The sequence below is a fragment of the Ahaetulla prasina genome, chromosome 5 (assembly GCF_028640845.1).
Source record: "Ahaetulla prasina isolate Xishuangbanna chromosome 5, ASM2864084v1, whole genome shotgun sequence".
NCBI classification, from domain to species: domain Eukaryota; kingdom Metazoa; phylum Chordata; class Lepidosauria; order Squamata; family Colubridae; genus Ahaetulla; species Ahaetulla prasina.
In genome coordinates this window covers 130,175,292-130,247,380 of record NC_080543.1, presented here as the reverse complement: position 1 = coordinate 130,247,380, position 72,089 = coordinate 130,175,292, and the positions used below count along the sequence as shown (strand labels likewise).

Here is a 72,089-nt window from a genome sequence, read left to right as displayed (position 1 = left end):
AGAAGGAAACAAACCACAGATCCCACCACACTAGTAGCTGATCCCAACCCAATGTCAAAATGCCAATAGAATTGGCAGCAAATGCCATTCTTGGAGAGGGATATTGGGGGTTCAGCAGACCCTGTATAGTATTTTCTTGTTGCATTTATACTGACCGGAAAGATAAACATACTTGATTGATGCTACCTATATGGATACAGTGTTGGGATTCAAATAATTTAACTCGCCCAGGGCCGATGGTGGGTTTCAACATTTTTTACTACCAGCACCATAATGGCCAACCTGACCCTGGGTGAACTAGTTGTTAAATTACCCATACACAAACCCGTGATCAAAGTGGATCCTGGCTCTGTGCTGCAATAGAGAAATGGTCAATTGAGCAGCTGGCATGAGTGAAGGAGAAGGAGCAGGGAGAAGAAAGAGAGGAAGCAGCCTTCTCCTTCCATCGCACCGGCTGCTCTGTTGCCTGTTTCTCCATTGGAGCACAGCATAGTGTGCAGGATCCACTTTGATAGTGGTGTGTGTGTAATTTAACAACCGGTTCGTCTGAACCGGTGCAAACCGGCTGAATCCCACCACTGTGTGGACAAAAACAAGTGATTTGTCATTGCATTCTTCCAAGATCTTTTTCAGCTTCCCAACTTAGCCCACAGCTCTGGAATTCTTCAGTAGCTTCTTTTCTCCAAGCCTTTCACACCGCTTGACTTCAGAGCCAGACGAGGTTGGGCGCTCAAAAAGTTAGTTTGGCGGGTGTCGAATGTCTACACAGCAGCATACTTCCCTGACTGTAAAAAGAAAGAGAGAGAGAGAGAGAGAGAGAGAGAGAGAGAGAGAGAGAGAGAGAGAGAGAACAATAAAAATATCAGCCAATCAGCAAATTAACTGTACATCTTCTTAGATGTTGTAAGAAACACAGTACTCAGCACCAGTAATGGGTCGCAAGAGAAGCTCAACCAAACCATGCTAATTTTAATAGCTAGTATGTTGTACTCCTTCATGGGAAAAATTGGTACAGAAAAATAATTATAAGGTGTTTAGATTCAAGTTCATGGGAAGCAGATCTCTGATGATAGTGGATCTGTTTCAGAACAGAAATATAAATCAGTTTTGTTAGCCCCCCCCTCCCTCCCTCCCTCCCTGCAGTGGTGGGATTCAGCCGGTTCGCACCACTTTGGGAGAACCGGTTGTTAACTTTCTGAGCAATTTGGCAAACTGGTTGTTGGAAGAAATCATTAGGGCAGAGAACCAGTTGTTAAATGACTTGAATCCCACCACTGCCTCCCTCCCTCCCTCCCTCCCTCCCTCTCTGGTTGAAAGGATACTGTTGGGCAAATGGATTCAATATTAGGCGGATAAATGCAACCTTACAATTACTTCACTAAATAGGTCTGTGTAAGAGCTCTTCCTACCTTTTCATATTGTCATCTTCTGCCAGATTAAAGTCAGAGCCACATATTATCCTTGTGCTGCATTAAGGTATCTGCCACTGGTGGAGCAATTGAAATAAATCATTGTAATGACAATTGTCTGAAATGATAGGTTATTAAGGGTGGAAGCATTATGAAGTAAACTCAGGTGTAAATTATTTCATATGTGTAGTGCTGTCATGATTAGAAAGAGATGTCTTATCTTGCTGGCGGCTTTTATGAAACTGTATATAATGTTTGTATAGCTCCGTTTCACTTTTTTCTTTAGCCAACTTCTTTTAATCTAAAAAAAATAAAAAGCTGTGTTGTCTTGTATTATTTATCTAGCTCAGAACAGGCATTCACTATCTTTAAAAAATGAACACAATTGAGTAGAAAGACAACTCTCACTTTTATGAAAGGATGAGACGAATGCTGTTTATAACAGTCAACCATATAATCCCATAAAAAAAATTTTGTTCACTGAAATTTGCATACCCCCTAGTTTAAATGACTCTAAGCAGTTTATAAAATTTAAAATGATCACTTCGGCATGAAAGTTACATTATAATAATTAAATATGCATGCTAATGCTGCAGCCGTTCAGAAGCTGGATTTCATTTTTTTTCATGGAGCTCCTGCTAAGTGTTTATCTAACATTTTCCTCCTCCAGCTAATCCTTATATGATTTATGGCTATTTCTGAAAACCTGGTTGATTAGAACAAATGAACAAATAGTCACAAGAAACTTATCATAATGGAAGAATGATTAGTCTGCCAAGATTGAATGACGTATTTTTTAAAGACCCCTTAAGTCATCGCTCTGTGAATAAGATGAGCGGTGTTGCCCTCTGCTTAATACAACTTGTGATAAAGCACAGATAAACATAATATTTGCACCTAAAACCAGATACTGTATTTTTCGGAGTATAAGAAGGTCCAGACTATAAGATACATCTACCTTTTTTGGGGAGGAAAACAAGAAAAAAGAAAACCAGAAGGAAAAAACTGCCTCTGCCTCCCAGCAAACAGCAAACAGCAAACAGCCTGCTTTAGTTTCATTTTCATTTTCAGCACCGCCTGATTAGCCCAAGAAAAAAAAATCTGCCTCCAAGCAGTTTACCTCCTTACAGCAAATTGCTGTGAGGCCCGTGTGGCAATAGGCAATGGCAGTCCCTGCACCCTGAAACAGTTGAGGGTTGGGAGGTCGATCCAACCGACAATCAACTGCTTCTGCTAATCAGGCTGTGCTGAAGCTGAAACGGGCTGCTTGCTGTTTGCTGCAAGGAGGTAAATTGCTGGGAGGCAGAGGCCAAAGGACAGGTGGGGCTACATTTGGTGTATAAGATGCACCCAAATTTTCACCCTTTTTTAGGGGGGAGGAAGTGCATCTTATACTCCAAAAAATATGGTAGATGCCATCATAATAGAAAATATCAAAGAAAAATTTGGAAGTGTTGTGTTCAGACTGGCTCAAACAAGGGCCAGTATGCCTTTGCTCAATCATTTCCTCTTTCTTGGTGATCACTAGGAAATCCATTGGACTAAGTAGTTATGAATCTCCAAGTCTAACCATTCTTGAGATGTATCCATAGTACTAAAGACATCCTTTCCTGTAGTTTAGACAACCTTACTTGCAGTTTCCTTGTTGTTTCAAACACCAGGTTAATCTGAGATGTGAAACAGCACTCAACACGTGAAGATCCAATTAAACCAATTTATTGCTACAAAGTCTACATGCAGGAATCTTCTCAACTAATGGCTAACACCTGCTTGGAATTAGATAAGGGTCAACAGAATTCAAGAAGAGTTGGACTTGGTCCACTTATAGCTTTGCAGAGATTCTAGGCTATGCCCTCTTTTAACTCTGGCCCCAGGTTCTGCCGCTCCTTCTCCTATAATCAAAGTATTGAGATTCTATATTACCTACCTTACCTCTCTAATCATATTTATCTTGCTTACTTATAATATAATCACTCTCCCCCTCAACATGCATTGTGTGTTGTGTACTTTTATTTTAGTTTTCCTCTGGTTTTTTTAAAAAAACTTTGCTGATTAGGTGAAAACAGAGATACTCATCTGCGCATCTAATAAGGACACACAAATTGGTCTGGTATGTTTCATTTAATCAACCTGCTTTGGGAAATTCTGAATTCAATTTCAATGTGGCACCAAAAATCAGTATTAGATTGTTCCCATTTATTGGTTTGTTTCTGAAAATTAGTGTGCTTTAGATGTGCATGAGAGCTCCAGGGGTGGTGTTCACTTACTTTCCCTACCGGTTTGCAAATGGGAGCATGCGTGCATGCACATTAGGTTTGCTCGCACACGCCCTGTCCACGCATGCACCCGGCTTTCCGCACATGCACTTTGCTGGTGTGCGCACCATCTGTGCATGTGCCTGGCCTCAAAAACATGCCTAAATAGGATGGCATAGAGCCAAGGTGGGTGGGCAGAGCCACCCGCAATTTCCTCTACCGGTTCGAGTGAACTAGTCTGAACCGATTGAATACCACCTCTGGAGACCTCGAATCAAGCCAATTTGATGACTTGAGGATGATGCAGTACAAAAAGACCTTTGCACAGCTCTAAATTGAGTTGCAATTTGGATTTAAGTATCGACCACTCCGTATTACCCAGTGGTGGGTTTCAAATTTTTTTACTACCTGTTCTGTGGACATGGCTTAGTGGGGGGTGGCATGGCTTGGTGGGCGTGGCGGGGACGGATACTGTAAAATCTCCATTCCCTCCCGACTCCAGGGGAAGGTTGTTGCAAAATCCCCATTTCCTCCCAATCAGCTGGGACTCAGGAGGCAGAGAAGAGATGGGGATGGGGCCAGTCAGAATTTTTACTACTGGTACTCCAAACTACTCAAAATTTCCGCTACTGGTTCTCCAGAACTGGCCGGAACCTGCTGAAACCCACCTCTGGCATTACCCATTTTTGACGGTTTAGCTTTTGCTGAGTATATGCTCTTTATTTTCCTTTAAAGCACTTTGATTGGAAAGATAGGGGAAATATGTATCATCAATTCAAGGACCCAGACATAATTGGAATTAGGGCTGAAAGCTTCCAGATAACAATTTATGACTCTTAGATCTCAGCTCCCAATTTACACTTTAGAAATAAAATACTTCTAGAGTTTTGTTTAAACTTTGTCTCCTCCTTGGACAGCCTTACCTTAAATGTTTGCAAGTCGTCTCTCTGCTCCTTGAATGGCAACACCCAGAAAGGGTTGATTTCCTCCATAAATCATAGGTGTCATTCACCTGAAGCTGGCAGCATCTTCTTGGTCATAAGGGTTTTATTCAGTCTTTTTTATTGCCTACTCTCTTTTCTCCCGCATTTCCTACATCTTAAATATTCTCAGCCAGCCTTTCCATTTTTTTTTTTGAAAATTTAGCCTATCCTGTGCTGTTTCTGACATTGATAAATGTGCTACCTACTCTAAATTTTTTATTGCAGAGATTTTTTTTTAAAAAAAAAGAGTGCAAAACTGTTTTTCTGTGTATCCTAGCTTTCAGTGTCTCTGTTCTTCCCTTGGTGTGCTAATTTTTAGTTCGAATAAATTCATTTGAAGAAGAGCCCATGCTCTGGTAGATCCTTATAGCTGTAAAAGCCAATGAAGGTTTATTGTAGCCCCTTTTTTTTGTGACACGTGAAATATTTATTTTTATTTTATTTATTTGTCACAACATTATATAGAATAGAATGGAATAGAATAGAATAGAATAGAATAGAATAGAATAGAATTTTATTGGCCAAGTGTGATTGGACACACAGGGAATTTTTCTTGGTGCATATGCTATTATATACAGGAACATATATTGAAAGGAAACAATAGGACAGGAACGGTAGGCACTTTTGTGCACTTATGCATGCCCTTTATAGTCCACTTAGGAATGGGGTGAGGTCAATGGTAGACAGTTTTTGGTTAAAGCTTTTAGGAGTTGGAGAGGAGACCACAGAGTCAGGTAGTGTATTCCAAGCGTTAACAACTCTGTTACTGAAGTCATATTTTCTGCAATCAAGATTGAAGCGATTGACATTAAGTTTGAATCTGTTGTTTGCTCTTGTATTATTGCTATTGAAGCTGAAGAAGTCTTTAACAGGAAGGACATTGCAATAGATGATTCTGTGTGTTAAACACAGGTCTTGTCGCAGTCGGCGGAGTTCTAAGTTCTCTAATCCCGGGATTTCAAGTCTGGTGGAATAAGGTATTTTGTTGTTTACAGAGGAGCAGAGAACTCTTCTTGTAAAATATTTTTGGACTCGTTCAATTGTATTAATGTCAGAGATGTGGTATGGGTTCCAGACAGATGAGCTGTATTCAAGAATGGGTCTGGCAAATGTTTTGAATGCTCTGGTTAGTAGTGTAGTGTTTTTGGAAAAGAAGCTACGCAGAATTAGGTTTACAACTCTTAGAGCCTTTTTTGCTATATAGTTGCAGTGGGCTTTGGCACTTAGATCATTTGATATGAAAACTCCAAAGTCCTTGACAGGGTGGGGGTCATGTGTAAGATAATGTCCATTCAGCTTGTACTTAGTGTTATGGTTCTTTTTTCCAAGATGTAAGATAATACCCTTTGACCAGGAGTGGGCTGCTGGGGGTTTGCAGGAGTTCGGGAGAACTTCTAGCTAAGATTCTGTGCAGTTTGGAGAACCCCCAAATCCCACTCCTGGCTGGCCTCACCCACCCTTCCCCTCCCAGGAGTCCGCACGTGGCCTGTTTTAGATCCAGGTAAGTGCAGGGCATGTGCAGAGGCTCGGGGAGGGCAAAAAACAGGCCCACTGGAGGTTCAGGAAGGCTGGAAATGGGCCCATTTCCGGCCTCCAGAGGGCCTCCAGAGCCTAGGGAGGCTATTTTCACACTCTCGGAGGCTCGAGGAAAGCCTCTGGAGCCTGGGGAGGGCAAAAACACCCCCTGCCGCTGTGGTACAGAAGGCGGACTAGGCCGTGCCCAATATGGCCATGCCCACCCAGCAACCAGACAGAGAACCCCTTGCTAAATTTTTTGAAGCCCACTCCTGCCTTTGACCCTTATTCCCCTTGAGGTGAAAAACCTCTTTAGGCCCCAAGATAATAAATGAACAATCCAGAAAGAAGCATTGATTGAAACTGATGTTCAACGTTGCAAATTAACTGATCTGATATTACGAGCCGGTGTTAGGATGGCTTTTAAAAGCGTAGTCTCTCTTTCATTTCTCTTCAGAGGGGTGATTTAGCTGGGATGGCTGATGAAAGGTTAAAGTCACAGACATTTTAGAGATCACTTTAGTCGTTGTTTCAGTGGGGTCTCCAGGGAGATATAACACGGTGGTGCCAGCAGAAGCCTGCAGAAGAGCAGAGGAAAATAGGTCTGCTAGAAGCATAGGTTTTTAAAGACTTTCTAGTGAGTTGGTTAATTTATCATCCTTGAATTCCCTGCACTAAACTCATTCATGTCAACTGCACCTACATTTACGTAATTCTTCAGGTTTTTTTCCCCCATCACCTTATCAATGAACTCTAAGTCAACACAAAAGTGATGGTTCTGTGGATTGGGGATCAGTGTGGGGTCAGAGCTGACTTGCTGTCAGGGTTCTGATGGATGCCCTAATTAAATCATGAGCCTCCGAACCAAGCTTCAAAAGAAAACCAAAAGTTATTTATTAGGAGCTTCATATTGGCACATTCCAAGTGAAGCCAACTCTGATCCCATGTAAATTATGGCCCAGACTTGACCCTGTTTTCCCCCTCCCCCTAGGGTGTGTCATCACATTCGCCAACGGAGCAATTTTGCGGCTTGTACAGATCACTCCCCTCCGGCCACTGTGGATAACCCTGGGAGATAGCCTTAAGAAAGATATGTCTGGAATGTGGTCCTGTCTTTGGTTGTGTTGGGACATGACAGGTTGCTGTACTGCTTCATCCGTTTCCCATCCCTCTTGCCTATGGCAACTTGAGAGCAGGCCAGGGATGCTGTGCGAGTTGACATGGAGTTGATGAAAATCACCTTCCAATGAAATACATGGTCCTAGAGATTATATTTAATGCTCACCAGTTTTGCTTCCTAGATACAGCTAAATATTTTTGTTTCCTTTCTTTAATCTTTGGTAGGTGCTCCCCCCCCCGCCCCCCCGCACAAGCTGGCAATTAGAATTATCTTTATGGAATTATTCTCTTATTCTGTGAATTTGTGCACGAGATGATTTGTTTGTGATTCATTCAAGTGGTTGTTGAATTGGTTTGGGTCGACCACTTCGAAGTTCAACAACTGCTGTTCTTTTAAAAAAAAAAATTCAAAAGATTAAACTGCAAAATCCAAAAGAGAAAAAAAATATAACAGAGACAAAACAAAATTAGACAAGAACAGTTTGGCAGATCGAATCTCACCAGGCTCAAGGTTGACTCAACCTTCCATCCTTCCGAGGTCGGTAAAATGAGGACCCAAATTGCTGAGGGTAATATGCTGACTCTGTAAACCGCTTAGAGAGGGCTGTAAAGAACTGTGAAGCGGTATATAAATCTAAGTTGCTACCTAGCATTAGAGGACCATCTTATATAATTAATCTCCATGAAGCAAACTCTTCTGAACTCAGTAAGATTTAGGGCTGCATTTTCTTCTCCATTTCTGTTATATACGTTTAATTTGTTGGAGTGGGGGTTTTTTTATGTTGAATGCAGCAGGATTTAATTCTGATGAAAAGGTGACACTCTTACTTACCGTTGCCTGCTTTTTTGAACACTCACAATTTTGCCTGATTTTTAAAAATAATAATAATAAAGAAAACTATGAAAGGGATATTAAATTCATTTGTAAATCCATTAAAAATAATGCATGTGGTTTTGAAACGTTCTTTGCAATTTTACAATGCCTACTACCAGTGTGTCTGTTGTACTCTGGGCCTAATGCATTTAGGATAGACTTCTCTGTTTCTTTCCTGCGTTCCTTTTTAAAAATAAAATAAAATAAAAGTGTTTACCTAGAAAAGTTTGCTTGGGTACTCAGGAAGAACAATTTATTTCCTCATAAAAACATCCAAGGCATAAAACTTTGTTTCATCTATTAGATGGCTTCAGTGGCCACTTCTCTTAAATGTCTGTTTGGGAATTCATTTGTATGAATCGCTGCTCAGCGACAAATGATTGTGGCCATCCACTGGAACACCTAACACCCATGGAATTACTATTTATGATCTCGAGCCAACTGCAACCACTGAACCATCTTTCATTTTATTTTTAATCAAGTTAATAATCCCATCATTCAATTTCTCCACCATCGTTGGGGGAAATGGATTCCTTAGGAAATCCATTTTTCCTGTCTCCTCCTAGACAGTGTAGCTCTGGACTCTGTTTTAAAGGATTAAAAAGGTTTGCCCTTGTTTAAATTAAAATTCACCTAGGCTAAAAGGGAGTTTTAACCTTAATTGACCTGATTAGAACTCCATTTTTTCAGAACAGTTCATTACATGATTATATGTAATGATTATATCATATACCTTGTCTTATTTTCTACTTTATTTCCATGTTCTACTTAATTTCTTTAACTCAGTAACAACCCATTTCCTTAGTTCTTATTCTTTATATTTATTATTTAACAGACCATTTCCCATATTTTTCTCTACTTTTATATCTGTAAAGTTATTTTAAAAATTACTATTGCATTGCTGAATTTAGGAATAAAGGTAAAGGTTCTCTCCGCACATGTGTGCTAGTTGTTCCTGACTCTAGGGGGCAGTGCTGATCTCCATTTCAAAGCCGAAGAGCCAGCACTGTCCGAAGACATCTCTGTGGTCATGTGGCCAGCATGACTAAACACCAAAGGCGCACGGAACACTGTTACCTTCCCACCAAAGGTGGTCCCTATTTTTTCTACTTGCATTTTTTACGTGCTTTTGAACTGCTAGGCTGGCAGAAGCTGGGACAAGTAACGGGAGCTCACCCCTTTACACGGCAGCACTAGGGATTTGAACCGCTGAACTGCCGACCGTTCGATCAACAAGCTCAGCATTTTAGCCCCTGAGCCACTGCATCCTTGAATTGAGGAATACCCCCCTCATAATCTCGCTAAAATTTTAGGATCCTTTTTTAAAAAAATGGTGGCTCAGTGGCTAAGACGCTGAGCTTGTCGATCAAAAGGTCGGCAGTTCAGCAGTTTGAATCCTGAGTGCCGCGTAAGGGAGTGAGCTCCCATTACTTGTCCCAGCTTCTGCCAACCTAGCAGTCCGAAAGCACGTAAAAAAACGCAAGTTGAAAAATAGGGACCACCTTTGGTGGGAAGGTAGCAGCGTTCTGTGAACCTTTGGCATTGAGTCATGCCAGCCACATGACCACGGAGATGTCTTCGGACAGCGCTGGCTCTTTGGCTTTGAAATGGAGATGAGCACCGCCCCCTAGAGTCGGGAACAACTAGCACACATGGGCGGAGGGAACCTTCACCTTTTAAAAAACCAGTTTGGGGAGAAGTTAGAAACTTTTAAACAGCCTTTCAAATCCTCAGCCCCTTGCTACCTGAGTTAATGCTCCGTTTCATTCTGAGAAACTGAAAATCCAAACTAATAGTAAAAAAAAAAAATGGATTGAGATTTTTACCATCAAGTCTTTTATGCGGTAATGATATTGAAAGTGCTCCCTGTGGATGTTCTTAGTGTGAAAAAACATTGCTTACCTTATGTCAAAGGAGTGAAGACTATTAATTAATACATTTTTCAGTGCATCGGACTTCTTGCCTGTTCTTTCTCTTTCTGAGTAAACACTGAACATGAATCTTTGTCTGAGTTAATCATTCTTCACTGTCTGAATCAGAGCATTTATCGATCCAGGTTGCTCCCCATTGTTGTACACATTAGGAGTGGCGATTCCTCAAAGAAGTGAAACAGCAGTTCAGAAATCTTTTGTGTACCTGTCATTCAACAGAGAAAAGATGTCCCATTGAGTCAGGGGTGAAATTTTCCCTACCGATTCTGTGGGCATGACTTAATTGGTGGCGCAGCTTGGTGGTCAGGTGACCCAGTGGGCATGGCTTGGTGGTCAAGTGACTGAATGGGCATAACCAATAATAATAAACAATAAAAATAATAAAATACACAAAACTTGAGAGCACACTGGTCTACCTTTTTTAAAAAATAGAGGCACCGGTCTACTAATTGCCTTTTTTTGGGAGCGCACTGGTCTACCTTCTTTAAAAATAGAGGCACCGGTCTACTAGCCGCCTACAGTGCTGATCAGCTGTAGTGTAGCCCTTTGAAGCGCCACAGCAGTCATTTAAAACCTTTTGCAGCTATATCACCACCAAGAGCTTCTGTCGTGTCCCACTCCCACTCTGACGAATGAGTCAAGGAAGTCCGTAACAAACTTGGCAACGAAGCCTTTGCAGCTTGACAACTTCCTTCGAGGTTTATCAGGGCAGGCAGGAGTCCAAGTTGTGACTTCAGCGATAGAGTCCGATATCAGCAAACTAGATAAGACTTTGCTGGACTCAAGGTTGGAATGCCAAAAGCAGGTACTTTATATAGGCTGTGGGGTGTGGCTCCATGACTCAGCATTTATCCAGGCCTTCCCCACCCTTCCTTCTGCTGCCGTCGCCTCTCAGATCTCCAGAAGTGAGGATCCACCCACTCTGAATTGTCTTCAGCTGGATCTGCTGTCAGCGTCTGGGAAAGGGAGGGGTCAGAGGGAGTAGGGCCGAGTAATTCCAGCACCTGGCTGGCTTCCTGCTCTGAAGGCTGAGCCAAAGGAACACACGCTGTATGAGTGAGGTTTCTTGGGCTATTCCTTTCACTCCTGGAATCCTCTCTGGGCATGGGGCCAGGGCCGGGGGCTGGAGGCATGACAGGCCGTTCATCTTCATTTTCAGACTCGGAGTCTGATAAAAGGCCCGGTTGGAGATGGGAGGGGCCCGGCTGAGGAGAGGAGGGAGGATGAGTCACAACAGCTGCAGGGACAGAGAAGAGGAACAGCAAGGCAGGGATTTTTGCTACCGGTTCTCTGAACTATTTGCCCCCATCGCTACCGGATCGCATCATCTGGTCCGAACAGGGAGCACTTCACCCCTGCACTGAGTCATATATAGGAATATTTGTGAGCCTGCATATGTGTGATGACTCCCCCGGATGCTTCCCCAATATCTCTCCAGATGTCAGCTCAGAGGAAGATGAAACCATTCTAGGCATATCTGGAAGGGAGTTGGTTAATGGCTCCAAGCAGCCATCTGAGAAAGATTTGGCTCAAACATGGCCCGGAGGCTCCAGGTGGAAAAAACACACAGCTGCAGCCAGTCAGTGATGAGGAAGAAGAGCTGCCTTCTGTAGTAGATCCAAAACCACATAAGGCAGAGAAAAAGCAAGAGCAGGGAAGGTCAGCCGGATTACTCATGAGGAGAAAGCCTAGCCCTTCTTGACGAGCTGCCCCAGAACCAGGCTATTTACACAGCAGAGAGAAGTAAGCAATGCTAGAAACAACACATTCATTTTCTACCTGTGTGTTTTCTGTGTGTCGTTGCGATTCGTGCCTTGCTTTGGATTGACACTGTGCCTTGACTCGGATTGTGGCTTGGAAACTCTGGACTTCTCTTGCCTAGTGAACCCTCTTGTATTGTGGATTTATTTTTGCCCGGTGGGTTTATTTTTTTGACTGGGAAACTTTCAAGTGCCTTGTGGACTCATTAGCCATTGCTCTGTGAGCTACCATTGCTCTGCTTGTGGCTGGGCTTCATTAGGATCATTCTGGGTTTTTGGTGAAAGGAGTGGTGGGCAGTGGTGGGATTCAAATAATTTAACAACTGGTTCTTTGCCCTAATGACCGGCTGTGTGAACGTGGCCATGATCAGAGGGTGTGACAGGCAGCAGTCAACCTCCTACACCCCCCAGGGAGCAAAAAGGGCCATGGAGGGAGCCTCCCTGCACCCCTGTGCTCAATTTTGGGCCTAGTAGGCCTCCCTGCAGCCTCCTAGGACCAAAAACAGGCCATGGGGGGGGGGACTCCTGGAAGGGGCAGGGAGGGAAGGGGCCAGCCAACAATTTAACAACTGGTTCACCTGAATCGGCCCGAACCAGTTGAATCCAACCACTGGTTGTGGGCAAATATTAATAAACCCACTAAACCACAGTTACGTAAGTGTCTGCGGGACAACACAATATGTGTGAATGGTGGATGCTAAAGAAAATTACCAAGTACACCACCAGTCCATCTCACCTGCTCCATTGGGAAGGTGAAACATGAGCGTGTGTGCTAACACCTAAAAGAGGATGAACTGTGACTGGGCCGGGTGAAGCCAGAGGAAACTCTGGTGGAGGTCCGTAGTGGTACTGACATGCAAATTGGTTATCTAACCTGGGTATAATCTTGAAAGACTAATCGAACCATCGAGTAACTGGTTCCCTCCGAAATTTCCCTCAGAATAGCTGGCATTTGCAGTTACAAGGTTGCTGCAGTTATATCCGGTCAAGTGAATGATTTATTTATTTATTTATTTATTTTTATTTTATTTGTCACAACAGTATATATAAGCATAAGCAAGAAATAACTATACGATACATAATCATATTTATAAGCATAAGTATGAAATAACTACATGAATTGGATACAATCAAAGGGAACATTAGGACAGGAACAGTAGCACGCTGGTGCTCTTATGCACGCCCCTTACAGACCTCTTAGGAATGGGGTGAGGTCAATAGTAGATAGTCTTTGGTTAAAGCTTTGGGGATTTTGGGAAGAGACCACAGAGTCAGGTAGTGCATTCCAGACATTAACAACTCTGTTACTGAAGTCATATTTTCTACAATCAAGATTGGAGCAGTTCACATTAAGCTTAAATCTGTTGTGTGCTCGTGTATTGTTGCGATTGAAGCTAAAGTAGTCTTCAACAGGAAGGACATTGTAACAGATGATTCTATGAGTTAAACTCAGGTCATGTCGAAGGTGGCGGAGTTCTAAATTTTCTAAACCCAGGATTTCAAGTCTGGTGGCATACGGTATTTTGTTGTAAACAGAGGAGTGGAGAACTCTTCTTGTAAAATATTTCTGGACACGCTCAATTGTATTAATGTCTGAAATGAGGTGTGGGTTCCAGACAGGCAAGCTGTATTCAAGAATTGGTCTTGCAAATGTTTTATATGCTCTGGTTAGTAGTGTAATGTTTCTGCAGAAGAAGCTACGCAAGATTAGGTTTAGAACTCTTAAAGCCTTTTTGGCGATGTAGTTGCAGTGGGCTTTGGCACTTAGATCGTTTGATACGAAAACTCCAAGGTCTTTAACGGGGTGGGGGTTATCTATAAGGTAGTGTCCATCAAGCTTGTATGTAGTGTCTTTATTTATTTTGTATTTAGAGGTCTTAGGGCTGAGATGATCTCAATGTATTCTCAAACTTTAAATAGGTAAGAAGCCCAGCTTCCTGGCCATGAAGCCGGGCATGGAATGCGAGTCGCCTAATGGGGATTAGGCCAATTCAGCTATAATGGGGATTTGGGGATTGTTTGATAAAATTAGCCAGGCCTAGAGGTGCAGTTCTGAAGAGGTCTAGAGGAAAGTAAATATGATTTCTTCACATTGCATTGAAGTGGGTACTATGTAGAGATTCATGTCATGAATAGTAAGTTTGGTAAACAAGATTCTTTCCTGGAAAGAATTAAAAAAGGTGGTGTAAAAAAAAAAGAGAGGGGGTTGTACTTTGGTACAACCAGATCCCATAACTCTTCTTTTTCTTGCCATGGTGTAGTGATCCCTAGACAATATCTAGGGACAATATCTGAAGATAATATTAGCTCTTCAGGCTTCGATATAATATTTTTCTTCTCCTGAACCATTTTTTTAAATTATTTGCTTGGTCAGAGGTTGAGATCTACAGAACCATTTTTACAGAAGCACAGAACTGGACCCTGGAGGTCTTCTAGTCCAACCCCCTGCCTAGGCAGGAAACCCTACACCACTTCAGACAAATGGTTCTCCAACATCTTCTTAAAAACTTCCAGTGTTGCAGCATTCACAACTTCTGGATGCAAGTTGTTCCACTTATTGATTGTTCTAACTGTCAGGAAATTTCTCCTTAGTTCTAAGTTGCTTCTCTCCTTGATTAGTTTCCACCCATTGCTTCTTGTGCTGCCCTCAGGTGCTTTGGAGAATACCTTGGCTCTCTCTTCTTTGTGGCAGCCCCTGAGATATTGGAACAGTACTATCATGTCACCCCTGGTCCTTCTTTTCATTAAACTAGACATACCCAGTTCCTGCAACCATTCTTTATATGTTTTAGCCTCCAGTCCTCCTAATCATCTTTGTTGCTCTTCTCTGCACTCTTTCTAGAGTCTCCACAGCTTTTTTACATTGTGGCAACCAAAACTGGATGCAGTATTTGTCAGATTATTCATGAACTGGCAGAGATATGGTAACAAGGTCAGCCAATGAATAGGCATAGCAACTAAATCAACTAATGGGAGCTGAGACAGACTGGAGCCAGGGCGGGTCTTAGTCTGCAGCTTCTGAGTCTCTGCAGAGAAACTGAAACTAGTCTGGACTTGGATCTCTTCTGAAGAATCTATATTGGTATTGTACATTTATCTTCATGTGTTATTATGAATATAAAGAAGTTAATGAATCCTGCTGAATCAGTTACCTGTGTGTGCTTCTGGATTTGATTTTTGCAAGAAACTCTGACACTATTCCAAGTGTGGCCTTACCAAAGCAATCAGCCCACCTCTGATGCACACTACTGTAACTTTAGGCTGTCAAGCATTTTCTTTTCCTTACAGTCATTGGACACTGATATCCACAGCAACATGGTCTCAAAGTGGAGGAGATAACAGGGGTTCTGTAGAGTTATCTGCACCTATCATGCCTGCTTGGAAAACTTCCTCATGTTTATCCAACCTTTTGCAATCAACCTTAAGAAAACAGTCTTTTCCCGGTGCTGTGCAGTAGGTCAATTTGATCTGGGAAAGACAAACAGCTCCTTTGGATTGTGTGTTGCTAGACAGGTCATCACTGTGAGCTTTACCAGTTTTCTCTTTCTTATGATAACAAGGGGTTGTGGACAGCTGTACTTTTGACTGATTTTTATTATTTTTATTGTGTCAACGAATATAAAACAGCACCCTGCAAATGCAATTCCTACAATTCAATGTAGGACATTGAATTCTTACACTTCCTACAATTCCAATGTCAAGAAAAGTCAAGTCTTACACTTAGGCAAGAAAAAGAAAAAGCACACATATAGACTGGGTGAAACCAGGCTTAATAGCTGTAACTGTGAGAGGGATCTTGGAGATTTAGCAGACAACCAATTAAATATATGCCAACAGTGTGCTGCGGCAGCCAAAAAAGCCATTGCAATCCTAAATTTCATTAACAGAGGGATACAATCAAGATCAGGTGAGGTACTAATACAACTCTATAAAAGCTTACTAAGACCATACCAAGAATACTACATCCAGTTTTGGCCACCACATTATGAAAAAGATGTGGAGACTCTAGAAAGAATGCAGAGAAGAGCAAAAAGATGATTAGGGGACTGGAGGCTAAAACATATGAAGAACGGTTGCAGGAACTGGGCATGGCAAGTCTAGTGAAGAGAAGAGAAGGACCAAAAGAAACATGGTAGCAGTCTTCCAATATTTGAGGGGCTGTCACAGAGAGGAGGGGGGTCAAGCTATTTTCCAAAGCACCTGAAGACCAGACAAGGAATAATATATGGAAACCGATCAAGGAGAGATTCAACTTAGAAATAAGGATGAATTTTCTGACTGTGGGAACAATCAATCCATGGAACAGAAATTGCCTTCAGAAGCTGTGGAAGCTTCATCACTGAGAAGCTTTCAAGAAGAGAGTGGACTGACATCTGTCAGAAATGGTGTAGGGTCTCCTGCTTGGGTGGGGGTTGGACGAGATGACCTACAAAGTCCCTTCCAATTCTGTTATTCTGTTCTGAATATATGTTTGTGCACTGCATCACTATCTATGTCCCACAAGGATATGATTTTTGCCCACTATTATTGAACCTATCCAGTTTGGTATTCTGCCTACCTTAGAATGACTCATGAAGTATTGGTACTCTACTGTTGGTCATCTGGAGGTCTTTCAGCATTAGAAACCCTAACCCTAACCCTAACCCAGCCTAACCCCTAACTCTAAGCCTAAACCTATCCCTAACCCTAACCCTAACCCTAACCTAACCCTAACCCTAACCTAACCCTAACCCTAACCCTAACCCTAACCCTAACCCTATCGCTATCCCTAACCCTAACCCTAACCCTAACCCTATCGCTATCCCTAACCCTAACCCTAACCCAGCCTAACCCCTAACTCTAAGCCTAAACCTATCCCTAACCCTAACCCCTAACCCTAATCCTAAACCTAGCAGCAGTGTGGAATTCCTTAGACTTCTACTGTATGTTGACCTTCCACCCCCTCCCAATTTCCTAGTATACAAAGGATCCTAATCACTAAAAAAAAAGCCCAAATATTTGTTTTAGCCAACAGCTGTTTCGAAATAATATTACAAAATATACTGATGACTTCTTCTAAACCAGCAAATCCTCTGTCTAAAGCTTTTAGGTAGACACAAAGCATGAAATAAGCATTGCAATGTTTGGATGCTCAGCATTTTATTCCAGATACTGGGCAGGAGCTGACAGAGAGAAAGTAAATAACCAAAAAAAAAAAAAAGAAGACCTTAACCATATCACAGCACATGAGAAAATATAGGAGGGATTTGCATTAAAGCAAAGCCATGTCGTTTTTCACTGCTGCAATGAAATCCCCATGTCGTCCCGTCTTGCTTTATAATGTTTATAAACGGGGTGTGTGTGTGTGATTATTTCAGGCTTGTTATATTTTGGGGGGACAAGAATGACATTTTTAACAATTTTGCTGTTAACAACAACAACAACAGAGTTAGAAGGGACCTTGGAGGTCAACCCCCTGGCCAGGCAGGAAACTCTACACCATTTCAGACAAATGGTTATCCAACATTTTCTTAAAAATTTCCAGTGTTGGAGCATTTACAACTTCTGCAGGCAAGTTGTTCCAGTGATTAATTGTTCTAACTGTCAAGAAATTTCTCCTTAGTTCTAGCTTGCTTCTCTCCTTGAGTAGTTTCCACCCATTGCTTCTAGTTCTACCCTCAGGTGCTTTGGAGAATAGCTTGACTCCCTCTTCTTTGTGGCAACCCCTGAGATATTGGAATATTGCTCAATGTTTTCTTTACATCATGGGAACCAAAACTGAATGCAATATTCTGTGGAAAGTGTCAAAATATTGACGTTTGGCAGAGATGATGTAAATACTTAGAATGTTTTTTTCTCCCTGTTGTGTTAAAAATCAAATCAAATCTCTGATTTGGAATGGAGAGGGTGCTAGAAACGATCAGGGAACCAAAAAATGACAATACTAGGAAAGTCCAAAACAAAATCCACCACATTTATTACAGGAAATACTGTAAATTTTTCATTTCTTACCAAGGGGTCCCTAGGGGGGTTCCTTGACTAACAGATGGTCAAAGATCAACATTTTCAGTGGTCCTTGGCGTCCTTCTTCTCCACTTCTATCCGGTTCACTGAAGTGTTCATGAGTACAGTTCAATGCTCCTCTGAAAGAATTCTAAATATATATTCCAACACAACCAAGCTTACAATAAAATGAAGGATACAGGCTGAAGGACCAATGCGGTATTGTTCTTCAATGATCAAAATGAAGTGCTAAAGGTTTGATGGACAAAGAGCTTGAAAGGAGATTTAGAACGTTGCTATTATATAACCATATTTTTTCAGAGTATAAGACGCTCCGGAGTATAACCTTAGTTTTTGGGGAGGAAAATAAGAAAAAAAAATTCTTCCTCAGCCTACCAGCATCCATCAGCATTTATCTGGCTAGCGTCTTTTCAGTGTGTGAGAGAGTTGAGGGCTGTTTGGAAACTGAAACAGTATTTGCTGTGTGAGCAACAAGGAAGGAGACAGCAAGAAGCCTGGGCGTGGCTTAGCTCTGCAGCAGCTCTGAGTCTATGCTGAGCTGTAAACTAGTCTGCTGCTCAAAACTGAAACCGAAACTCCTCTCCTCTGCTTGTGTTTTGCTTGTATTTACTACCATGTTGGAAAACCTGCTTTTGGTATTGTATATTTACTTCATGTGTTATATACAAAGGGAAGTTATTGAATCCTGCTGAATCAATTACTTGAGTGTGCTTTCTGGATGTGATTGTTACTGCAAATTCTGACAGTCCTTGCAGCAAATAGCAAACAGCCAGGGCAGCTTCAGAGCATTATTGCAGCCTAATTCAGCATGAGCAGCTGATTGGCGGGTGGATCGGCCTCCCGAAATACCTCCAATCAGCTGTTCCAGGCTGTAGGGATTGCCACAGACCATCGTCACCTTTGTGCCTTGCATTTTTGGCTATATTCAGAGTATAAGACGCACCCAAATTTTCAACCTCTTTTGGGAGGACGAAAAATACGGTAAATCTCTTCTTGTTTTTTTGACGAAGCTGCCAACAAAGCAGTTAGTGTTGTATTTGCTTGACCCTGACCAACTTTAAAATAGAATGCAAAAATTTTCTAACATTTGTAGCCAAACCCAATAATTTTTCTTTTTTCTTTGCCTCTTTTCTTGTTCCGAGCAGAACCCTTTCCAGATCTAAGCTAATGCACTCATCTAATCATCGTTTGTCCTATTAAAGGTATTGGCACCGTGGCTTGGCTGAGCGGCCAAAACTTTGCCTCCAGTTATAAACCCTAACTTTGAATTACCTTAGATAAATATCACTGGGCAAAAGGCCACATGGTTTGCAACCCATTCATTATTGAGCGAATGAAGCTGTTGCTGCCTTGGTTGGTGACCCACAAGCTTCTGAAATAAGGGACGTGTGATTTATGCTGTGCTATGTTCAAATTGCGGCCTATTGTTAAGAAAGGTGCTGGTGACAGCTCCTGTGAAAAGAGATAATCACAAAATGAGCATCTGTGAATTACACTGAATTTTGAATGTCCAGAAAATGATGTGTTACTTTTAACTTCATCCATTCTTCTGGTGTCCTACTTTTCTGTGGCAGTTACTCACCTCAGTTTTCCTCGAGCGATTTACTTTCCTTATACTCTTGATTGCTTCCCTCTGTAGCATGGTAGTTGTTTGCCTTTTACTTACTTTTTCGGTATGTAATAGTAATGATTACTGTAATTATATAGTTAGGTATCATTGAGAAGAGTCCAGATCTTGATCACAAATACTAGCCATCTCACCCGAGTTGGTAATAGCTTGCAGTTCTTCCCAAGGTCAATCCAATAAATGTGAAATTGCCAATTTTGTCCCCTGATGCTTTCCCATCTTCTCCTCCCCCCACCAATTTTTTTGCCAGATAGATTATTTTTTCTAAAAGCCCCTCCCCGCTCCCCTCCCATGCCAAAAATATGACAATTCTGATCGTCACCTCCAGGGAGCAATTAATTACTTGACTGAGAAGGTTTTTTGGAAAGCCCAGAGTAGAAATTTCTGCTTGGGTTGCCTTGATAGCTTAGGCAAAGTATTAGTCACGTTGCAAGCAGGATGATAATCACTTTGCCACATCCCGCACACGTGGAGCTAGCAAGGTCTTTCAAAGACAAGGGTTGATCCAGGACACAGATGTTTTGCTAATGGCCGAGATGATCTGCAGGCCTGTAAAGAATTGGCCATCAAGAGACAGGTGCCATTTGTAATCAATAGCCTTTGATATTGAACATATGTGAATTCTCCTCCTCCTCCTCATTTATTTATCATTTATTTATTTTTAATTATTCATTCTTTTGTTATGAAACAAGTTGATACTTATTATACTGGGCTGTTCTCCAAAGCACCTGAAGGTAGAACAAGAAGCAATGGGTGGAAACTGATCAAGGAAAGAAGCAACTTAGAACTGAGGAGAAATTTCCTGACAGTTAGAACAATTAATAAGTGGAACGACTTGCCTGCAGAAGTTGTGAATGCTCCAACACTGGAAATTTTTAAGACCATGTTGGATAACCATCTGATTGAGATGGTGTAGGGTTTCCTGCCTGGGCAGGGGGTTGGACTAGAAGGCCTCCAAGGTCCCTTCCAACTCTGTTGTTATATTATTATATTATATTATTTAGTATATTTCTTCTTCTTCTTCTTCTTCTTCTTCTTCTTCTTCTTCTTCTTCTTCTTCTTCTTCTTCTTCTTCTTCTTCTTCTTCTTCTTCTTCTTCCTCTTCCTCCTCCTCCTCCTCCTCCTCCTCCTCCTCCTCCTCTCTCTCTCTCTCTCTCTCTCTCTCACACACACACACAGAATTATTTTCTCATAGATGCTTTAAATTTAATATCTATCCTGTTCATCCTAGAGCAGCCTAAAATAGTTTATAAAAGAACAGTAAATGCAATTTAACCAGTAATGATAGTATCTTTTGCATTAATTAATTAATTGAAGAAGAAAAACCACAGAAGTGCCACTCTGGTTTAGCAGGGAAGATATTTTAATAATGGCTGGAAAGACCGAGGTTAGATTTTCTTGGAAACTGACTGGGTGCGTTTCTGAGCAATCGCTTTTCCTTTAGCCCAGTCTTGCTTATAAGGTGTGGTTACTAATCGTTATGGGGATAAAAGTCAGAGAAATACAAATCCAGTAAGAAAACAGCTAGAAATGAATAAAAATAAAACTGGTTTAGTTTGGAAAAGAACAGGAATCTTCTGTTTAGGTCCAAACCTGTTAAAATTCTATTCTATTCTATTCTATTCTATTCTATTCTATTCTATTCTATTCTATTCTATTCTATTCTATTCTATTCTATTCTCCTCTCTTCCTCTCCTCTATTCTCTAATACGTTGTTCGCATCTGATTTTGACATCTTTCATGCCAATTTTGGAAAGAATAAGGTAAAGGTAAAAGAAAAGGTCCCCTTTCACATAGAACATATGCACCAAGACAAATTCCTTGTGTGTCCAATCACACTTGGCCAATAAAAAATTCTATTCTATTCTATTCTATTCTATTCTATTCTATTCTATTCTATTCTATTCTATTCTATTCTATTCTATATATTCTAGTCATTCCCAACTAGGGGGCGGTGCTCACCTCCATTTCAAAGCCAAAGAGCCAGCCCTGTCCAAAGATGTCTCCGTGGTCATGTGGCCGGCATGACTAAATGCCAAAGGTACACAGAACGTTGCTACCTTCCCACCAAAGGTGGTCCCTATTTTTCTACTTGCCTTTTTTACGTGCTTTCGAACTGCTAGGTTGGCAGAAGCTGGGACAAGTCACGGGAGCTCACCCCATTATGTAGCAGTAGGGAGTTGAACTGCCGACCTTTCAACGGACAAGCTTAGCATCTTAGCCACTGAGCCACCACGTCCTTTCTTGTCTATTGGAAAGAATAGTCTATTGAAAATATATATATATATTTCATCTCAGAACTGAGATGACAATAATCTCTAGAATATTTATATTCAAGAGGTGAAGAGTTAATCTATGCAGAGATTCGCTCTAATCAGGGCATGCTTCAAATCTGCAGACTTGATCCCACATTTGGTTCTGTGCAGCTTCTCTCCATTTGCTTTATCACAAATGCAAGCATGGCACTCTTTGGAATAAAACTATATATATTTTTTCCCCTGTAAGCCAACAATTTATTGAACTGAGGGTGAGAGATGTTCAAACATATAGACAAGCGGCCACAGAGCTGTGAGCCAATTTTCTCTTTCATTTCTCAGTTTAAAAGCTACCCCGGCTGCTCACATACATGCACATTTTTTCTTTCTTTTTAGTAGAGAATCTGGTAAGAATAAATGTTGCACTGGGATACTGTATTTCATTTTGCATCGGCTCTCTCTGTCGCTCTTAATTACATCAGACAAAAAGCACCTTCACTTGCTCTTCGTCTGCCCACTGGCCAGTGTGATATTTCATGAATGAAGTGTTTATTTTTGTGCCAAGTCAGCTAACAAGATTAACAACCGTTTGAGCAAAGACACTTCCACAAGGTGTTTTAAAAACAAGGAAGGAAGAAGGAGCTCCAATCACAACACATTTAAATACTGCAGATGAGAAGGCGATTTGGTCAGATCAAATATCATGTTTAAGATTAAGGGGAGAACCGACCTAGAACTAAAGAGAAAGGCAGGACAATTAAGGAGTGAAAAAACTTGCCTAGAGAAGCTGTGGATGCTCCATCACTCAAGATTTTTGAGAAGAGATTGGACAACCCTTTGTCTCACATGGTATAGGGTACTCCTGCTTGAGCAGGGAGCTGGACTAGCAGTCCTTCAAGGTCCCTTCCAGCTCTGTTATTATGTCCTGTCCTGTCCTGTCCTGTTCTGTTCTGTTCCTGTTCCTGTTCCTGTTCCTGTTCCTGTTCCTGTTCCTGTTCCAGTTCCAGTTCCCGTTCCAGTTCTATTCCAATTCCAGTTCTATTCCAGTTCCAGTGCTGTTCCATATTCTATTCTATTCTATTCTATTCTATTCTATTCTATTCTATTCTATTCTATTCTACCCTACCCTACCCTACCCTACCCTACCCTATATTCTATTTTGTCTAGTCTAGTCTAGTCAAAACATGACTGTATGAAATTGGCAGCACTACTAACCTTTATGTCAGTAACACCAATGGGAGATTACTTGGAACATGGAATTGGGGACACATCCCCAGACAGCCATAGAGAAAACAGAGTGGTAAGCTTCTCTGAGCTGGTACAGAGTGCAAAAGAGATACCTAGATCTGAATAAGGAAAAGGAATAAGAGTTCAGGTTAGACCATGGAAGATCTTTGTTTCCAGTTTTAGCCTCTTGGGCCAGGAAACTTTGCCGAGATTTTCTATAGGATTTACCTGTTTAATATGTGCAGACAGAAAATCAATTCAGCATCCAATAATCTGCTTTTCCAGTGTGGTTTCACAATATCAACCTTTTAGGACCATTCCCCCCACCCTTTTCTGTATGCAAAGCTAGATCAAGACAGTCTTGGCTGAGAGATGGTGCTCTCTCTGTCTCTCGTGTTCAGAATTACATCCATGTTGATGACGTGACACTATCATCCATCGCAACTGAGGGACATATATTAAGTGAGCCAGGGGTGGGATCCTACCGGTTTAACAACCAGTTCGCTAAGCACATGCTTTGTGCGCTCTCTCTCGCTACGCTCGAGCGTGCGTGCACAGTTTGGAGAAAACTCACCTTCCGCATTGTTGCCGGCAAAGGAAACAGCTGAGGCGTGGCAATCCACTCTGCCACGCCGATTAGCTGGGCTTTGGAAATGGAAATATAGGTGAGTATAATGCAGGGGTGGGCAGGCCCGCTTCAAAATCGGAGCGAATCGGTTTGCTCACGGCTGATAGTCAGAACTAACGGTTCACCCGAACCGGTCTGAACCGGTAGAATCCCACCACTGAAGTGAGCTCCAGGCAGGCTCAAGGAAGGCTGGGGTGATTCCATGTTTTACTACCTGGCATCACTACTCTGGCATGGATAGCTTAGTGTATCTAAAACTGAGCTGGCTTTTAGCCTGTTTAGGGTATGACTTTTGTCTAAAAATATTCAATCATTCACTTTGTCTAACAACTCAGAATAACAGAACAACGGAGTTGGAAGAGACCTTGGAGGTCTTGTAGTACAACCCACTGCACAAGCAGGAGACCCTATCAAACTCAAGACCCCAAAGGCTGGATCCAGCCCGCAGATGCTTAGATGTGGTCTGTAGGGCTGGCCTGGAAACAGAAAAGGACCAGCCTGAGGTGCCTCTTCTAGTGAAAATGAAGTTCAAGAGGCTTTGTGTGGCCACCCTGCAACCCGTTTTCAGCCACGACGGCCTCCTGCAATCCTCTGCTACTAAAAATGGAGCTGGCAGCGGGCCATCAAATCAAACTAAAAATAAAACAAAAGGAGAAATTTTTCCCCTTTTGCATTTGTACATGCAAGAAGGGACAGGAAAGGAGAAAGGGAAAGAGGGAAGATGGGAAGAGAGCAGGGAAAAAAAATAAAGAAAGAGAGGAAGGAAGAAGAAAGGAGAATGAAGAGGGAAAGAAAAAGAAGAAAAGGAAGGAAGGGAGGGAGGGAGGGAGGGAGGGAGGGAGGGAGGGAGGGAGGGAGGGAGGGAGGGAGGGAGGAAGGAAGGAAGGAAGGAAGGAGATTATAATGAGAGTAAGGGAGGGTCTCAAAGCAATCCTACCTTAACACTTGGCCACCACAGGTGCCCTCAACACAAGTCCCATGTCATACCCACCATGGCTATCTCTATTCCTGGCCATGCCACCATGGTCACACAAACCCTGGCCCTCTGAGGTCAAACACAACTCTGATGTAGCCCTCAATGAAATAGAGTTTGACACCCTTGCCCTACCCCATTCTTGACTAATGGATGACCAATCTCTTCTTAAAAACCTCCAGCGATGGAACACCCTCAACCTGAACAGCATAGTCTAGTAAGAACATAGAGCATTGAATCCTAGGGGTGGAGGTCTTTAGCCCAACCCCCTGTTCAAGGATGGGGCCTTATACCATTCCAGTCAGGTGGCCGTTCAGTCTGTTTTTGAAAATCTTCAGTGGACGCTGAGGAACAATCTGCATTTTTGGATTTCTAACAGGTTGGGTAGAGGAAGTCTGAAGTTCTGAAATCTTCCTTGCCAGACATTTTTACAGTAGAGAACTATTGCAAGTTCAGATTCAGCTGTTTACTATGTAGAATAAGGGAAGTCTTGCAAAAGAGACTGTGGGAAGAAATGTCCATCTGGATTCAGTTCCAAGTGGGAAGAAAAACCACTGGAAACATGGAGACTGCTTGGAAAGATGGACCCCACATGGTTTGAGATCCTGGGCAAAAAGAGCACATGGGTGAAAGAGGGAGAGAGATTTATACCCTCTCTTGGGCCCCGCCTTGGAACTTCCTGTTCCTGTGTAAGGAATGTACTCTGATTGGTTGTCAGACTGCCATGGGGCTATGCAGGAGTAACTTTGTAAGTTGTCTTGAGTCTAAGGTCTGGTTGAATCTTGCTGGGTGATGATGTAATGAAGGGGCTTTAGGCAATTCCTATTATGGCTTAATGGCTTTGTCTTGGTTTCGATCTTGAGTGAGGGCTAATCCTATCATGTCCCGAGGGTCATGTCTTTTGTGTTGTAGATAAACTGGCCCAGCCTTTGTCTTGTCGATAGGTTGGCACCAAAATATCTGCTGATGGAGGGGGGGTGGATAGGGAGCTGATGCTCTGAGTTTGTCTTTAGAAACATTTTCTCCTTTAGGGAAAATATAATATTCTGCCTTTTTAATATTTCCTAGAATATTTCATTCTTCTAAGAGAGGGGTGGGTGCTAACTTTCTACAAGACCTTGCTACAGTGATCTGAGAGAGCAGAGAGACAATGGATGCATCTATGGTGGCTAGCAAGAGTGGTTTACCGTATTGTGTGAATTCTCTCCGGGAGACCAAGAAGGCCTCAGATTCAGGTGATTCCTAGTTATTTTTCTTTCAGATGGAGGGTATTCTTTGGAGGGAGAAGGAAATTGCCCTTGAGGTAAAGCTAGCTGTAAATCTGTAAGCATAAAGCATAGCTCCTGAACGAAGTAAAAGTATAGTACAAAGATTAACAGCAAATTGTTTGGGGTGTGTGCTTTTTTTTCCAGTGCTGAGATTTCAAGGTTAAGTTAAGGCTTTGTTCAGCATTGGCTCCCTAGGAAATGCAAAACTATCAGTACATTCTTTATTCTTACTTTCTGTTTTCCCGAATATTGTTTGTCCCTCTTCATGCAGCTCCAGTAAAAACAGGCAGAGAAGTCTAGCTTATCTGTTGATCTTTGCCTGACTAATATGTACTTACTAATCAGATTGCAAACACATAAAGTAAATAAATGCTACAGGGTATTCAGATCATTTCCATCGGCTAGGCAGTGCCGTCTGGCGACACCCAGGGGAAGGGCCTTCTCTGTGGGGGCTCCCACCCTTTGGAACGAGCTTCCCCCAGGACTTCGTCAACTTCCGGACCTCTGGACCTTTCGCCGCGAGCTTAAAACTCATCTATTCATCTGCGCAGGACTGGACTAGATTTTAGATTTTAAATTTAAACTGGTTTTAATGGGTTTTATTATGTATACTGTTATTTTTAATTATTCGGCTATTTGGAATAAGTTTTTTAATTGATGTTTTATCTTGTATTTATATGTATTTTTTATCTGCCTGTAAACCGCCCTGAGTCCCTAGGGAGATAGGGTGGTATAAAAATACGAAAAATAAATAAATAAATAAATAAATAAACTAAGATACAATAACAACCACCACCACAAAATCATCTCTTGTCTAATTTTTTCCCCCTGAAGAATACTTATAGGTAGCAGCCATCATGGATCGCCATCACATCTGCCTCTCTGGGATGGGGACCGTGAGCCCTTATTCCAAGTTTCGATTGCTTACTACTGATCGCGATGATGAAATGTTCCAAGTATTGGTCCATGTGGAGAATGGAAAGTTAAAAGTGTTGTGTCCTTCTTGATGCAGCCAACTTGGGAGTATTCCAGCAAAACATTTTATCAATTCAGTGGAATTGCTTTTATTTCAGCTATTGACTGAACTCAACTAATGGAAGTCAATGTAGAAATAAGACAGGAATAATTAAAACAATAACAACGTACAAACATACACAAATAGCTAGATAGCTAGATAGCCAGATAGCTAGCTAGCTAGCTAGACAGACAGACAGACAGACAGAAAGACAGAAAGACAGAAAGACAGAAAGATAGAGAGAGAGGGGGAGATGGGGAGAGAGAGAGAGAGAGAGAGAGAGAAAGAGAAAGGGGGGGAAAAGAGATTTCTGTGGTCTCAGATAATATGTAAATTATGTAACATTCGGAAAGCCAGGGAACAGAACTTGTAAAGCTTATAATTCAGAAAATCCATAATGAAAATGCTGCATTTGCTAGGAATGAACACATCTCTCTCAACTACAAGCCTTCTTATTATCCATCTGCAACGTCTTAAAGCAGCTAGCCCTTTAAGAATGAGAAAAAAGGAATAGTCTAGGGCTACTTAATAGGAAATTATATATATGTGTGTGTGTATGTATATGTGTGTGTGTGTGTGTGTTTGTGTGTGTGTGTGTGTAGGTCTTTGGTTATTCGGGTTTTCTCCCGCGTAAAATTGGAAGTGTCTTGGCGACATTTCGACGAAGTCTCATTCGTCATCTTCAGGCTTCAGCTTCGTGCTTCTGGGAGCAATGTGTGATTGCAGCTGTTTCTTCCTTTTTAACAAGGAAGGAAAGGAAAAGGAAAAAGGAAAAAGGTTAAAAAGGAAGAAACAGCTGCAATCACACATTGCTCCCAGAAGCATGAAGCTGAAGCCTGAAGATGACGAATGAGACTTCGTCAAAACGTCGCCAAGACACTTCCAATTTTACGCGGGAGAAAACCCGAATAACCAAAGACCTACATACAAACACCCGCGAAAACCTCAGAAAACAAATACACACACACACACACACACACACACAGAAAGCTAGCTAATGATCTTTTTTGTTTGAATCAAGAATTATCATTGAAAGAGAACCTCTGAACAGCCTCTGTAAAATAAATTCCCATAGCAGCTGATGGCGATGGGATTTGGAGTCTTCAAGCAATGGGATTTGGAGTCTCAAGGCAATGGGATTTGGCATCTCACTGTAATGGCCAGCTCCCATGATTGATCAGTTAGGTGTATATTCAGCCTGTCAATCAAGATGAAGCAAAAGGTCTCTAATCTATTTGACTGTGTTGGTGGTATCTTGTTTAACTTGGAGAAAGCTCCACTCAGCAATCATCACTAACATTTATTGCTGGAGTGTGGATAAATTTTATGCATCATGAGCAATATGACAGCCAGTATAGTCTAGTGGTTATGGCACCAGACTAGTAAACTGGAGACTGTGAGTTCAAGTCTCACCTTAGCTATGGAAGCCAGTTGGGTGTCTTTGTGCCAGTCGTTCCCAGCCCCAACTCACCGCACTTCATTAATAAATTTTGGTCCAGGTGCCATGATTTAATCTTTTTAGATACTTTTGACCTGGATGATTGAACCTTCATTCACAGCTCACATAATTGTTGTTAGGAAAATAGGAGGAGGAAGGTGTGTTGGATATGTCCACTGTCTTAAGTTATTTGCAAAAATAATAAGGGTGAGATACAAATAAATGAAAGATTGCAATGTCTTTAACACCGATAACTATTGAACTGCAAAGTCAGACAACATACAAAGAACAAAACCCTATCTGGGTATGACATAGGTGAAATTAATGAATGCAGAAAGTACCTGAGCCTTCCTAATACATCCCTAATCTTTTCCAATCAATGAATATCGCAGGTTTTGTCTCACAAAAGAGAGGCCTGGCCCACAAATGGTTTCCTTCCAGAGCCTGTCAAGCAATATAACCCTAATGGCTTAGGACCAGGATATTTACGGGACCGTCTACTGCCATCTTCTATCTCCCAGCGACTGGTGCGTTCTCACAGAGAGGGACTCCTTAGGGTGCCGTCAGCCAGACAATGTCGACTGGCGGCCCCCAGGGGGAGGGCCTTCTCTGTGGGGGCTCCTACCTTGTGGAACGAACTTCCCCCTGGACTTCGTCAACTAGCCGACCTTCGGACCTTTCGCCGTGAACTTAAAACCTATTTATTCCGTTTAGCTGGACTGGCTTGATTTTAAAATTTTTAATTTGTTTTTATGGGTTTTAAATTTTTGGAAATTTTTTATAGGGTGTTATTATATTTTAAATTTTCGGCCAATTGAATAAGTTTTTTAAGGGGTGTTCTTAATATTATATGTATTGTTTCTCTTTGTATTTTTATTCTGACTGTGCACTGCCCTGAGTCCTTCGGGAGAAGGGCGGTATACAAATTAAATAATAATAATAATAATAATAATAATAATAATAATAATAATAATAATAATAATAATATTATTATTATTATTATTATTATTATTATTATTATTATTATTATCCCAGATTGAGATACCAAATGGCTCATTATTTGTGAGTTGCAACTGAAAATAGGAACTTGCGGACAGAAGGAAACCAAAACAACACAGGGACAAAAGACAAGGAAGAAAAAATGCATTAACAGAGGGATTCAATCAAGATCACATGAGGTACGAATACCATTCTAGAAAGCCTTAGTAAGACCACACCTAGTGTTAGATCTGATGATGGAAGAGACTGACACAGATCTTTCAGTAATAACAGCTCTTTATTAGTAGACCAGTACAACCCAATAGAGCAGGGGTCTCCAACCTTGGTCCCTTTAAGACTTGTGGACTTCAACTCCCAGAGTCCCTCCCAGAGCTCTGCTGGCTGAGGAACTCTGGGAGTTGAAGTCCACAAGTCTTAAAGGGACCAAGGTTGGAGACCCCTGCAAAAGAGCGCCAGTCTGGCAGTGTCCTCTTTTATAGAGGGCTGCCAGACGGCTTAACAAATGAGCTTTAAGTATTTTCCCGCCTTTTTGGAGGACCTGAGTGAAAACTCTAGCACACTCCTTTTATGGTACAAAACATCTAGAATATTACATCCAGTTTTGATCACCACACTACAAAAAAAGATGTTGAGACTCTAGAACTGTGATGTGACTTAGGGTACACGTGCCGGAAATGGGACACAGAGCCATCTCTTGGGCATGCAAGCTGTCACCCATTTCCGCATGCCGGTCTTCACGTGCATGGGAGCACTTCCGGGAAACTGGAAGAGCAGCCACCCAGTGCGCATGCGTATCCCGGGAAGATGATCTTCCGGGTTCCAGCACATGCATAGGCATGTGCATCAACCAGCTCATCTTCACTTGTGCATGCGTGCCAGAAACTGGAAGACCAGTGCACGTGATGGAAGCTGGAAGATCATCTTACCGGCGCATGCATGTGCTCTCTGTGCCAGGGAGCTGCTCTTGTGGTTTCTGGCACATGCATGCACACTGGCCAGCTGATCTTTACACATGCATGCATGCCAGAAACCAAAAGACCAGAAACCCTAAGACCCATCTGGAAGATCATCTCCCAGTGTTCGCCAACATTGCTCTAGAAAGAGCACAGAGAAGAGCAACCAAGATGATGAGGGGACTGGAGTCTAAAATGGCCTCGCGGCCGCGTGGCAAATTGAGGGAGCTCCTCGTAGCTCCCATGTAACACCTCTCCTGCGCAGGCTGCATTGGTTGCCGGTGGTCTTCCGGGTGCGCTTCAAGGTGTTGGTTATCACCTTTAAAGCGCTCCATGGCATTGGACCGGGATATTTACGGGACCGCCTGCTGCCGACAGTTACCTCCCATTCTCCGGTACGTCCAGTGCACTCCCACAGGGAGGGTCTTCTTAAGGTGCCGTCGGCTAGTCAATGTCGGCTGGCGGCCCCCAGGGGAAGGGCGTTCTCTGTGGGGGCCCCAGCTTTATGGAATGAGCTGCCGGTGGGACTCCGTCTCCTCCCTGATCTCCGGACCTTTAAGCGCGAGCTCAAGACTTTCTTTTTTCAACAAGCGGGGCTGGCCTGATTGATTTTAGTATGGGGATTTTAGTGGGTTTTTTATAGGGTTTTACCTAGGTTTTAGTTTTGATAAATTTTAGCTAATATTTTAATGTTACAGCGATTGAATCAGTTTTTTAAATTTGATAGTGTATTTTAAATTTTTGGGGATTCTTGTTGTTTTATTGGCTGTACACCGCCCTGAGTCTTCGGAGAAGGGCCGTATAAAAATATGAATAAATAAATAAATAAATAAATAAAACATACAAAGAACAGTTGCAGGAACTAGGGTGGCTAGTCTAGTGAAGAGAAGGACCAGGGGAGACAGGATAGCAGTCTTCCAACACTTGAGGGGCTGCCACAGAGAGGAGGGGGGTCAAGCTCTTTTCCAAGGCACCTGTTGTGCCTTGCCCGCTCTCCTCTCCTCAGCCGGGCCCTTCCCATCTCCTGCTATCTGAGCCAGAGACTGATAGTGAAGAAGAATGGCCTGGCATGCCTCCAGCCCCCAGCCCTGGCACCATGCCTGGACAGACTGAGCAAACAAACCTCCCTACAGTGTGTGAGCACGAAGCCAGCCACGAGCTTGATTTGCCGGCAGCTGAAGATGAACAGACACAGTGGACAGATCCCCACTTCTGGAGAATGGAGAGGCGACGTCAGCAAAAGGAAGGGAGGGGCAGGCCTGGATAAGTGCTGAGTCATGGAGCCACACCCCATGGCCTATATAAAGGATCTGCTTTCTGGCATTCCTTGAATCAGGCAAAGTCTAATCTGGATTGCTGAAGTCACACCTTGGATTCCTGCCTGCCCTGAGAACTCTGACAGGAATTTGGCAAAGCTGCAGAGGCTTCGTGGCCACGCTTGATACAGACTTCCCAGACCCGGCCATCAGAGGAGGAGTGGGACATGACAGCACCTGAAGGCCGGACAAGGAATAATGGATGGAAACTGACCAAGGAGAGATTCAACCTAGAAATAAGGAGAAATTTTCCAACAACGAGAACAAACAACCAAAGAAAGAGATGTTGCCTTCAGAAGTTGTAGAAGCTTCATCACTGGAAGGTTTCAAGAAGAGAGTGGACTGCCATCTATCTGAAATGGTAAAGGGTCTCCTACTTGGGTGGGGGTTGGATGAGATGACCTCCAAGGTCTATTCTATTCTATTCTATTCTATTCTATTCTATTCTATTCTATTCTATTCTATTCTATTCTATTCTATTCTATTCCATTCCATTCCATTTCATTCTCATTTCATTCTCATTTCCATTTCTACTCATCTCGTGTTATTTGAACAGTTCAGTCAGTCCAGAGCTACCAAGTCTACACATAGTCCTCAACTTATAATCATTCATCCCAGGCAGGGGTGAAATGCTCCCAGATCACCTGGTGATGACGGCGGGTGGTTCGGAGAACCGGTAGCAAAAATCCCGGGGCGCCCCCAATGCCGAGCTGAGCTGTGCAATCATCAGAGGTTTTTTTTTTACTTTTAAAAGCATTTTTCTTCAGCCAAAAAAATGCTTTTAAAAGTAAAAAAAAAAGCCTCTGATGATCGTGCAGCTCAGCTGGGATCATCAGAGCCTTTTAAAAGCATTTTTTCTACAACCTCGAAAAGGTTGTAAAATAAATGCTTTTAAAAGGCTCTGATGATTCCAGCTGAGTTGCCTGATTGTCAGAGGCTTTTTTTTCTTTTAAAGGCAAAAAAAATTCTTTTAAAAGAAAACAAAAGGCTCTGACGATCAGGCGACTCAGTTGGATTGTCAGAGTCTTTTAAAAGCATTTTTTTACAACCTTGTCGGCCAAAGAAAAAATGCTTTTAAAAGACTTTGACAATCCAAGCTGAGCCGCACGATTTTTTAAAAGTAAAAAAAAAAAGTTGGCCATTACACCCCCTCCACATACACACACCCACACCCACACCAAACCACGCCCACAGAACCGGTAGTAACAAATGTTACATTTCACCACTGATCCCAGAGTGACATGATTTACCATTTGAATAGGTATGGCTGACAACTATTCATCTCTCTGCTGGACAGACTTGTTAGCCTGCTCTGTGTGTGTGTGTGTGTGTGTGTGTGTGTGTGTGTGTGTGAGAGAGAGAGAGAGAGAGAGAGAGAGGTGGGGGGAGAGACTTTTTGCCAGAACTGCTGCCGCTCCTAATAAAGGAAACATTTATTTAACTACAGAGGGTTTATCATGTTTGGGTGCTAGGTCAAAACACTTTATTCATATGATTATACATAGCCCACACAGGTTCTAAGAAGATGTTGCAGGACTCTAGTAAGTAAGAACGTGGTATATTGAGGGAGCTGGCAAATCTACGATGAACTGTAAATCATTCTAACCTTTATTTACCTTTCTATACTTCTTGCATGCTCCAAGCAACAACACACTTTCTTTATCCCAGTTAAAATGGATTAAAAACAGGGGTGAAATTCAGCAGGTTCTGACAGGTTCTGGAGAACCGGTAGCAGAAATTTTGAGTAGTTTGGAGAACCGGCAAATACCACCTCTTGCTGGCCCCAGAGTGGGGTGGGAATGGAGATTGTGCAATATCCTTCCCTCAGGAGTGGGGAGGGAATGGGGATTTTGCAGTATCCTTCCCCTGCCACACCCACCAAGCCACGTCTACCAAGCCACACCCACAGAACCGGTAGTTAAAAAAAACCTGAATTTCACCCCTGATTAAAAATGTCGATTAGATTCCTATTTGTGGTATTCCACATATTTCAAAATATATCTGACCCAGAAAGAAATGAAACCGAGAGACATCATCAGGGCTCCAGAAAACGCTCGCCAATTTTAGAAAATTATGAAAATAGAGAGTTTGTTTTTATTTTCAGACATATAAACACTTTTGGTACAGTACAGACGTTATTGTCAGAGCTCAAGGGGGAAAAAAAGTGTCCATTTTTTATGCATAACGACACCTCTATGCCTTGTTTCATACCGATAAAATTGATGCAGGCTCATGACACAATAAAAGTTTTTTTTTTTCCTTCTTCCCCCAACTCTTTTTTTTTTTTAAATCAATATTGAAGGTGTGCATTGCTGATAACCTCTTTGCATTTTAGCTGCAGAGAGAGGAGGAAAGGTGAGTAAATGCCTGGGAAATATTGCACCAGTTTTAAGGTGTGTGTGTGTATGTGTGTGATTTTGGGTGTAATCCAGAACGCTAAATTAATGAAAAGGATGGCAGCCAGAAGTCAGTAATTAGACACTGATCTTTCACACAAAGTCCAGAGAATTTAAAAAAAAAAAAGTCAATAAATAAGTCTCTGCAAAAAAAGAACCAAAAACACCCCCCTTCTCTCAAAATTTCTCGTATATATATTTTTTGCACTATCTTTTCTATGGATTTGTCTGAACTTGGGGACATCTGCCAGGGGGTGTATTGTTAAAAAAAAAAAGAGTCAAAACAGCAGTTCGGCTGCTGAGCTGAAACTCTGCTTTCTCTTTTGCATCTTCCTACTGATATGTAGGAGCAGATCGGCAAGGTCGAACAACAGCCCCATCGTCCAAAAACAGGACCGCCCCCAAATCAATGTTTGTTTGTTTTTTAGTTGCATTTATATCCCGCCCTTCTCCGAAGACTCAGGGCGGCTTACACTGTGTTAAGCAATAGTCTTCATCCTATTTGTATATTTATATACAAAGTCAACTTTTATTGCCCCCAACAATCTGGGTCCTCATTTTACCTACCTTATAAAGGATGGAAGGCTGAGTCAACCTTGGGCCTGGTGGGACTTGAACTTGCAGTAATTGCAAGCAGCTGTGTTAATAACAGACAGACTTAGTCTGCTGAGCCACCAGAGGCCCCAATGTCATGGGTGGATTGCTGCTTACCGATCCTGAAAGGAGGGATTCAAAAACCCAACTCATAGCCAGAAGGACCTACATTATTTGCAACGGATGGAACTGCAGTCCTGTGCAGGGATCTCCTCGTGCAGAGATATTCACTCCCCAGGGTCTGTATTAACGTCCACTATTTTCATGGAGTAGAGCATCCAGCAATGCAACTGGTCTTTCAGACTTTCCTTGTGATACTGTATTTAGGATACAACCCTACACAGTCTTCCTTCTGATAGGGGAAAAAAAATCCCATGGAATGTAGTGTAACTACCAGCAAATATATGGAGGAATAAATTGATTGCATTTTGGAATACTCAGGGGCATAATCCCTACATACACTTATAATCCCCTTTTAAGGACCCCATAATCCCTTGCAGGGTGGAGTCTGGGCAACTGAACGGAGCTGAGTTTTTACTGGCCGGATGCCCTTCCTGTTGCCAATGCGGAATTTTTCCCCTCAGCAGATATATTCTCCTTGTGCCCAGAGAGAGAAATATCTGCCTCTACTTAGGATCGAACTCACAGCTTCCTGTTTGTGAGGCCAGAGCTCTACCTCTAGGCCATCGCACCCCAATCATATGTAACTAAAGCAACCCCAAGGCACAGAGCACATTTCAGAGGGATTGTCCATCAACGACAGAGCCATGGTGGCGCAGTGCTTAGAAAGCAGTATTGCAGGCTTAATTTGGGTGACTGCCGATTGCCAGCAGTTCGATTCTCACCAGGCTCGGGGTGGACTCAGCCTTCCGTCCTCCTGAGGTGTGTAAAATGAGGATCCAAATTGTTGGGAGCAATATGCTGACTCCGTAAACCGCTTAGAGAGGGCTGTAAAGCGCCGTGAAGCGGTATATAAGTGCTAATATTGCTAAGTGCTAATGAAAAGACTTCAGCTAGGCTGGCGATCAGCTAACGTAACCCCTTTCTCTGTCCCATGTGCCTATGGATAGAAACACCTTTTTCAACTGCCTCCATGAAATATCGATCAAAACATTTTGGGATGATGGATCAGCCACCAGAGTAATTTTGCTAGTCGCCTGCAGTGACAAAAGAAGTGAACATTTCATTTCTCAGCACAAGCTCACCTTCCGATGATGGGCTTCCAAGAAATTCTATGAAAGTTTGACTGAACTAACAAAAACTTTTTCTCTGATTTACCTGTGCAGTTTCCCCCCCCACTCCCTTGACGATTTCACACATGTATAATGGAACATGTATGCATTCCACTTCAAACTCATACTTTTCTTTCTCTCGGCAGAGGATGGGGGAGGAGGGACAACAATACATCTTAAAATGTATCTTTTCAATTTTTTTTTCTCTTCAACAGCTTTTCGATTTGTAAAAATGGGTGATAATGCCCCCTTGTGGTCAAAAAAAAATTAATGAACGAAGGAAGTCATCATCTTACCTTTTGGGTTTTACGCGTACTGACTGGGTTTATCGAGAAATGCAGGTGACAGATCTATACAGTCAGTTTGCTAGCTTTTCGTTTGTTTGTTCGTTGTTGTTTTTTTAAAAAAAACATCTGTACAATGAATTTCTCTTTTTCTTTTCTTTCATTTTTTTTTTCTTAAAAACCTATAAACAGCTGTTTACAAGTAAGTTACAAACCAGCGGTCTTCCATCACACCCGCTGTTGAAAACCCACTCCAGAGTTTAGGGAAGGAAGATAGATCATGGTTGGTCTTTTTTTGGTGTGTCTATAGGGTCCGTGAAAAACCATCAGATATTGGAAATTTCCACCGGTTTCTTCTCTAGCCGATGCAGGTCAATTCTCCCATTTAATGGGATTTGAACTTCCAAACCCTCATCCCCCCTGTGGTATTTTTTCCCCTTCCTTAGGCAAATATAAATCCCCATACCTGTCACTAGGCTGATGGAACTCAAGCTTATTATAGAGAGGGTCACCAAAGTAGGCATGCAGGACACGGCCTCTGCTCTCCGGTGGGTGGGCTCTATGGAAATTTGGGGTTCCTTCTCCTCGATATTGATGTCGGATTCTCTCCTCAGAAGGCTTTCGATGTAGCTCTCGTTGCTCACGGTGTCATTGACGAAGAGGTTGACCATGACGGTGGAATGGAGAGGTTCTGGATAACCGTGGTCGCTAACCTTCACCAGAAGGCGGTACAGGCCATAATCGTTTTGCATGAGCGACTCTTCCAAGGTGATGTTGCCTGTTTTGGGGTCGATCTTGAAGGACTCCGGCCGAGGGCCTCTCCTCCCGATAATGCTGTAGGCGATAACAGCATTCATGCCGGTATCGTTATCTATAGCATAGACTTCTGTGATAGGAGATCCGGGCAATGTGGAAGGAAGGACTAGAAGGTAAGACATGTTAGACTGGGGGAACAAAACTAAGGGGGGGTTATCATTTATGTCTAATAAAAGGATAGTGATTTTAGCCGTCGAGGACAAAGGCGGGTCACCCCCATCCACTGCTTCAACCCACAAGACGTAGGAGCTCTGCTGTTCCCTGTCGAGAGAGACCTTGGCTCTCAACACACCTTTGCCAGTGTCAATCACAAAAATATCGCTCCTGTTGACCACAGAAAGGGCTACCCATCCGTTTTGCCCAACGTCTGCATCGGTGACACTTATAACTCCAATTTCTCCGAAGCCCGGGAAATTCTCCGGTACGAAGAAACTGAAATCCTTGTTGATAAATCTCGGGCTGTTGTCATTTTTATCCAACACAGAGAGGGTCACGGTGGCGATGGATTCTCGTGGGGGCACGCCAGAATCCACAGCTCTGACGGTGTAGCGGTATTTCTCACGCTCTTCTCTATCCAGCTGGGTAGAAACGGTAAGGATCCCAGTAACTTTGTCTAAGGAAAAATAGGAAGGCGCCTCGGGCCCAAGGAAGTAGGACACTTGGCCTCTTTCTCCACTGTCAGCATCCGTGGCATGGAATTTGGTCAAAAATGCGTGGGGGGTATTGTTTTCCTCTATCGATAATTCTACCAAGGCTTCAGAGAAAACGGGAGAGTTGTCATTATCATCCAGAACCTGCACTTTGATGATTTTATTCACATGAAACCCCTCGGTATTCCACGCAACCACCGAGACCTCGTACAACTGCTGCACCTCATAATCCAAGGCCTTGGTAGTCTCCAAGAGATACTCATTGCGATAGGGTTGATAAGGAGTCAGCTGGAAAGGGCCATCCCCTTCCAAATAGCAGTCGACTTTATATTTTTCATCGGGGTCCTTGATTGTAAAAAAAGCAATGGGTGTGTGGATAGGTTCCAGCTCTCTCAGGTAAACCACCCCTTCTGCTTCGTTAGCTATAAAGCGAGGAATGACTTCAGGAGGTCTCATGGCGACTTTGATGATGGAGACCAACACCGTTATCACCGCTGGGATGCAACCGGGACCGTTGGCCAACACACTCAGCCGATGCAGAAGAGGTGTGTCACCGGTAATCCTCTTGAATAACTTAATCGCTCCCGTACTTTCGTTAAGACGGAAAAGGGTGCGGGACAGAAAAGAAACTTTTTGGCTGTAGGAATAGCTTATCTCAGCATTGATTCCGTGATCAATATCCACAGCATGGACCGAAGCTATGTGCAACCCAATGCTAGAGTTTCCAAAGATGGTGATGCTGATTTGAGTCTCATTGAACTGGGGACAGTTGTCATTAATGTCACCGATGCCAATGGTGAGGGTGGCACTACCCACCAGCGGCGGAATGCCACCATCCTCTGCAATTATAAGAGTAACATATTGGTCGGTGGCCTCCCTGTCCAGGGCACCCATGACAATAAGATAAGGTGTTCTTTCTCCACTTTCATTCTCCTCCACGTCCAACGTAAAAACCCCATAATCTTCTTGGAGTTGGTATGTCTGCACCCCATTGGTTCCCATATCCGGATCCACAGCCGGATGCTCTATAGCTAACCGGGTATTGACGGGTGAATTTTCAGGCACGGAGAGGTGTATTTGCGGCACAGGGAACCAGGGTGCGTTATCATTGATGTCATGGATGGCGATCTTCACCTTGACCAGACGGAAATACTCCTGGGGTAACACCAGGACGTCTAGCAAGAGCAAGCATGACTCCGAGGATGGAAGTGGAGAAGAAGACGAAGACGAAACCACCGTGGAGCCAACATTATCCTCCAAGCAGAGTGTTTCTCGGTCAATTTCCTGCGCTGAGGTACACAGGATACCTGTCTGATTGTCCAGGTTGATGTATTGGCTTCCCAGTCCTTGGGAGGCAAAGCTGAAGGAAAGAGGACTCTTCCCCCATTGGTCGGCCTCCTGTTTCCTCGCCAATCTTCCCTTTCCTTCTCCCTCTGCCAGTTGTAAATCCTGGGCTAGATTCCCGATGAGGAACCCAGCGGGGAGTCCTTCATTGATGCTGTAGAAGAGTTCACTGGCCCGACTGTAGCTTGCAAAGCAATTAAACGGTTCCAAGAAAAGCAGGAAAATGAAGACGTTCTGAGGAAAGAGGAAGCACAAGCTGTTAGTAGAAAGAACTACTCGGTCACCCTTAAAAGATGTCCATCCCCACCCACCCACCGCAAGAGAACCATCTCTGGCCTCAATCAAGCCAACCATCTTCTCAGCACTCCACTCCATCCTCCAAGCCAACAACAAACATTTCTTTCCGTTATCTGCTCAGGGTGCCTTCAGTCTTATCCACAAAGTGATGGATGCCCTCAGGTTTACTATCCATGTTTTTTTTAACCCACCCCTCGGTTAAGAGGAAATCATTGAACAGAGGAGAGAAAGGATCATGGATTCCTGCAAAAACGATCCAATTTACCAACGTTTGCCACGTTGCCCTACACGGAGCGTTCATGGAATAATCCCGGGGACTCAGGAAGTGGAGAATGCAGATGTCTTTTAACTTCCAACGTCAATCCTCCCCCCTTTTCTTAAAACACATCAACCTGTTGGTCAAAGGATAAGCAGATGATCCCAGACACAAAGACCACCGGAACGACCGCCCTCTTAGATCGCTAACACGTTTTTTTGTCCCTATTTGCATGAAAGGCATCATTAAAACGACATCATCAACAGCAACTCGAAAACAAACCCTGCAAGCAAAAATATAAGCAATCCTACAACATCACCTTTCCCCTCTGAGGTGTAATTCCCCGCCCCCACCTTCTCTTAAGCAAACTACCTCCTTACAAAACAAACAAAGCGAAAGCAAAATCAACCATCGGTGTGTAACTTTCCAAACAGGAGCCCTCTTTGGAGTTTGCAGGCGGACCTTGGCAACTTAGAAAGGCACCTGGCAAACTCATTTGCGGCAATTCTTTTGCTTGGAAGCAAAGGCTGGGAGGGCTTATTTCCAAATCAGTTGGCAGAGATTCAAGGCTGCAGGTAAACTGGGACTTTTTTCAGGCTGCCCCTCCATCTCCATTTCCCCCCCACCCCCATCACGCCGGCATGGGATGACCACCTTGATCAAGGATATTATGTAGGACAGCAACATGCGCAATCGTAATCCTGAGATTCCAATAGCAGGTTAATAGCAGCAGGAGACTCCTGTTGCTTCTTTCTTTCTTTCTTTCTTTCTTTCTTTCTTTCTTTCTTTCTTTCTTTCTTTCTTTCTCTTTCTTCTTTCTCTCTCTCTCTCTTTCTTCTTTCTCTTTCTCTTTCTCCCTCTTTTCCTTCCTTCCTCTCTACCACTTTTCCTTCCTTCCTTCCCCCTCTCTGCTCCCTCTCTCTTCTTTCTCTCTTTTACTTCCTCATTTCTCCTTCCTTCCTCTCTATCCTCTCTCTTTTCTTTCTTTCCTTCCTCTCTTTCTCTCCTCTTTCTCTCCTCTCTTTCTTTCCTTCCTCTACCACTTTTCCTTCCTTCCCCTCTCTGCTCCCTCTCTCTTCTTTTTCTCTCTCTTTTACTTCCTCCTTTCTCCTTCCTTCCTCTCTATCCTCTCTCTTTTCTTTCTTTCCTTCCTCTCTTTCTCTCCTCTTTCTCTCCTCTCTTTCTTTCCTTCCTCCCTCCCTCCGTCTCTCCTCCCTCTCTCTTCTTTTTCTCTCTCTTTTACTTCCTTCCTTCCTCTCTATCCCTCTCTCTTTTCTTTCTTTCCTTCCTTCCTTCCTCTCTTTCTCTCCTCTCTCTCTCTTCCTTCCTTCCGTTCCCCTTCTATTTTCCCACCTTCCATCCCCCAATTTTAGGAGAGCTTCAGGACGCTCCTATTCCTCCCCCCCCTTGTCAAGTTGCGCCCCATCTCGGCTTGGCGACAGCCTTCAAAAGCGTCCCACGATTGCCGCGCGACCCCCGCCAGCACCGCAGCCTCCTTGAACCCGCTTTTCTTCTTCTCCTTTCCCCCCACCTCCCCCTCTCTCTCTCCCTCCACCTCCCCGACCCCCGACCCCCCTTATTCCTCCTGGCGTACCGGCAGCGTCCTCTGACCGGTGGCTCTTCTCCTCCCAGGGCTGGATCGCTGCCCCATAGCCGGCCGCCGGCTCCGTTTGCCTCGCCGCCAGCTGGACTCGAGGGTTGGGGGCGAGCTGCGCCGCGTCTCATTCCCTCGGCGGCGCATCCCAAAATGCGGTCCTGGCTGGAGGGTTCTTCCCCCACTTCGCGGTGGGGGAGGGGAGGGGGAGGGAAGGGGGTTAAAAAAAAAAAAAGAGAGAGAGACCAAAATAAATAAATAAATAAAAAGACAGGAGAGAGGGAAAAAAAAAGAAGGATGGAGGGATTGATGGATGGAGAGGGGAGGGGGCTTCCTCCGCGGGGAGAGGAGGAGGAGGGCAGCAGAGATAAATAAATGGTCCTCCTCCTCCCTAATTATGCAAATGTCTCCGGCGGGGGATGTTTCTCCAGCCAATTAGCCAAGAGGGCGCGGGCGGGCGGACGGTGGGGGGTTGTCCCCGGCGGGGTCTCCGGCTCCCGGGGGCGCGTTCGGCGGCTCCTCTGGTTCCCTCTGCTCGGGCTCCGCTTCTGCCAACGCCGCGCTCGGATTGCGGCTGCTGGCGGCGGAGGCGGCGACCCTCGTCTCGTCGAAGGAGCGCCTTCCCTCCGCGCGCCTCGCCTCGCCTCCCCCCCCCGCTCTTTCCTTGTTCTTTTTTTTTCTTTCTTTTTTTGCTTCCCAGCCCCTGACGAGGAGGAGCGAGCGGAGACCCCCCCAGCCCCTCACCACCACCCCTGGCTGAATGCTCCCTTCTGCGAGGAAGGAAGGAAGGAAGGAAGGAAGGAAGGAAGGAAGGAAGGAAGGAAGGAAGGAAGGGAAAGAAAGAAAGAAAGAAAGAAAGAAAGAAAGAAAGAAAGAAAGAAAGAAAGAAAGAAAGGAGAAGAGAAGGGGGGGGGGAGGGAGGGAGGGAGGGAGGGAGGAAGGAAGGAAAGAGAGAGAGAGACAAAGAAAGAAAGAGAAGAGAAGAGAAGAGAGGGAGGGAGGGAGGGAGGGAGGGAGGAAGGAAGGAAGGAAAGAGAGAGAGAGAGAAAGAAAGAAAGAAAGAAAGAAGAAAGAAAGAGAGAAAAAGGAAGGAAGGAAGGAAGGAAGGAAGGAAGGAAAGAAAGAAAGAAAGAAAGAAAGAAAGAAAGAAAGAAAGAAAGAAAGAAAGAAAGAAAGAAAGAAAGAAGTCTGGGGGGGGCTTCATGCTTTGCTTCCCCATTACTTTCTTTAGAGAGCCGGAAGTGCTGGGATTTCCTGGTGGTCTCCTTTCCAAGGGTTGTGGATTATTATTATCATTATTATCTCTTTTATTCATTAAACATGAAACTCAGTCAACTGGACATTTAAAATATATCACAAATAGCATTGACTGGTGCTAATAGCTATTATTATTATTATTATTATTATTATTATTATTATTATTATTATCATCATCATCATCATCATCATCATCATCATCATCATCATCATCAAAACATGAAATTTTGCCAACTGGACATTTAAAAAATGTGCCACAAATCTGGCACATTTGACTGGTGCTAATGGCTGTATTATTATTATTGTTGATGTTGTTGTTGTTGTTTTAAAATGAAACAGTCAACTGGACATTTAAAATATATCACAAATAGCATTGACTGGTGCTAATGGCTGCTATTTTTATTATTATTATTATTATTTATTATTATTATTATTTAAATATGAAATTCGACCAACTGGACATTTAAAATAGATCACAAATACCATTAACTGGTACTAATGGCTGATACAGGTTGCTGCCAGCATCCTAGGTATTAACCAATTATTATTGTTGTAACTGCTGCTGCTGCTGCTGCCATCATCATTATTGTTTTGTTGTTGTTTTTGTTGTTATTATTATTTTTATCCTCTGATGACACCTGTCCAGTATGGTTGAACTTCTGGCATAACTCTCATCTTCCTTAGAGTACACGAGCCCCACAACCATGTCAACGTAGTGCCTCACTGGGAGATGATGATGATGATGATGACCATCATCATCATCATCATCATCATCAATCATCGCACTGTCAGCCAGATGTTCAGACTGGGTTGGGCATTTTTGTCTGCCTATCGAGTCCTTATAAAAGACCTAGGAAAAGCAGATGTGGATGTTTGATGGTGTTACAGATATAGTCGCAGGATGGAAGCGGTTCCAAGTAAAGCTGCCTTCTGCAATTGACTGACGGTGAATTTGTCAATGCCGATGGTGTTCAAGTGGTGCTCCGGCTGTTTGGGGATTGCACCCAAGGCGCCTATGACGATTGGTACTACCGTTGCTTGCCTTTGCCATAGTTCTATTTCAGTGGTGGGTTTCACTTAACCTTTGCTACCGGTTCACTCGCACACGCATCACTTCTGCGCATGCGCAGAGCATATTTGATGATGTCCAGGTGGGGGGTGGGGGCAGAGCCTCCCACCGCTGCTACTACCGGTTCTCCTGAACTGGGGCGAACCGATAGCAACCTACCACTGTTCTATTTCTATTTGTGGCTCTTTGTATTTTGTTATCTTCTCCACTTCTTTCTGCTCTCTCCAGGCACTGCCACTTCCACTATCCAGATTTTTTTTGTTTTTCTTATCAACAACTGTTAATAATAATAATAATAACAACAACAACTACAACAATAACAACAACAACAACAACAATAATAATGGCATAGGACCGGGGTATTTACGGGACCGCCTGCTGCCACCAATAGCCTCCCAGCAACCTATGCGCTCCTAGGGAGGGCCTCCTCAGGGTGCCGTCAGTCAAACAATGTCGACTGGCGATGCCCAGGCGGAGGGCCTTCTCCGTGGGGGCTCCTGCCCTCTGGAATGAGCTGCCTCTGGGGATACGACAACTCCCCGACCTCCAGACCTTTCGACACGAGCTAAAGACCTTCTTGTTTTATCGCGCAGGGTTGGCCTAAACGTATTTTAAATGTGGGTTTTATTATGGTTTTATCACTGTTTTTATTCGTTTCGGCCTAATTTGAATTAGATTTTTAAAATGTTTTAATTTTTTTGTAACATTGTTTTTATCTGGCTGTAAACCGCCCTGAGTCCTTCAGGAGAAGGGCGGTATATAAATTAATTAATTAAATAAATAATATTTTTTTTTATAACAACAACCACAGTAACAACAACCTAGTATGCTGGCATCAGCCCGTATCAACCATGAGCGCCAGTCAATGATATTTGTACATATAATACATTTTTGTACACATGATACATTTTTAAATGTTCAGTTGACTGAGTTTCATGATTAATGAATAAAAGAGATAATAATAATTTTATTTTAATTTAATTTTGAGTCCATCAGGCTGACTCCCCCTGGGCTCCTGAGAAGAACAAGGAAGGAGTGGAGATACAGGTAGTTCATTTAGTGACTGTTACACAGACACTTGGAGGGAGGGAATGACTTACGACCATTTTTCACACTTACGACCATCGCAGCATCTCCCCGTGGTCACCTTTTCTATGCAAAAATTGTTTGTAGTTCTCTGGAGCTTTGTCTCATTCGAACTTCCCCATCCTTAAACCTCCAACCCTCGGTGTAGGGATTTCTAGCCTGTCGTCTCCCCCTAATGCCTAATACATTCATTCTGCTAATGCAGAATTGGATTTGTTGGGAGGCCCCAAATTAAATCTGGAAACATTCTTTTCCCAAGCAAAGTAATCTTCCAACTGACTTACAGTATAAAAGCAAAGACTCCCTTGAGCTAGATTTGATATACACCCCCTTGTGTTGTTTTCTTTCTGGCAACAGCACCGAGCTGCTTTTCAGATTATTTTATTTTGGAGTCCTCCCTGCTTATTCCACAAACCCGAAATAGTTCGGCTCTGCTCCCATCTAACCAGCCTGATCCTGATTTTAGAAACCGGCCTTACATGCTCTGAGGCTTCGCAAAGACAGTGAGACCAAAACAAGAACGGTAGTTGACAGAAACACATGGACACAACAACAACAAAATAGGTATTGCTTTCTCCACACCAACCTGGAAGAAAAAGAGATTTACTTCCAGGGGCTGAAGGAAGGAACGTTGGGGAATGAATCTAAAACATTGCACTGAACAGATCTATATCTACATCTATTGTATATATCTATATCATCTATATTTTATATCTATATCTCTATATCATTTCTCTCTCTCTCTGTCTCATCTCTCTGTCTCCCTCTCCCACTCCCTCTCTCTCTCTGTCTCTCTGTCTCTCTCTCTGTCTTCCTTTCCCTCTCTCTCCCCCCTCTCTTTGTCTCTCTTTTTCTCCCTCTCTCTCCTGCCCTCCCCCCTCCCCCCTCTCCCCCTCCCCCTCTCTATATATCATATCTATATCTACATACCAAAATCTATATCTATATACCTCTCTCTCTTCTATCTATCTATCTATCTATCTATCTATCTATCTATCTATCTATCTATCTATCTATCTATCTATCTATCATCTTTCTTTCTTTCTTTCTTTCTTTCTTTCTATTTATCATCTACCTACCTACCTACCTACCTACCTACCTACCTACCTACCTATTGTCTACTTTCTGTCTGTCTACCTACTTACCTATCATCTCTCTCATCTCTCTCTCTCATTGTATATCATCTATCTATCTATCTATCTATCTATCTATCTATCTATCTATCTATCATCTATCTATCTATCTATCATCTATCTATCTATCATCATCTATCAGTCAGTCTATCTATCTATCTATCTATCTATCTATCTATCTATCTATCTATCTATCTATCTATCTATCTATCTATCTATCTATCTATCATTATCTATCTGTCTGTCTGTCGACCTATTATCTCTCTCTCTCATCTCTCTCTCTCATTGTATATCACCTATCTATCTATCTATCTATCTATCTATCTATCTATCTATCTATCTATCTATCTATCTATCATCTATCAATCATTATCTGTCTGTCTGTCTGTCTGTCTGTCTGTCTGTCTACCTATTATCTCTCTCTCTCATCTCTCTCCCATCTCTCCCTCCCTCTCTCCCCCTCCCTCTCTCTCTGCATAAAATGGATCACCTCCACGTAACATTCCATAAGCAGTCTTTGAGATCCACCCTGGCTGCTGGCAAAACAAACCGTTTTGCAGCTTCTTCCATTAATGAAAACCGCGATCACCAAAAACATCCATGCGGAGTTCACGGAAGGCTAGGCTAGATGAGATCTGGCTTGCCCAGGCTGCTTATTAAGTAAAAAAAATAATAAAATAAAATAAAATAAATTCCCCCAAGGCAAATTCCCCCTTTGACAAACATCATGTCTAGACTAGCACTTGACAAACGGTTCACTGACAAACACATATCACTCTAATAGCTGCCAGTTAAAAATACAATAATATCAAAATGTTGCAACTGTAAACAGATTGAGCAAAAATCTATAACAGCGATGGTTTCCAAGTCTGGGTCAGCCCAGACTTGGTTCCTGTTAAGAATGGTGGAGAAGGGCACCACGAAGTTGGCCTACAAACAAGAGTCCAAAAGTCACAATGTCAAACTGGTTTAAAAAAAAGAAAAAAAAACCCACCAAAATATCAGATCTATCAAATAAGAAACATTTACATGACTTTCTTTCTTTTACCTGTGGTTTTCTCCATAATTCTAGGGACGTGGTGGCTCAGGGGCTAGGACGTTGAGCTTGTCAATCGAAAGGTCGGCAGCTCAGCGGTTCGAATCCCTAGTGCTGCCGTGTAACGGGGTGAGCTCCTGTTACTTGTCCCAGCTTCTGCCAGCCTAGCAGTTTCGAAAGCACGTAAAAATGCAAGTAGAAAAAATAGGGACCACCTTTGGTGGGAAGGGAACAGCGTTCTGTGCGCCTTTGGCGTTGAGTCATGCCGGCCACATGACCACAGAGACGTCTTCGGACAGCGCTGGCTCTTCTGCTTTGAAATGGAGATGAGCACCGCCCCCTAGAGTCGGCAACGACTAGCACGTATGTGCGAGGGGAACCTTTACCTTTTACCTTCTCCATAATTAAATTAAAGCTTCTTAGCCTGGAGCGAGCTCAGATTTCTTGCATGCTTTTGCTCTGAGGTTGCTTTTTTTTTCCCTGTGCCCTAAAATAACCCATTTTGGAGCCTTGCCAAAATCTTGAAGCATACTCTAACCATTCAGGAAGGAAAACTAGGCCAAATTGTTTGGTAGAACTTTCATGGAGACTGCATGTAAAAAAAAAAAAAGCCGTTTCATTTCATTTTTGGTGACTTAGATGAGGGAATAGAAAGGGAATTTACCAAATTTGTGAATGATACAAAGCTGGCAGGAATAGCTAACACCCCAAGATGATAGGTTCAATATCTAGATGGATCTTGACAGACTTGAACACTGGGCCCTATCTAACAAAATGAAATTCAATGTAGAGAAAAATAAAGTCTTACACTTAGACAAGAAAAACCAAAAGTACACATATAGACTGGGTGAAACCAGGTTTAATAGCAGTAACTGTGAGAGAGATCTTGGAGTCTTAGTGGACAACCAGTTAAATATGAGCCAGCAGGGTGCGGCGGCAGTCAAAAAAAGTCAATGCAATTCTAAATTGCATTTACAGAGGGATACAATCAAAATCAAGTGAGGTACTAATACCACTCTAAATCCTTAGTAAGACCACATTTAGAGTACTGCATCCAGTTTTGGTCACCACACTATAAAAAAGATATTGAGATTCTAGAAAGAGTGCAGAGAAGAGCAACCAAGATGATAAGGGGACTGGAGGCTAAAATATACGATGAACAGTTGCAGGAACTGGGCATGGGTAGTCTAGTGAAGAGAAGAGAAGAGAAGGACCAGGGGAGACATGGTAGCAGTGTTCCAACATTTGAGGGACTGCCACAGAGAGGACAGGGGTCAAGCTACTCTCCGAAGCACCTGAAGGCCAGACAAGGAATAATGGATGGAAACTGAACAAGGAGAGATTCAACCTGGAAATAAGGATAAATTTTCTGACAGTGAGAACAATCAACCCATGGAACAGCCTGCCTTTAGAAGTTGGAGCTTCATCACTGGAAGCTTTCAAGAAGAGACTGGACTGTCACCTGTCAGAAATGGTGTAGGGTCTGATTGGGTGGAAGGTTGGATTAGGTGACCTACAAGGCCCCTTGTTAATCTATATCTGTATCTGGTTTTGTATCTCTGCTTTTAATACGTTACTTTGTTCATCACATTGGGTGGTTTTCACACCTCCATCATTCTCATCGGTATAGTACAAGGTGGTCAACGAAGCAACTCATTAGATTTAGGTTTGGAGGACTTGGAAACCTGAAGAAATTCATCAAAAGGCAACTAACCAAGATTGGCATATTGTATGAACGCAGCTGGCAGCTCTTCAGCTGGCTTCAGGGTTTTGTGTGAGCATAAATTCTGAATACACTTTCTCTCAATAGATTTGGGTTTGTTTGTTTTTTTTATGTTGCTTGTGTTTCTCTTTTGGACCAACAATCTCCGTGCCAATAAATTGTGGTTCCAAAGAACTGTAGAAAGACAAGTGATGCGTCATCTCCTTTGATGTTGCCGAACTCCAAGTGTGCCTTCCCGGTGCCCCTCCATTCAGGAAGTCATACCTATCCTATAAAAAAAGTTGTGGAACTGTGCAACACAAGAATGGAGGTGGCTAGCATTTCCAGTGAATTTGAAATGTGATACACCGTGGTCATGAGCACATTATAGCTGCCTCATCTTCCACTCAGACCCAATTGGCTGTCTCTATTAGCGTCCTTTACTGAATCAAGTCAAGACTCTCTCAAGGCCATCTCGGTGTGGTGTTGAAATGCACTTGAGCTGGAGATGAATCTTAAGAAGGAGTGGGAGAACTTAGTTCAGTGACAAGGGGAGAAACGCTCTATAGTGTTTTTAGTACTTCAATAGCCTGTTGCGTGTTCCTACAGACTAGCAGTCAACAGCTGGTGGCTCTCCAAATGCTGCTTTCTCTCAATGCTAATTATGTTGGCTGAATGCGGTTCGTTGAGCAGCATCTGTAAGGATGATGGTTCCACACCTTCATTATGGAAGGTCACCTCCACCCATCACCACTTTGCTTACTATACGTGCAAGGCAGACAGTGGTGGGATTCAAATAATTTAACAACCAGTTCTCTGCCCTAATAACTGACTGGGTGGGCATGGCCATGGTGGGCGTGGCCATGGTGTGTAACAGGCACCACTCGGCCTCCTGCACACTCCTGGGAGCAAAAACGGGCTGTGGGGGGCACTGCTCCTCCATGCCCCGTTTTGGGCCTAGTAGGCCTCCCTGAAGCCTCCTGGGAGTGAAAACTGGACGGCACTGCCCCTACACCCCATTTTGGGCCTAGGAGGCCTCCCTGAGGCCTCATGGGAGCAAAACCAGGCTGTGGGGGGGCACGCTGAACCCCCACACCCAGTTCTGTCCCAAGGAGGCCTTCCTGAACTTACCTGAAAGCCGAAATGGCGTGCATGGGACTCCTGGAAGGAGCAGGGTGGGAAGCGGAGATGCCAGCCAGCAATTTAACTACTGGTTCACCCAAACCGACCCCAACCGGCTGAATCCCACCACTGAAGGCAGAGTGATAACAGCACGAAATATAAAAGACCTAATGTTGTTTTCCATGGCTATCAAGTAAATTTTAATGTTACTGTTTTAATGTTTAGTTGAAATGAATTTAGCAATGTATCCCAGAAGTGGTCAATCTGCATAAAACATTGCAAAAGAACGTGTCAGGTGCAGGAAATCTGGAGTCAAGGCAGTACAACTGAACATAGGTTTATTGTATGCTAGTGCTCTCTGAACAATCTTCGGAGAAAGCAGTTTGGTGGTAGATTGGCTGGAGTCAATGGAATTCAAGATGGGCTGGACTTAAATCTCTTGTGAGTTCGAAACAATTCAAAACTGATGACATCTTTGACCCCTCCCTCAGATTCAGCCTGGTCATCTCCTACAGACGATCTCTGTATGTTTTATGTTAAAAACTGTTAATAGAATAGAATAGAATAGAATAGAATAGAATAGAATAGAATAGAATAGAATTTTTTATTGGGAGAATAGAATAGAGGAGGAGGAAAGAAGGAAGAATAGAATAGAATAGAATAGAATAGAGGAGGAGGAAAGAAGAAAGAAGAGAACAGAAGAGAACAGAAGAGAACAGAAGAGAACAGAACAGAAGAGAACAGAACAGAATATAATAGAAGGAAAGAAAGAAGATTAGATTAGATTAGATTAGATTAGATTAGATTAGAATAGAATAGAATAGAATTTTTATTAGAAGAATAGAATAGAGGAGGAGGAAAGAAGGAAGAATAGAATAGAATAGAATAGAATAGAATAGAATTTTTTATTGGAAGAATAGAATAGAATAGAATAGAATAGAATAGAATAGAGGAGAAGGAAAGAAGAAAGAAGAGAAGAGAAGAGAAGAGAAGAGAAGAGAACAGAACAGAACAGAACAGAATATAATAGAATAGAAGGAAAGAAGGAAGATTAGATTAGACTAGATTAGATTAGATTAGAATAGAATAGAATAGAATAGAATAGAATAGAATAGAATAGAATAGAATAGAATAGAGGAGGAGGAAAGAAGGAAGAATAGAATAGAATAGAATAGAATAGAATAGAATAGAATAGAATAGAATAGAATAGAATAGAGGGAAAAAAGGAAGATTAGATTAGATTAGATTAGATTAGAATAGAATAGAATAGAATAGAATAGAATAGAATAGAATAGAATAGAATAGAATAGAATTTTTTATTGGCCAAGTGTGATTGGACACACAAGGAATTTGTCTTGGTGCATACGCTCTCAGTGTACATAAAAGAAAAGATACCTTCATCAAGGTACAACACTTACAACACTTAATGATAGTCATAGGGTACAAATTTAACACTTAATGATACAACACTTAATGATAGTCGTAGGGTACAAATAAGCAATCAGGAAACAATATCAATCATAAGGATACAAGCAACAAAGTTACAGTCATACAGTCAAAAATGGAAGGAGATGGGTGATGGGAATGATGAGAAGATTAATATTTATTAAAATATTGTTGAATTGCACCCTGTATTTGGTCGGTAATATTTGATATCTGGGAATGCAGTTGGCAGGATGGCAGAAAAAAAGAATATTGGTATTTAGGACCAGTTGTGCGCGTTTTCATCAGAATATCATCAAAAAAGAACATGGATTCATTTTTCTCCTTCCAGGAAAGAGAGAAAGACAAGGAAAGCATTATCATCAAGTAGAACTAAGCCTCGATAATTTGTGGTGTTAGCCTTTCTATGAATTTCTTTTTAAAGACAGATCAAAACCTTTCTATTACATCGGAGAGCAAATGTGTGCCAATTGAAAATTAGTAAATTCTGTAAGAATTTCCATTCTGCGCCTTGTCAAGTTAATGGAGGGTGATGCAGCTTTTAGAAGCTTACTATTTTATATATGTACACATTGCGGGCACGTGTCAGAAGCTCATGAATATGGAAACGTTTGTGAATAAAGATTTCATTGACATTAATCCCTGACTTTAGAGTTGGAATTGTAACCTCTGGAGGCAAGAAATCAGATTTTCATGAGCAGATTTTCCATAGCTGTGAGATACTCGGTTTTTTTAAAAGTGCCTCGTTGCTTTTTAAACTCAAACCGACATTTAATGTGCTAGTTAGATCTTAGTGGTAAACTAGCTGAAATAAAAAAACAGTATTCAGAATGCTCAACATGCAGGAGAGTGGCAAAATACCTACTATAGGAAGTTAGCACCCGCCCCTCTCCTAGGAAAATAAGATATTTTAGAAAATATTAAAAGGGCAGAATATATCCCTTAAAAGGGAGGCAGAAATTCAGCCCCCTCCCATTTTGTAAATGGGCCATTAAGGTCCATCAGGCAGACCCATAGTAGGAATTGCCAAAGCTGTTTCGTTACATCATCACACAAAAAGGCTCGACCAAGCCTGGGACACAGACAACCTACTGTCCCATGGCCCCATGGGAGTCTGACAACCAATCAGAATACAAGCTCAAATTCAAAGCCCAACAGAGGGTATAAATCTCTCCATCTCCCTCCCTCCCTCCCTCTCTCTCTCTCTCTCTCTCTCTCTCCCATGTGCCTTTTTGCCCAGGACCTCAAAACCATGTGGTCCTGTCCACCATCTTTCCAAATAGCCTCCATGTTTCCAATGTTTTTCTTTCAACACTACCTAAGTTAAACTTTGTGTAACTGAGGATGGATGGACATTTTAGATCAATCTTCTAACCCAGGGGTCTGCAAACTTGGCTCTTTTAAGACTTGTGGACTTCAACTCCCAGAGTTCCTCAGCCAGCTTTGCTCTGGGAGTTGAAGTCCACAATCCAAGTATGCAGACCCCTGTTCTAACCTAACCAAACTATGTGTCCTTTAGATGTTGAGACTCTAGAAAAAGTGCAGAGGAGAGCAACCAGAATGATTAGGGGACTGGAGACTAAAACATATGAAGAACAGTTACAGGAACTGGGCATGGCTAGTCTAGTGAAGCGAAGGACCAGGGGAGACATGATAGCTGTCTTCCAATATTTAAGGGAATTCCACAGATAGGAAGGGGTCAAGCTATTTTCCAAGGCACCCAAAGGCCAGACAAGGAATAATGGATGGAAACTGACCAAGGAGAAATTCAACCTAGAAATGAGAAGGAACTTTCTGACAGTGAGAACAATCAACCAATGGAACAGAAGTTGCCTTTGGAAGTTATGGGAGCTTCATCACTTGAGACTTTCAAGATAAGATTGGACTGCCATTTGTCAGAAATGATGTAGGGTCTCTTGCTTGAGTGGAGGGTTGGACTAGACGACCTATAAGGTCCCTTCCAACTCTGTTAATCTGTTAAATGCATGGACTCCAAATCATAAAAAGGATCAACTGGAAAATTTGGGGAGATAACCTATAGAGCATCCAAATTAGGGGCAACTGTTTTAACTAGACATTTAGTAGTATATCCGTTTTTTAAAAAAAGAAAATGCACTTAGCCTAGTTTAGAAAATATTAAGCCTGCAGATTTGGGGAATGCATTATAATAAAATGAAGATTTTCCCAAACACTGTAAAAATAAATTTTTCTACCAAGTTCAGCTGGACTGCTGCCAGCCTTGTGAGGTAGTGTAGACAAGAAGCACATCCAGAAAGACAAGCGCTAATTTATTATAAGGTTACCTCAACAGAATCTTGCAAGTGTGAAAATGCATTTCCCCCCCCCTGTCATCTTTACAGTTGGAGAAGTTAGGGAGGGTGTTTGTCATTATGGGAATGTGGGAATATGACAGAAGTTGTAATGTTACGTGAGAATGATCTCGGGAGACAGGGGAAAGAGCTTTAGCCAGTTCAGGCCAATTCGGACGAACCAGTTGTTAAATTTCTGGATGGCCCCACCCCTTCCAGAGTCTCCTTGTGCCCTATTTTGGCTCCCAGGTAAGTGCAGGGAGGCCCAAAATGCCCCCCCCTCGCAACCTGTTTTTGATCTCAGGGGGTGCAGGAGGCCAAGTTAGAACAATCAATAAGTGGAACAACTTGACAGCAGAAGTTGTGAATGCTCCAACACTGGAAATTTTTAAGAAAATGTTGGATAGCCATTTGTCTGAAATGATGCAGGGTTTCCTGCCTGGGCAGGGGGTTGGACTAGAAGACCTCCAAGGTCCCTTCCAACTCTGTTGTTATGTTATGTTATGTTATGTTATGCTATGCTATGCTATGCTATGCTATGCTATGCTATGCTATGCTATGCTATGCTATGCTATGCTATGCTATGCTATGTTATGTTATGTTATGTTATGTTATGTTATGTTAAGTGCTGCCTATCATACCCCCTGGCCATGGCCGCCATGGCCACACCCACTTAGCCGGTCATTAGGGCACAGAACCGGTTATTAAATTATTTGAATCCCACCACTGGCTTTAGCTAGATAAGAGGTAGCTGAACCTTCAGCAAGAATGAGCTCATGGCAATAGCTCAGAAGGCGCTCTCCCTAATTTCTCAGACTGTAAAGATGACAGGATTTAGGATTTGGAATCCATGCATTTAAAGGACACTTACTTAAACTCTTTGGTTTTGCTTAGGTTTCAAACCAAATGTGGGCACTAAGTACACTGAGGAACCACTAGATGGCAGCAAAGTCTGAGAATTTTCTGTAGCTCTTTGGGGCCATCTAGTGGTCAAGGTTTGCAATCCTGATCTATTCCAAGTCCAGAGAAGATCGATCCAGGCTAAAAGGGCTAAATAGAATAGAATAGAATAGAATAGAATAGAATAGAATAGAATTTTATTGGCCAAGTGTGATTGGACACACAAGGAATTTGTCTTGGTGCATATGCTCTCAGTGTACATAAAAGAAAAGATACCTTCATCAAGGTACAACATTTACAACACATTAAGCCCTCTTTCCCACCTCACAGATCAATCATGGAATAAAAGCATTTATATTGGTGTAGAAAAACTGTCTATGCCTCCCCTGGAGGCTGTTTGGTTACTTTTAGCCTCATGTGCACATACTTGAGAGACTCTTCATTTGTTTTCATCAATATGTAAGCTATATCAAAACATTTGTCTTTACAGTCTATAGATCTTTGTTCGTAAACACACTATGCCATTCATTTATAATTAAAGGAATGGGACTTGGAAAAGTGCCAGCACTGAGTTTTGCAAATGTATCAGCAATCATTTGGTGATACAATTTGGGTGACAAGCAGAGAGAGGAACAAAGCATATCCTAGAGATCCTAAAGGCTCTTACTTTCATCAATCTTCCAGGAACTTCCCTCTCGCCTCCTTCCTCCCTCCTTCCCTCCCCAAAAATAGTCAAACTTAGAAATCCTTGCTCAGCACACTTACTCACTCTTACTGGTGAAAATATTTTCCTAATCAGTCACTGAATAAAATCATCATTGGGACTTGGGCCAAATTGCTTATTTCATTTGAAAAAATAATAAATAAAAATAACAGGGTTCCAAGGTAATCTACACAATTCTTCCGAGGGTTTGGGAAAAATCCTCAGGTCTTTCCCCCATCATTTTCCATGGATAAAATCAGAATAATGTAGATAGACCTTGGCTCTGATATACTCCTTTACCCCACCAACCCAGGGGTGAGATTCAAAAATTTTACCAACCGGTTCTCTGCCTGGTTGCTGGGTGGGCATGGGTGTGGTGGGCCTGGCACCATGGCAGGAGGGAGGCTTTCCTTGAGTCTCTGGGAGGGCGAAAACAGCCTCCCTCAGGCTCTGGAGGGCGGAAATGGGCCGGTTTCTGGACTTCTGGAACTTCTGGGAGGCCCATTTTTTTGCCCTCCCCAGGCTCTGGAGGCTTTCCTCGAGTGTCCGGGAGGGCAAAAATAGCCTGCCCTGGGCTTCAGAGGCTCTCCAGAGGCCGGAAAAAGGCCCATTTCTGGACTTCCATAACTTCCGGGAGGCCCATTTTTCACCTTCCCCAGGCTATAGAGGCCCTCCGGAGACCAGAAACAGGCCAGTTTCCAGACTTCTGGAATTTCTGGGAGGCCCCTTTTTTGCCCTCCCAGAGCCTCCGTGCAGGCCTTACCTGGCATCCAAAACAGGCCCCATGGACACTCCTTTGAGGGGCGGGGTGGGGTATGAGGAGCTAGCCCGTCCTTGCAACTACCGGTTTGGTGAACCAGATGTAAAAGTAGTATCCGGTTCGCCTGAAATAGTCTGAACCGGCTGACTCCTTTCCTTGCACCCACCCTATTTGTTGTGTTTAATGACATCTCACAGAAAAGGGATCAGGGAACCATTTCTACTCCCACCTTCTCTGCTGGGCCTGAATTTGAGCTTGACAAGATGCAATGAGGCTAGCAGGACTACATGAAAACATAACAGTGTCCTATTAAATTAGAAGGACTATTCTTGACCTGAATTGTCTACCCAAGAGTCTTTCATCTTTTATTGATTTTTATACCTGTTTTAGTAAATCCAACCATAACGGACATTCTCTGAAAACTTGAAACAAAAAGAAGAGAAAAACAATGTTGTAAAAATATATACTATATTTTTTCGGACTATAAGACACACCTGAGTGTAAGACGCACCAAGAGGAAAACAAGAAAAAAAAGTTTTTGCCCTCCCCGGCCCCCAGAAGCACTCTGCAGGCCTCCAAAATGCTCTGCATGTCCGTTTTTGTGAAAAATGAGCCCTTTTTTTGCAAAAAAAGGACATGCAGGGAGGGTTTTCGGGAGGCCAAAAATGGCCGTATTTGGTGTATAAGATGAACCAACATTTCCACTCTCTCTTAGGGGGGAGAAAGTGAGTCTTATACTCCGAAAAGTATGGTATATACTATTACAACAGAGACTCTCTCTTTTAACAGTTCCTATGAGGACAGATTTAGAATAGAATAGAGTAGAGTAGAATAGAATAGAAATAGAACAGAACAGAACAGAACAGAACAGAACAGAATAGAAGAATAGAATAGAATAGAATAGAATAGAATAGAATAGAATAGAATAGAATAGAATAGAATAGATATTGGACTGAAGAATAGGATAGGATAGGATAGGATAGGATAGGATAGGATAGGATAGGATAGGATAGGATAGGATAGGATAGAATAGAATAGAATTTTATTTGCCAAGTGTGTTTGGACACACAAGGAATTTGTCTTGGTGCATATGCTCTCAGTGTACATAAAAGAAAAGATACGTTCATCAAGAATCATAAGGTTCAACACTTATTGATAGTCATAGGGCAATCAAGTCATATTAGGATACAGTCAATATAAATCTTAAAGATACAAGCAACAAATTTACAGTCATACAGTCATAAGTGGAAGGAGATGGGTGGTGGGAACGATGAGAAGATTAATAGTAGTGCAGACTTAGTAAATAGTGTGACAGTGTTGAGGGAATTATTTGTTTAGCAGAGTGATGGCCTTCGGGAAAAAACTGTTCTTGTGTCTAGTTGTTCTGGTGTGCAGTGCTCTGTAGCGTCATTTTGAGGGTAGGAGTTGAAACAGTTTATGTCCAGGATGTGAGGAGTCTATAAATATTTTCACAGCCCCCTTTTTGACTCATGCAGTATACAGGTCCTCAATGGAAGGCAGGTTGGTAGCCATTGTTTTTTCTGCAGTTCTAATTATCCTCTGAAGTCTGTTTCTTTCTTGTTGGGTTGCAGAACCAAACCAGACAGTTATAGAGGTGCAGATGACAGGGCATTTTGCATAGAGAGTGAGAACCAATTTGGTGTGGTAGTGAAGGCGTCAAGCAAGAAACTGGGAGATTGTGAGTTCTAGTTCTCCCTTGGACTATAAGCCACCTAGCCTGTTTTTCTGTCTCAGCCCTAGGAAGTAAGCAATGAAATCTTGCCAAGATAACTGCATGGCCTTATCCAGGAATTCTTGGATAGAATCAGATGGGATTGAACAGAAGGAGAGGGAAAAAAATCATAGAGTATATGTTGTGTCATTAAGTTACAGTACCTACAAAACAGTTAAACATGATCTTGGGGTGTCTTGATGGGAATCAAGGTACCACATATACGGTACTGGTGCATTTTGTTTTTGGCCTAAATGTAGAACCTTACTTTTTCACTGTTGAATTTCATTTTGTTAGATAGCGCCCAATGTTCAAGTCTGTCAAGATCTTTCTGTAACTTGAGCCTATCTTCTGGAGTGTTGGCTATTCCTGCCAGCTTGGTGTCATCTGCAAATTTGATGAGTTCCCCATCTATCCCTCGTCCAAGTCATTGATGAAGATGTTGAAGAGTACTGGGCCTAAAACAGAGCCTTGGGGTACTCCACTGCATACTTCCCTCCATGTGGATGTAGTTCCGTTGAGGACTACGTTGAGTCGGTTGGTCAGCCAGTTACGAATCCATCTGGTGGTGGTGCTGTCTAACCCACATTTTCTACTTTATCTAGTAGTAGGTTATGGTCTACTTTATCAAATGCTTTACTGAAGTCCAAGTAAATTATATCAACAGCATTCCTCTGGTCTACTAATTTTGTCATTTTGTCAAAGAATGCGATAAGCTTAGTCTGGCATGATCTGTTTTGACAAACCCATGTTGGCTTTTGGTTATTACTTTGTTTGCTTCTAGGTGTTCGGTGATTCGTTGCTTGATTATCTTTTCCAGAATCTTCCCGGTATTGAGGTCAGACTGATAGGTCTGTAGTTTCCTGGATCTGTTTTTCCTTTTTGAAGATGGGAACTACATCAGCTCTTTTCCAGTCCTCTGGCAGCTCCCTGTGCTCCAGGATCTTTGAAAGATATAGTTCAGTGGTTCTGAGATCCGTCTGCCAGTTCCTTCAGAACCTTGGGGTGTAATCCATCCGGTCCTGGTGATTTGAACTCGTCTAGGGTAGACAGGTGTTCACTTACCATTTTCTTCCCTATTTTAACTTGTGTTTCTAATCTGTTTTTTGTAGTGCTGTTTTTGATAGGTTGGATTGTTTTTTCCTTTTGTGTAAAGACAGATGCAAAATATGAGTTAAGTAGATCTGCTTTCTCCCTGTTGCTTGTCATCTTCTTGCCACTTTCTCCCAGCAATGGGCCAATTGTTTCCTTGACTTTTTTCTTGTTTTTAACATGTTGGAAGAAGCTTTTTTTTATTATTTTTTACTTTTTGCCCTCCCCGGCCCCCAGAAGCACTCTGCAGGCCTCCAAAATGCTCTGCATGTCCGTTTTTGTGAAAAATGAGCCCTTTTTTTGCAAAAAAAAGGACATGCAGGGCGGGTTTTCGGGAGGCCAAAATAAGGAGGCCTTATACACCAAAAATGGCCGTATTTGGTGTATAAGATGTACCAACATTTCCACTCTCTTTTAGAGGGGAGACATACTTTTATACTTCAAAAACTATGGTATATACTATTACAACAGAGCCTCTCTCTTTTAACAGTTCCTATGAGGACAGATTTAGAATAGAATAGAGTAGAGTAGAATAGAGTAGAGTAGAATAGGATAGGATAGGATAGGATAGGATAGGATAGGATAGGATAGGATAGGATAGAATAGAATAGAATAGAGTAGAGTAGAATAGGATAGGATAGGATAGGATAGGATAGGATAGGATAGGATAGGGTAGGGTAGGGTAGGGTAGGGTAGGGTAGGGTAGAGTAGAGTAGAATAGAATAGAATAGAATAGAATAGAATAGAATAGAATAGAATAGAATAGAATAGAATAGAATAGAATAGAATAGAATTTTATTTGCCAAGTGTGTTTGGACACACAAGGAATTTGTCTTGGTGCATATGCTCTCAGTGTACATAAAAGAAAAGATACGTTCATCAAGAATCATAAGGTTCAACACTTATTGATAGTCATAGGGCAATCAAGTCATATTAGAATACAGTCAATATAAATTTTAAAGATACAAGCAACAAATTTACAGTCATACAGTCATAAGTGGAAGGAGATGGGTGGTGGGAACGATGAGAAGATTAATAGTAGTGCAGACTTAGTAAATAGTGTGACAGTGTTGAGGGAATTATTTGTTTAGCAGAGTGATGGCCTTCGGGAAAAAACTGTTCTTGTGTCTAGTTGTTCTGGTGTGCAGTGCTCTGTAGCGTCATTTTGAGGGTAGGAGTTGAAACAGTTTATGTCCAGGATGCGAGGAGTCTATAAATATTTTCACAGCCCCCTTTTTGACTCATGCAGTATACAGGTCCTCAGTGGAAGGCAGGTTGGTAGCCATTGTTTTTTCTGCAGTTCTAATTATGCTCTGAAGTCTGTTTCTTTCTTGGGTTGCAGAACCAAACCAGACAGTTATAGAGGTGCAGATGATAGGGCTTTTTGCATAGAGAGTGAGAACCAATTTGGTGTGGTAGTGAAGGCGTCAAGCAAGAAACTGGGAGATTGTGAGTTCTAGTTCTCCCTTGGACTACAAGCCACCTAGCCTGTTTTTCTGTCTCAGCCCTAGGAAGTAAACAATGAAATCTTGCCAAGATAACTGCATGGGCTTATCCAGGAATTCTTGGATAGAATCAGATGGGATTGAACAGAAGGAGAGGGGAAAAAATCATAGAGTATATGTTGTGTCATTAAGTTACAGTACCTACAAAACAGGTAAACATGATCTTGGGGTGTCTTGATGGGAATCAAGGTGTAATGTTCACCTGACATGAACTATAGGCTGGTATTTCATCCTGAAGTCCTTCAATCAATTATAGGGAAAGGAAGAATCTTTACTTGATATTCCTGCAGGCACCAAGTCTCAGAGATTAGCTGATAGATGTTTGAAACCGAGAAGAAACGTATTTGCTTGATTCTCTTTATTTGAAGAACGAAATTGGTAGAGTCAGCCTCAAATGTTACTCCTTGAAGTATCAGGTAAAATATCACTGACACATCAGTTCCACTGACCTAAACTTCTAATCCAAGACTGGTGATTAAAAACAGTCTCCTACTTCAGCAAAAGCAACGAAGCCCACAGATGTGTCCTAATCACTTGGTTATTTCCCTGCAACTATTTTTGGTCTCCAATATCACTCTGAGACAATCTCCTCGCCACATTTTGTGGTCTTATAAAGAGTTAACATGGGTTAACTCTAAAAAGTTGCATTGAAGGCCTTGAATGAACAAATGAAGCATCAGACTCTTCTTAGATAATAATAATAATAATAATAATAATAATAATAATAATAATAATAATAATAATAATAATAATAACAACAACAACAACAACAACAACAACAACAACAACAACAACAACAACAACAACAACAACAACAGAGTTGGAAGGGACCTTGGAGACCTTCTAGTCCAACCCCCTGCCCAGGCAGAAAACCCTACACCATCTCAGACAGATGGTTATCCAACATTTTCTTAAAAATTTCCAGTGTTGGAGCATTTACAACTTCTGCAGGCAAGTTGTTCCACTTATTAATTGTTCTAACTGTCAGGAAATTTCTCCTAAATTCTAAGTTGCTCCTTTCCTTGATCAGTTTCCACCCATTGCTCCTGCCCTCAGGTGCTTTGGAGAACAGCCTGACTCCCTCTTCTTTGTGGCAACCCCTGAGATATTGGAACACTGTTATCATGTCTCCCCTAGTCCTTCTTTTTATTAAACTAGACATACGCAGTTCCTGCAACCATTCTTCATATGTTCTAGCCTCCAGTCCCCTAATCATCTTTGTTGCTCTTCTCTGCACTCTTTCTAGAGTCTCAGCATCTTTTTTACATTGCGGTGACCAAAACTGAATGCAGTATTCCAAGTGTGGCCTTACCAAGGCATTATAAAGTGGCACTAACACTTCACATGATCTTGATTCTATCCCTCTGTTTATGCAGCCCAGAACTGTGTTGGCTTTTTTAGCAGCTGCTGCACACTGCTGGCTCATATCTAAATGGTTGTCCATTTAGATGATAGTTTGTCTTTGTGCATTTTCTATTTGTCTTATGTGTTGGATATTTACTGTAGCTTTTGCACCCCAGATGTTCAAAGAGACATATAGGGGTCTATCATTTGGTCCCAACAGTGACTCTTTGAATCAAGTTGTGGGGAAAGTCCATAACAGAGTCAGATTTGCCTAGTGATTGGCTGATTAGAAATTTGATATTGGGTCTCCACTTTAACCTGGTACCCCAAGCACCATCCCACCACTGGTTCCATATAATTTACCACAATGTTGCTTCTAGTTTGAATCATCTAGACCAGGAGTCTGCAACCTTAAACACTCAAAGAGCCATTTGGACCCATTTCCCACAGAAAGGAAAACACCAGGAGCCACAAAACCCTTCCTGTACCTGACTATTCCTGAAGCGGCCATAAAACTAGCATATGAAATTGAATTAAACATTCTGTCTTCTTCTGTAACTTTTCTTTTCTTGGATTTATCCATGGTTGGCCTACCGGGCGTTGAAAAGCTCAATAAATCCCGTGCTGCCGGGTGTGGCACATTGGCAGTTGTGACATATATTTTGAGTGATGGGGAACCACAGCAGAGGGGTGAAAGAACCACATGCGGTTCCAGATCCTCAGGCTGCTGACCCCTGATCTAGACCATGAGTATCAAGCTTGATTTCATTGAGGGGCGCATCAGGGTTGTATTTGACATTGGGGGGGGGCAGGGGGAATAGCCAAGGTGGGCATGGCCGGATCACTATCACTCATGTCGGGGGTGCCTGTGGCGGCCCAAGCTCTCTGCCAATGAAAATGGACTCCCAAGCTTTGTTTTGGCTGCAATGGCCTCCTGCAACCCTTTGCCAGCAAAAATGGGGCATGCAGCCCTCCCAAGCTCTGTTTTCACTGGCAAAGTCCCTGCGGGACAGTCCTTCGCTGTTTCCAGGGCAGCCCCATGTGCCAGATCTAAGCCCTCCCCACAAGCCAAATCCCAAATCCCTGGACCTTGCGTTTGACACCCCTGATCTAGACCCAACATTCTTTGGTCTCATCCAAAACCGAAATTCAGAAAATGAAACATAATTCGCCTTTTAACACCATATTCTCATCCCAACATAGTTCCGTAGCTTCTAAGTGGCTCTACCTCACAAGGGGAAAAAAAAAAATTCACTTGTTCATTCTCGGATGGAAGATCCGAAGATCAATAACTTTAGAAGCTCCTGCTGTGTTACGAAGCTTCAGTTAGGCTCTCCCCTCTCCAACTCCTTCATCTTGTTTGGAGATCAATCTGACCACAGAATAACCTTGCCCTCCCAGTGGCAATGTGATCCCTCATATTCGTAATTTCCAGGGCACCATGTTACTTGCTCTGAAGACTTAGTTTGTGTATAGTTTGCGTCACAATTATAACTCTCTAGGCTTTTATGCTCTGCTTTCATGCCATGTGATATGACCCACTGTGCAGCTTGACTGATTTTCTCTTGGTTGTCCAACCAAGTGCTTTGTTAAATTTTTCTTTCAATTTTCTTTCACTTTTTGAGATCTGTGAGTGGTAAAAGGAGAAGAAGAAGAAAAAACAACACAATGTAGAGGTAGGAGAAAATGTCTGAGAGAATTCAGCTTGGATAGCCTTGTTCACAAAACCCCTAAATAAAACCACGATCAGCTCATGAAAGATTTTAATAAAATTTGTTAGTCTAGAAAATTGCAATAATAATAATAACAACAAATAATAACAACAACAGCAACAACAACAACAAACTGATTACTAAGCTAGACACGACCGAGTTGCTAAATTAATCCACTGGTCATTATGTAAAAAATATGACTTGCCTGTAGAATCGTATCCCAAAAGTCATGGATAAAGTGGAAAAAGTTATAGAAAATGAGAAGGTGAAGATGTTGTGGGACTTTCGAATACAGATGGATCGTCACTTAGAACACAATACACCAGATAGCACAGTTGTGGAAAACCGAAGCATACAATTTATTGACATCGCGGTACCAGGAGATGCCAGAGTCAAAGAAAAAGAACTGGAAAAAATCATGAAACATCGCGACCTGGCCATTGAAACTAAACAGCTATAGATGAAACATGTAACAGTGATACCCATTGTCATCGGGGCACGGTACCATGTCCAAGAATTTTATAAGATACATCAACAAATTGCAGCTTCCTGCAATAACTCCAGCAGAACTGCAAAAAACTGTGCTACTTGGAACATCATATATCTTAAGAAGGTACTTGGTTGATACCTAGGACACTGGCAGCAACCTGTATCAACCATTAGCACCAGTCAATGATATTTGTGATGTATTTTTGAATGTTCAGTTGACTAAGTTTCATTTTTAATGAATAAAGTAAATAATAATAATAAATAATCATTATAGAGATCAACATAGTTCTTCTCCAACCAGATCAGCTTAATTCTTTCTATGGAAATCAGGTGGGGATGCGGTGCTCAGTAGCTAAGACACTGAGCTTGTCAATCAAAAGGTCGGCAGTTCAAAGTTTCGAATCCCTAGTGCCACATGATGGGGTGAGCTCCCATTACTTGTCCCAGCTTCTGCCAATCTAGCAGTTCATAAGCACATAAAATATGCAAGTAGAAAAATAGGGACCACCTTTGATGGGAAGTTAACAACGTTCCATGCGCCTTTGGCATTGAGTCATGCCAGACACAAGACCACGCCTTCATACAGCGCTGGCTCTTTGGCTTTGAAACGGAGATGAACACCACCCCCTGTAGTCGGGAACGACTAGTACGTATGTGCAAGGGGAACCTTCATCTTTACATTATGGAAATCAGGCCCCAAAATGGTTATCTGGCCAGAAGGAAGTTAGAAAACAGATTAGATGCAGAAACTCATCAAATGCTAATTTGTTGTGTATATGATGGAGTTTTAAAGAATTAAAGGGGGGGGGGGCGTTTTAATTATTTTATCTGTAAATGAAGCAAGCCGCATTCAGAATTTGTTTTCTCTCTTCCCCACCCCCCAAAAAATTTGGAACATTCACATTTTGTTCTCCTTCAAAATGGAACATTATTCTGAACATAAAGATACTTAAATCGGTGTCCTCTTCTATCCTTCCTTTAAAAAGGAAGAAGAAAAAATGCTTGATTTGCATTTTAATGTGAATTTACTCAATTGGCAATTCTTGAACATGTCATATAGGCGGACTGAAACACCATTATCAATCTTAACACATTTCCCAAATTTTGCAACACTGCGCTCTCATCAAACGTATGCATTCCAAATGAGGAATAGAGGAAGGGTGTACAGAAATGGACATCTTAAGAAGAAGTACACATTAAAAAAAAAAGAATTCCATGTTATTATTTGAAACAGAAGAAAACTATAATTATGCTTTTATTATGTGATGTGTTTGTAAATTATTTTTAAAAGCACGCTAGAGTCTGCATATTTGAGCTGGTGCGCAGACTCTGGAGCTCTGGAAATCAGGGCAGGAGAAACACAGCTGAGGGTATAAAATACATCTCCAGCTACCTATTATAAGATCACAAAACTTTTTCTTTTTCAAAAAGAAAAGTGAAAAATGATTTTAAAGACATGGCTTATTCTGAAGGGCCAACTATTAAGCAAATGGCCAGATTCTTCAACATGTATTGAAGAATTGAAGTAAAATGTAGCCCCTCTCTAGGACAGATTCAACTCCTACGCTTATTTTTTCAAGTACCTTAATAACCTCTTACATTAAATCCATCGCAGTGTGGGTGTCTCCCAAACGCTTCTGCTGAGACCAGGAATTGGAGATGATGTTGGCATTGTTGATATGATGTGTCTTCTAATTAATGCCATTCTGGTGGTGGTGGTGTAGATGGTGATGACAGCAAAGCTTTGATTAGCAAGCTGAAGAGAGGCAAGGAGGGCGAAGAAAGAAAGCTGACACTTTCTTGCTCATGCAGGAATAAGTTGCTGTTTCAAGCATGGAACTGAACTCTTTTGTTTCCTTGGGTTAGCTAATTTTTAACCAAACTGCAGTGGAACGGAGAAAAGCCACCTGTATGGTGCAAGCGAGAAATTAAAAGATGCTTGCCCCTGGGGAGGAAAGCTATGGCAAAGTTAGACACCATACTAAAAAGCAGAGACATCACTGTTGTGTCTGCGCCCCCCGAGCCGGGCCTCCTGCCAGAAAGTGACTTGGAAAGTGAGGGGGAAGGGCCGTCAGGACTTACCTTGGGAGCACTTGCTTCCCTGGCTCAGCTCCAGGAGCCAGAAGCAGGCCAGGTGGAAGAGATAACGAGGCCTCCGTCCCCTGACTCTTTCCCCCCCAGGCCACGCCTTCAGACCCAGCAGGAGAGAGGGAACAACAGAAGCAGGGGTGGGGCAGGCCTAGGAAGTGCTGAGTCATAGAGCCACACACCACAGGATATAAAGGCAGCCAGAGCTGCTGTGCCTCTTCGTATCAGGCAAATTAACTGCTGAACTAAGAGCTGAAGTACTGTTTGACTTATCGGCATCGAGGGAGATAACGGAGTCACTTGGCAGATGCTCGCTCTTTTGCTGCCAGGGCTGATAGTGCCGGCTAATTAAGCCATCACTCGGACGGAGGCGAGGGAGGACAAAAAAAATCACCCTGCCAAGAAAAGTGCGTATATTCAAGGCTATGGTTTTCCCAGTTACAATGCATGGCTGTTATAGTTGGATCATAAGGAAGGCTGAGCGCCAAAGAATTGAGGCCTTTGAACTCTGGTGCTGGAGAAGACTCCTGCGAGTCCCTTGGACTGCAAGGCAATCAAACCGGTTAGTCCTAGAGGAGATCAACCCTGACTGCTCTTTAGAAGGCCAGATCCTGAAGATGAAACTCAAATACTTTGGCCATCTAATGAGAAGGAAGGACTCACTGGAGAAGAGCTGGGAACGATTGAAGGCAAAAGAAGGGGACGTCAGAGAACGAGGTGGCTGGATGGAGTCACTGAAGCGGTTGGCATGAGCTTAAATGGTCTCCGGGGTATGACAGAGGACAGGAAGGCCTGGAGGAAAGTTGTCCATGGGATCACGATGGGTCGGACATGATTTTGCAACTAACAACAACAAATATGTTGCTAGGAATTAATGGCAACTTGATGGCAGATAATCAATCAAAGGAGCTGGATATTTTCCTCCCACTATCCTTAGGAGTTGTGTTTCCCAGCAGTAGCAATATCAATAGCACTTAGACTTATATACCACTTCAAAGTGCTTTTACAGCCCTCTCTAAGTGGTTTGCAGAGTCAGCATCTTTCCCCCAACAATCTGGGTCCTCATTTTACCGACATCGGAAGGCTGGAAGGCTGAGTCAACCTTGAGCCGGTGTGACCTTACTGTCAAATTGCAAGCAGCCAGCAGTCAGAAGAAGTAATGCAGTACTGCATTCTAACCACTGTGTCACCATGGCTCAGAGCAGAGTCGATTACTAAATCCTCCTTTGCCAACTTTACTCAATGATGCATTAACTACGATCCTTTCTACTTGTCCCTAGACTCTTTAACTGAAGATTCTTCCATTGGAGCCTTCCAATGGACATAAATACAACCATCACAAGAGAAACCTAGGGAACCTCAACATCCATCTGTAATGTGAGGTGACACTTGAAGTGTCAGCAACAGAAACATTTCAAAAACATCACAAGTAATTTAGGGGTAGGGATTGAGTCTTCTCATTTTTGGTCTACAAAGTAGTTGTGGCTTTGGTGGATTTCAGAAAGTTCCATAGGTTGGGGCCTAATTAGTAGTGGACAAGAGACTACCAGGGTAGGACAAGAAACAATGGTTGGAAACTCATCAATGAGAGAAGCAACCTAGAACTAAGGAGAAATTTCCTGACAGTTAGAACAGTTAATCAGTGGAACAACTTGCCTCCAGAAGTTGTGAATGCTCCAACACTGGAAGTTTTTAAGAAGATGTTGGATAACCATTTGTCTGAAGTGGTGTAGGGTTTCTTGCCTAGGCAGGGAGTTGGACTAGAAGACCTCCAAGGTCCCTTCCAACTCTGTTATTCTATTGTTCTAGGGTTGAGGTTTAGACTGGAAAAAGAGTATGGCCAACCTCTTTTGCATTTTGAATAAATATGTCTGTGAAAACACCACAGGTTGAAGCAGATTTTGTTGTTAGTTGCGAAGTTGTGTCTGACCCATCGCGACCCCATGGACAACGTTCCTCCAGGCCTTCCTGTCCTCTACCATCCTCTGGAGTCCATTTAAACTCTTGCCTACTGCTTCAGTGACTCCATCCAGCCACCTCATTCTCTGTCGTCCCCTTCTTCTTTTGCCCTCAATCGTTCCCAGCATTCGGCTCTTCTCCAGTGAGTCCTTCTTTCTCATTAGGTGGCCAAAGTATTTCAGTTTCCTCTTCAGGATCTGGCCTTCTAAAGAGCAGTCAGGGTTGATCTCCTCTAGGAATGACTTGTTTGTTCGCCTTGCAGTCCAAGGGACTCGCAGGAATCTTCTCCAGCACCATACTTTAAAGGCCTCAATTCTTTGGCGCTCAGCCTTTCTTATGGTCAGATACACTGTTACAATTTTCAACAACAACAACTTTAGCCGTGAATTTTGGTCAAACTTGAACTTTCTTTCCCCAAGTTAACTCCTGCAACCTCCCTCCCCATAACTTTTATGCAATTGTTCTTCTTCCCTGCATCCCGTTTTATAACTTCAGTTAATTCATCTTGCCATGTGTGTCTTCTTACGTTATATCACTATTATTTATATCTTTCAGCTCCACCCCACATTAATTACTTGGGCAATGTAGAAGCTCTGAGATTTCTGTCAACAGAACATCCATCATTCTGTTCATTCATCCATATTTTCTGAAGAATACACCTACATTCCATTCCTCTTTCTTTCAAGCTTCCCCCCCAACCAAAAATGCACATTTGCTTCCATTTAAATCTGATCTTCCATTACCATTAATAGTTCTAATAATTGGTTAGATCGGTTTTGGTTAGATTGGTTTGTTGCAGCACACACAATCAGACATACGATTAAATAATTCTGCAAGATTCATCTATAGAAGAAAATGTCTTTATATTCAATACTATTGTAGGTTTTTGTTGTGACCCAGGCCCAAGTAGATGGTAATAAACTTAGTCCGTGGAAAATCAAACTTTATTCGAACAGCTTGGAATTACTTCATTCCCAGCGTCGTTCAACTCAAAGTAAAACAAATACCTCCCAACACAAATTCCTCAGTTATCTCACAAACCTTAGTCCAATTAGGCAAACTGCCAAAGGCCCTTCCTGGCAAACATCCAGAAGCCACAAAAACAAAGACATAGACGAAGCAGAGGATGAAGCAGAAGATGCAGCTACAACGTTGTTTTCTGGCAAAGCTGAAACACCAGTGCCGGTCTGTTTTAAGCCTTATGGGAGGGGCCAATCATCTCTTGTCCCTACTCCTGAGTTGTCCTCTCTGCTTGAGCTGCTCTTGCCTTCTGGCAGCTCTTCTCATGTGTGCATTAGGAACAGGCTCCTCCTGTTCTTCTGCCTTACTATTATCAATCTCTGGAGGCTCCGGAGTCCGCACCTCACTTCCCAATGGCCCTGGCCTCACCTCAGCCTCATCGCTGTCCGACTCCGTTGCCAGGTCCGCAGGCTGCTGACATTTTTCCACGTTGTAAAGAGAAATAGCAAGTATAAACACAGCAGAAAATTGAAGCACAAAATGGAAAGGCAAAATGGAGAAGAGAGAATCTAGTGCCCTCAAGTTTATATACAGAACAATTAAGACACATCCAGGCTCCAAACTGTCTCTTATGGCCCCTTACAACAAATACTATGTTTTCGTTACCAAACAGCCCTCATTGGCTGACCTGTTGCTATGCCCTGTTCCAGTTCATGAATATACTCTGACATAATTCTTATTATTCATTTCAATAATTTTGCCTAAAGCTGGAATCATGTACTTCCTACATATAGATTCTTAACATTCTATTGAAATTAAAATAGTAATGAGGGAACATATGCAGATTTATTATGTACAGGCTAAATCAGACATTTCATTTGAATAAGTTTTCAAGTGAAATGAAAAAGAAAAGGAAGATAAATATGTTTAGAGTAAAATCTATCAAGCTTTCTGCTCATCTAAAATTTCCGGTGGGAAAAAAATAATAATTAACAAGGTAAGTATTGTATGTTGGTAATACTTGAAACCATTAATAAGAAAATATGCTTACAGTTCAGTTGCAATATACCTGCTGGTTTATTCCTTTTTTATAACCATGAGTCATGCTGAGTGTCATTTTATCTCTTGATTTAGATCACCCAGCAGGTGAGAAACAATTTCTACATGGTTTTATTTAGTGATTTACAAAAATAAATTAAAAAATATTTTTTTTTCTTTAAACAGCATATTTTGTTGTTTGTCTTCTTGCAATCTATTCTTTCCTTCAAAACTAAATTTGATAAAATATCCCTTTTTATTTTTCTGTGGTTTGGGCAAGACTGCAAAACAGGTGCCCTATCAAATATAGTTTGATCTAAAATTCAAGGCAAAAGGAACATAGCAAATCAGCAAATAAGATAGTCAACCGGACAATAGTAGCCTTCAAAATGTTTGAAGAGCATCGCCTTCATTTGCTATCAGAAAACCTTCGATGTTTGCTGTTTATTTGGAATTTCAAAACCTTTGGTAACCTTATGGGTTACTGAATGTGCTTACAGGCTTTTGATGTTGCTTTTAGTGCTTCACAAGAAAAAGTTGGCTTTGCTTTTTTTAAATAGTTTATTGTCTTAATTAAGAAGAATTTCCACTCTCTTTACTTCTTGGGATGGAAACCCTAACAGCTTCCAACATAGTTTAAAATAAATTTGTAATCATAGTGTCAGCCTGCAGTTGATAATGACAAAGAAAAGAGCAGCTGATATTTTAGGAGAGAGGAGAAAATATCAGAGTAGCAGCAGCAGAAGAAGAATAAATATCCAACACAAAAGAAATTGTGGTTTTAATTCGGCTCCTGAGGAGATTTAGTGCTGGGATTTCTCTAGGAGAAGTTAACTAAAAGGTCTGTAGAGATTCTCAGTCATCCAAGTCATGGTTGTCCCAAAGGTGCTTTTTTAGGAGGCAACTGGACTTTTTCTTTTTCTTTTGAAGACGGTTCACTTCTTGTCCAAGAAGCTTCTTCAGCTCTAGTGGGGAATGGAAAGATTTATATTTCTTGCAGACAGCTGGTCCTTTGCATCCTTTTAGAAGATCCTTGAAGCACTTGGAAGTTAATCTGTGTCCTCAGGGTCACTTGAGTAGGGCTCCTGGTTCCTGTAGCCTGCAATTTTTTCTCTGGAAATCCATTCCTACTCCCACACCATTCAAAAGGTGTTCATCCCAAATTGTAGAGCTAAAAGGTCTATAGAGATTCTCAGTCATCCAGGTCATGGTTGTCCCAAAACTTGGTTGTTTTTCAGGAGGCAACTGGACTTTCTTGTTTTTTTCTTTTGAAGATGTTTCACTTCGCATCTTCTCAAAAATGCAGACTACAGGAACCAGGAACACCACTCGGGTGACCCTGAGGACACAGATAAACCTCCAAGTGCTTCAATGACCCTCTAAAAGGATGCAGATGACCAGCTGTCTATAAAGAATATAAATCCTTCCATTCCCCACCATCCTGTCGGAGCTGAAGAAGCTTCTTGGATGAGAAGCGAAACTCTTCAAAGAAAAAAAACAAGAAAGTCCAGTTGCCTCCTGAAAAAGCACCTTTGGGTTAAATAAAAGGTCTTAAGAGAGATACAACAACAGTGTCTCTTCATTGTAATCACTGCATCCTAGGACATCAATCTAGGATGGTTTGGAAGCAAACTATGAAGGTGCAACACAGTGTGCTGTGAAGAAACTATCAAAAATCAATCTCCGCCTCACACGTGCAAGATACTGCTCGGCTTTTTATTATCTTTTTCAGGACATTGTGTGAATCAGATCCATGGTTCTATTAAAAAAGATGTATAAAAGTCAATGATCAAATATATATAAGCTGTCGTGTCCCACTCCTCCGCTGACGGCCGGGTCAGGGAAATCCGAATCAGGCGTGCCTCTGCAGCTCTGCCAAAGTCCTAGCAAAGTTCTCAAGGCAGGCAGGAGACCAGAAAGTGACTTCAGCAAGATATGTTAGACTTTGCCTGACTCAGAGAATGCCAGAAAGCAGATCCTTTATATAGGCCATGGGGTGTGGCTCCATGACTCAGCACTTATCCAGGCCTGCCCCTCCCTTCCTTCTGTCGCTGCCGCCTATCAATTCTTCTGAAGCGAGGGTCACTCCAGTCTGCAGCTGTTGGTAATTGACCTTCCTCAGGCTCACATGCTGTGGGGGAGGGGGAGGGGTCTAGTTGCTCCGTTTGCCTGGGCATGGAGCCAGAGCTGGGGGCTGGAGGTACTTCTTCCTCCTCAGCCTGTCTGGGCATGGAGCCAGGGCTGGGGCCGGGAGGCATACTAGGACATTCCTCAGCGTTCGGAAGCAGATAAGAAGGCCCCGGCTGCAGTGAAAGTGGACGAGACACAACATAAGCTGAATGCTCCCACCCACATTGGGGCAGACCAGGTGCTTCGACAGAAGAACACTTAATCTCTCCCCTGGCTCAGCTGATAAAGGAAGGAGAACCTGTGGCTCATAAGTACATGATAAACTTCTCTTACAACTAAAATCCTACGGCATTTCAGGACCCCTCCACAATTGGATAACAGCTTTCCTGTCAAACAGACAAATGGTCAAAACTGTCAGTGCACTATCAAATCCTGTTCCTGTCAACGGCGGCGTTCCCCAAGGGAGCGTTCTTGGACCAACACTTTTCGTATTATACATTAATGATTTC

At 42.4% G+C, this 72,089-nt stretch overlaps 1 protein-coding gene across 2 annotated transcripts; it reads right to left on the bottom strand.

Annotated features, from left to right (window-relative positions):
* Positions 1-34,065: 34,065 nt before the first annotated feature.
* On the bottom strand, positions 34,066-46,964 carry PCDH20 (protocadherin 20). Of its 2 annotated transcripts, none has more exons than XM_058186141.1 (3): positions 46,605-46,964; positions 41,012-41,195; positions 34,066-39,098 (listed from the first exon to the last, which is right to left on the bottom strand). In XM_058186141.1, exons 2-3 carry the CDS (start codon positions 41,156-41,158, stop codon positions 36,381-36,383), a joined length of 2,865 nt encoding a protein of 954 aa, XP_058042124.1. In that variant the 5' UTR covers positions 41,159-41,195; positions 46,605-46,964; the 3' UTR covers positions 34,066-36,380. The 2 variants fall into 2 exon arrangements, with proteins under 2 accessions (XP_058042124.1, XP_058042123.1); XM_058186140.1 differs by lacking the exon at positions 46,605-46,964 and adding an exon at positions 44,457-45,143.
* Between the last annotated feature and the right edge of the window lie 25,125 nt (positions 46,965-72,089).

Coding starts and splice junctions, on each gene's coding strand:
- PCDH20 (XM_058186140.1), bottom strand. Junction 39,099..41,011: donor CCGGTCAGAGGACGCTGCCG/GTACGCCAGGAG, acceptor CTCTTTCCTCAG/AACGTCTTCATTTTCCTGCT.